A 72,089-nucleotide genomic window follows, 5' to 3' on the forward strand; every position below is an offset into this window, starting at 1 on the left:
TCCATCCATGCTGCTGCAAATGTCATTATTTCGTTCTTTTTATGGCTGAGTTGTATTCCACATCTTCTTAATCCATTCATCTTTCAAAGGACATTTAGGTTGCTTCCATGTCTTGGCTATTGTCAATAGTGCTTCATTGAACATATGGGTGCATGCATCTTTTTCAAAGAAAGTTTTGTCCAGTTATATGACAAACTTTGGAATTGCTGGATCATATATTTAGTTTCCTGAGGTACCTCCATACTGTTTTCCATAGTAGTTGTATTAAGTTATATTCCTGAAAACAGTGTGTGGGGGGGCATTTTTCACAGCACCCTATTCAGTGCTTGTTATTTATTGACTTGTTAAAGATGGCCATTCAGACTGATGTGAGGTTTTGATTGGCATTTCTCTACAAATTATTGATGTTGAGCATTTTTCATGTGCCTGTTGGCCATCTGTATATCTCTTTGGAGAAATATCTATTCAGGTGTTCTGGCCATTTTTTTTTTATTGGATTGCTGGTTTTTTGGCTGTTGAATTATATATGTTGTTTCTGTATTTTAGAGATTAAGACATTATCAGTTGCATCTTTTGAAACTATTTTCTGCCATTCTTCAGGTTGTCTTATTTACAGGTTCCTTTGCTATGCAAAATCTTGCTAGTTTGATTAGGTCCCATTGATTTAATTTTTTTTTTATTTCTGTTGCCTTGGGAGACTGACCTAAGGACAAATTTGTAATGTTGATGCAAGAGGATGTTTTGCCTATGTTCTCTTCTAAGTTTGATTGTGTCTTGTCTTATGTTTAAGTCTTTTAGCCATTTTGAGTTTATTTTTGTAAGTGGTGTGAGGATGTGTTCTAGTTTCATTGATTTACATGTGGCTGTCCAGTTTTGCCATCCCCACTTGCTGAAGAGTCTCTTTTCTCATTTTATATTCTTGCCTCCTTTGTTGAAGATTAATTGACCCTGGATGCCTGGGTTTATTTCTGGGTTCTCTATTCTATTCCATTGGTCTGCATGTCTGTTTTTGTACCAGTACCATACTCTCTTGATTACTGTAACTTAATGAAGATTGGGAGAATTATACCTCCTGCTTTGTTTTTATTCCTCAGGATTGCTTTGGCAATGCTGGGTCTTTCATGTTTTCATATAAATTTTTGAATTGTTTTATCTAGTTCTGTGAAAAATATCACAGGTAATTTGATAGAGATTGCATCAAATCTCTATATTCTTTGGGTACTATGGCCATTTTTACAATAATAATTCCTCCAGTACAGGAGCATGGAATATCCTTCCATTTCTTTGAATCCTCTTTAATTTCCTTGATTAATATTTTACAGTTTTCAGCATATAAGTCTTTCATCTCTTTGTCCAGTTTATTCCTAGGTATTTAATTTTTTGGGGGTGCAATTTTAAAAGGTATTTTATTTTTATATTCCTTTCTAATATTTCATTGTTATTATGCAAAAATGCAACTAATTCTTGAATGTTCATCTTGTATCCTTCTGCTTTGCTGAATTCATTGATCAGTTCAAGTAGTATTTATGTGGAGTTCTTAGGGTGTTTTATATATAGTATCATACCATCTATCATCTGCATACAGTGACAATTTTACCTCTTCTCTTCCAATTTGGATAGCTTTTATTTCTTTTGTTTATCTGATTGTTGAGGCTAGGACTTCCAGTACTATGTTGAATAACAGTGGTGAGATTGGGTATCCTTGTCTTGTACCAGATTTTAGCCAGAAGTCTTTCAGTTTCTCTCCACTGAGTATTATATTGGCCATGGGTTTGCCATAAATAGCTTTGATTATGTTAAAGTATATTCCCTCTTTGGTAAGAGTTTTTATCAAGAATGCATGTTGTATTTTGTCAAATGTTTTTTTCTGCATCTATTGAGATGATCATGTGGTTTTTGACTTTTCTTAATGTGGTGTATGACACTGATTGATTTTCATATGTTGAACCATCCTTGTGAACCTGGGATAAATCGGATGTGGTCGTGGCATATGATCTTTTTTAAAATGTTGGATTCAGTTTGCTAATTTTTTTTTTGAGAATTTTTGTGTCTATATTCATCAAAATATTGGCCTATAATTTTTCTTTTTGATAATATCTTTGGTTTGGGTATTACGGTGATGGTGGCCTTATAGAATGTCTTTGGAGTGTTCCTACTTTAACATTTTGTAAATGTTTAAAACTAATGGGTATAAGTTTTCTTTGTATGTTTGCTAGAATTCACCTGTGAAGCTATCTGGTCCTGGGCCTTTGTTTGCAGAGAGTGTTTTTATGACATATTAAATTTCATTTATAATGATAAGTCTGTTCAATTGATCTATTTCTTGATTCGGTTTTGTCAGGCTGTCTCTAGGAAGTTGTCTATTTCTTCCAGGTTGTCAAATTTGTTGGCATATAGTTTTTCATAATATCCTCTGATTTTTTTTTGCATTTCTGCATTATCTATTGAGATTTCTCCTTTTTCATTTCTTATTTTATTTGTTTTTTTTTCTCCTCTTCTTTGTGAGTCTGGCCAGAGGTTTGTCAATTTTGTTTTCCCTTTCAAAATACCAGCTCTTGGATTTATTGATTTTTTTCTATTGTTTTTTTGAGTATCTATTTTATTTATTTCCTCACAGATCTTTATAATTTTCTTCCTTCTGTTAACTTTAGGTTATGTTTGTTCTTTTTCTAATTCTTTCAGATGGTAGGTTAAGTTGATGATTTGAAATTTTTCCTCTTTTCTGAGGAAGACCTCTATTGCTATGAACTTGAATCTAAGCCCTGCTTTTGTGGCATCCCATAGATTTTGAATAGTTGTGTTTTCATTATTATTTGTCTAGAGGTATTTTTTAGTTTCTTTTTGATTTCCTAATTGGCCCATTCATTTTTTAGTAGCATGTTGTTTATTCTCCCTGTAGTCATTTTTCCCCCCATTTCTTTTCCTGTGGTTTATTTCTAGTTTCATGCCACTGTGGTCTGAGAAGATACTTGAAATAATTTCTATACTCTCAAATTTGTTGAGGTTAGTTTTATGCCCCAGTATATGGTCAACCCTTGAGAATGTTTCATGTACACTTGAAAAGAATGTATATTCTGATTTTTTTTGGATATAATGTCCTGAAAATGTCTAACTTTTCCATTGTGTCATTTAGGATCTCTGTTGCCTTATTGCTATTCTGTCTAGAGAATACATTCATTGATGTACATGGGATGTTAAATTCTCCTATTATTATTGTACTCCCATATATTTATCCTTTTATGTCTGTTAGTATTTGTTGTACATATCTGGTTATCCTATATTAGGTGTATATATAAATATATATATATACATATGTACACATATATATGATTGTAATATACTCTTCTTGAATGAGTCCTTTTATTATTAAGTAGTTTCCCTCTTTCTTTCATGCTCTTCTTTTTTTTTTTTTTGCTTTTTAAGGCTGCACCTGTGGCATAAGGAAGTTTCCAGGCTAGGGGTCAAATTGGAGCTATAGCTCCCTGCCTATGCCACAACAACTTCAATATGGGATCCAAACTGTGTCTGAAACATACTTCACAGCTCATGGTAATTCTGGATCCCCAACCCCCTGAATGTTAGGGTTCATTAACCACTAAGCCAAGAAGGAAACTCCCAGTGTCTATTTTAAAATCTTTTTTTTCTGATTTGAGTATTGCAAATCCCACTTTCCTGTTTTTTTCAATTTTCATAGAATTTCTTTTTCCATCTCCTTACTTTCAATTTATAAGTATCTTTTGCTTTAAGGTGAGTCTCTTATAGACACCATGTTTTAGGCTCTTCCTTTTTTATCCAATCTGCCACACTATGTATTTTGATTGGGGCATTCTTTCCACTGACATTTAAGGTGATTATTGATATGTTGGTATTTATTGCCATTTTAAACCTTTTTTTCCAGTTCATTCTATGTTTCTCCTTTGTTCCTTCCTTTTTTTTAGATAAGACAATTTCCTTTTATTTTATGTTTGTGTCCTCTTCTTTTTAGTTTTTTTGAATTTAATGTTTGGTTTTGGTTTGCTTTTTTCCTGCTTTTCAAGTATGTTTACCCCTTCAAATATCTGTTCATTTTAACCTAATAGTCATATAGGCTCAAACACATTCTAAAAAAGAGTCTATATTTTCTTACTTTCTTTCCCCTTATTTTATGATTTTGAAATCCTTTTTTAACATCTTCATGTTTGTCCTTTTGCTGTTCCTTGTGTTTACCATCACATTTACAATAAATATATATGTATTTCTTTCCTTTTAGATCTGTATACTGGCTTATTTAAGTGATTGCTTTCCATCTGAGTTTTCTGTGATCCTATTTATTCTTACTTCTTTTTTACTTAGAGAATTCCTTTCAGTATTTCTCTTAGAATGGGTTTAGTTTTGCTGTACACTTTTAGTTTTTGTTTGTTGGAGAAATTCTTTATTTATACTTCTATTTTAAATGATACTCTTGATGGGTAGAGTATTATAGGCTGCATTTTTTTTCCTGTTATAACTTGGAATATATCTCGCCACTCTCTTCTGTCCTTTAGTGTATGTAGAGAAATCAGCCAATAGGCTTATTGGGGTTCCCTTATAATTAATGCTTTGTTTTGCTGTCTTTTGAACCCTTCCTTTATCTTTAACTTTTGCCATTTTTATTATAATATGTCTTTGTGTGTGCCTGTTTGGGTTCCACTTGTTTGGGGCCCTCTGTGCTTGCTGTATCTTAATATCTGTTTTGTTAGATTTGGAAAGTTTTCAGACATAATTTCTTCTAATATATTTTCAATACACTTTTCTTCTTCTCCTCCTGGAATCTCTACTACGCATAGATTGTCCCTCTTTATATTATCCCTTAGATTTTATATTGCTTTTATTTTTTTATTTGATTTTCTTTCTGTTATCCTGATTGGGTGATTTCCATTATTCTATCTTCCAAGTCACTAATTTCTTCCTCTGAATTATTCAGTCTGCTCTTTAATGCTTTTAAATCAGTGTGCATCTCTGCAAATTAATTCCTAATTTTTCTTTGACTCTTTCTTTTATTTTCTAGTTCCTTTCTAAACTAATCTGCATTACTGTTTATATCTGCTCTTAATTCCTTCATATTCACCCTTAATTCCTTCAGTATTTTCACTATCTCCTTTTTTTTTTTTACCTCATTGTCTATTAGACAACAGAGGTCGATTTCATTTTTTCCTGCTTCAGGTGAATTCTCCCATTCTTTTAACTGGAATGGTTCCTGAACCTCTACATTTTATTTATATTTTTCTTATTCTGTGAGTTTAAGGAAACCAACTACTGTATTCTTGGAGGCCTATTTCTATGCAAGAGTACCCCTTTGTATTTTGTAGGGGTTTATCCTTTATTTATGATGAAGAATTTGTGTATTTGCCATATCTTTCCTCAGTGTGATCAGGCTGTTATCTCCTTAATATAGTGCTTCTTGTGGTTACAGGGAAAGTAGGTAATGGGCAGAACTAGCAGTCAGTGTCTCATTGCTGGGCTCTTGTAGCAGCAAGGACCCTCTAGAAGGTCATGCAGGCTGATCTTATTTGCAGGGCCCTGGGAAGTGGTAAGAGCCTCGGACAGATTTCACCTGTGCCTGGAGCAGTTCACAGTGGCTGAGGTACAGTGTCTGAGTTCCCAGGGGAGAGAGAGCAACAACAGCTGGTGTTCAGAAACAATACCCTCCTCTGTGGTGCCCTCTGAGGTGACTGGGGCCACAAGTGGTGCCTGTTCATTGAGCTCTAGTGGTGGTGGGCCACACCCACCTCTGGAGTCAGAGATAAATGCAGCGGTTTGCCCCTGCCACCTATAGACCTCAGAAAAATCACCCCATCTCAATTAGCCCACACAGTATATTCTGCACAGGCTGCTTATGTTTGCAGGATCCTGGGAAGTGACAGTGATCAGGCATGTGTAGGCAGTGCCCAGAGCATTTGGCAGTGGAAGCAGCAGTATGGGTGTGTTTCCAGGGTAGTGAGAGCAATAATGGGTGGTTCCCCATTGCAGTGCCCTCTTCTTTGCTGAACTCAGTGGTGACTGGGGGCCATAGGTGGAGCATGTCCAGATACCCATAGTGGTGGTGGGCCAAATTCCCCTCTGTTCCAGAAATGACTGCTGTTTCTGAGATGATTGCTGTTGTCTGTCCCCACTGCCTGAGATCATATAAGAGGTGCTGCATCAGCCTTAGCCCACAGAAGAGACACCCAGTCTCCCATAGCCTGAGCAAATGGTGCCTGTGCCAGAGGTGCCTGTCCTCTGGGTTTCTGCATGCATGTGCAGGGAAAGATTCCTATGGCAGTCTGTCCCTCCTCCTCTTGTCCTCCCTAGCAATGGCACCTTGCTTCTCCTGGGCACCCAGAACTCCTTCCAGATTCCCTCAGCTGTGACATTCCCTTCCCAGCCCATGATGCACCACTCCCTAGCCCCTCAGTCTGTCACCACACAGCCAACCCTAGTCCTCTCCCTGGAACTGACCTCCATATCCTGATTCTCAGCCCCCTGCCCCTGCCCAAGTTTATTAGTCTATGGTGCTTAGGGTGGTGGTGCAGATGATCTGTGCAGCTCTCATTCTGCTTTGCCCTCCTCAAACCAGCTGCTGTGCTTTTCTCAGAGACTTAGAAGTCCCTCCATCTTGGCTGATCTCCCTGTCAGTTAGGTGTCTTCCCAGGGTGTGGGTTCCTTTCCTCTTTAACAGCTCCCTCTCAGGAGTGCTAGTCCATCCTGATTCCTTTTTTCTCTCTCTTTTTTTCCTTTTGTTCTACCTTGTCTTGTGGATGGTTTCTTGGCCTTTTTGGAGGATTAAGGTCTTCTGCTAGCATTCAGTAGTTGTTCTGTGTGAATTGTTCTAAACGTAGATTTTTTTTTTTTGGGTTGCTCCCTCGACATATGGAGATTCCCAGGCTAGGGATCCAACTGGGGCTATGGCTGCTGACCTATGCCACAACCACAGCAATGCAGGATCTGAGCCATGTTTGCAACTTACACCACAGCTCACAGCAATACTGGAGCCTTAACCCACTGAGCAAGGCCAGGGATCAAACCCACAAACTCATGGCTCCTAGTCGGATTTGTTTCTGCTGTGCCACAATTGGAACTCCTAGATTTTTTTTTAATATGTGTGGGAAAAGGTGAGCCTCACATCTCACTCCTCTGTCATCTTTATCCTGTCTCCCCAGCATTCTTTTTAATGGCTAAAATATGAACACAATATATGTACTCTTCAACAGATTGCATAAATAAACTATAACATAGTCGGAAAACTATATACTCTATAGCACTGAAAATGAATAAATCCATGATGCAGCAACTTGGATATATTTTTAAAATGTAATGGTAAGCATTTCTAAAAGAAAGTTACAAAAAATGTAAATGATATTATCCATCCATAATTAAACTGAATCATTTGGCATCTTTAGGTATATGTAAACCAGTAATAAATCTATAAATAAAAACAAAAAAAATATTATAAAATTCAGGACAGGGAGTTCCCATCATGGCACAGTGGTTAATGAATACGACTAGTAACCATGAGGTTGCAGTTTCAGTCCCTGGCCTTGCTCAGTGGGTTGCTTCAATACCTGGCATTGCCATGAGCTGCTGTGAGCTGTGGTGTAGGTCACAGTCATGGCTCAGATCCCGTGTTGCTGTTGCTCTGGTGTAGGCTGGTGGCTACAGCTCCAATTTGACCCCTAGCCTGGGAACCTCCATATGCCATGAGAGTGGCCCATAAATGGCAAAAAAAAAAGACAAAAAAAATTTCAGGATAGTGCCTACCTGGAAGGCAGGAGGTGATGCTGAATAAACATGTTGATGACTTCCAGGCACCAAAAGAGTTCTACTTCTACATGTGGGAGATGCGTTTGCTCTGATTAGTGTACAAGGAGATTTGAATTATAAATTGTTGAGTTATTACCACCTGCAACAGATATCTGATCTTACCATCAAGGGTAAACAGGTATTCCCATGACTGTTGCATGTCAATAGACTAAAAGTGATTTCTTTACATAGTACATCAGCTGAATATTTTTGCTTCTTTTTAAATTACCTTTCAGTGCACAAATAGAACGTGTCTAAATTTGATAATAATTCCAACAATCAGGAAAAAAGGAAATACTTGAAAATAAGTGACATTTTCTAGAGGAAGATGAATTTTAGTTTTAGAAATTACTGTGATTACAATACATAAATGAAGAAGCTAAAATTTGAATTACTCTTAAATATATTCTATAATCTTACATCTCCATTAATTTTTCTTCCCTTGCTTAACATTTCAATATATTTAACTATTCCTTGCACAATGAAGCTTCTTAAGCAGAACCAACATGTGCATCAGAGCAGAGAGTGTCCATCCTGTCTGTGGATATCAGCTCAGTGTGAAAAACTTGTGCAGAGTGGAGGGCAAGACGGGTATAGACCTTGTACAATATGGGAATTAGATGTACATACCTGGTGTTCAAAGAAAAATGCTTAGGGTGGAGACTTCCTAAAGGAAGAAGGAAGCTCAGGGTACAGAACTGGTGTAGGCTAGCAGTTCAAGAGTGTGCTATTTGGTTCCCTTCACAAACCTGAGGCAAAGTCTAAGACATTGAATGTAGTAAATGTAGAATAATGATTTTTATAAGAAATTTTTTAAAAAGCTACAGATGGGAGTTCCCGTCATGGCACAGTGGTTAACAAATCTGACTAGGAACCGTGAGGTTGCGGGTTCGATCCCTGGCCTTGCTCAGTGGGTTAACGATCCGGTGTTGCCTTGAGCTGTGGTGTGGGTCACATACACAGCTCAGATCCCGCATTGCCGTGGTTCTGGCGTAGACCGGTGGCTACAGCTCCGATTAGACCCCTAGCCTGGGAACCTCCATATACCACAGGAGCGGCCCAAGAAATGGCAAAAAGACCAAAAAAAAAAAAAAAAAAAGCTACAGATGTCCTGAATAACAATTATTTATTTGAAAAAGAATTAAATAATATTTTTCCTTTTTCTGATGCCGTCTATTCTCCCAAAAATGTCTAAAATATTAGCTATTCCATGCACAGTGGAAGAATAATTAATGGGAGTTAATGGAACTTGATGGAGCAGTTGGGTTAGCCACACACAAAGCTGAACACCGATCATAGTGATCTCTCCCAGCCTGTATCTCAGTTTTATTAGAAAACTAGTAAAATTCTTCCAATCTATAAATCATTAGTTTTGCTCAACGAATGCCTTGCCTGAATATTTCAATTTTCAAACTTCTGATTGAATTCCTTGAGTTATACTTGACATAATTTTCCCACCATTATTTAAGCTAAGGTTAGACTTAAGTTCTATATTATGGAAAGGTCAGACTCCATGAAAAACTAAGTTTTGATGAGTTTCATAGTAGCTGCACACCAAGTTTTCAGAGGAAAAATCATATAGTTTCTAAAACATATGTATATTTGAAGGAAAGGATAATGTAGTATACTTAGGGGAAAATGTAATCTATGACTTCAGGAAGTCTAAAGTCATGATTACATTAGATATAGCAATAGAATCAGATTTTTTTTTCTTTTTAGGGCTGTGCCTGTGGCATATGGAAGTTCCCAGGCTAGGGGTCAAATTGGATCTGAAACTGCTGGCCTACATAACAGCCACACCAATGTGGGATCTGAGACACATCTGCAACCTACACCACAGGTTAAGGCAATGCCCGATCCTTTAACCCACTGAGCAAGGCCGTACACCTAAGTCCTATCACGTATTTCTTCTCTCTCAATGTTCCAATGACATTTCAGAGCAGGGATATACTGAGAGCTAAAAAAAGCAAAATATCTGGGGCCTCTGGACTTTGTGAGTTATGGAAGTTTTGGTGATTCATAGCATATTTAATGGGGAGGGGAATCCAGGCTGCAATTAGGACATAAGATAAGGTGGGCATTTCCGGTAAGCTGTTCAGAGATGTTAAAATATCCAAAAATATTGCTTCACTTATATCAATGAGGGTTATACCTGATTGTTTTTCTCTTGGAATTTTATAGTATCTGGTCTTAACATTTAGGTCTCTAATCCATGTTGATTTTAATTTTGTATATGGTGTTAGAGAACACTTATAATTTCATTCTTTTACAGGTAACTGTTCAGTTTTCCCAGCCCATGTATTGAAGAGAATTTATTTTCTCCATTGAATTTTTTTTTCTCCTTTGCTATAGATTAGTTGACCATAAGTGTGTGGGATTATTTCTGGGGGTTTCTTTTTTTATTACTCAAATGAATTTATCACATCTGTAGTTGTATAATGATCATAACAATCTGATTTCACAGGATTTCCAACCCACAGCCCAAGCACATCCCCCCACCCTCAAACTGTCTCCTCCGGAGACCATAAGTTTTTAAATGTCTGTGAGTCAGCGTCTGTTCTGCAAAGAAGTTCAGTCTGTCCTTTTTTCAGATTCCACATGTCAGTGATAGCATTTGATGCTGGTGTCTCATTGTATGGCTGACTTCACTTAGCATGATAGTTTCTAAGTCCATCCATGTTGCTAAAAATGCCAGTATTCATTCTTTTTAATGGCTGAGTAATATTCCATTTTTTATATGTACCACATCTTCCTGATCCAATTTACCAATTTACAATCCCACCACAGTGTAATAGAGTTCCTTTTTTTCCACACCCTCTCCAGAACTTATTGTTTGTAGACTTTTTGATGATGGCCATTCTGGCTGGTGTAAGGTGGTACCTCAGATTGGTTTTGATTTGCATTTCTCTAATAATGAGTGATGTTGAACACCTTTTCAAGTGTTTTTTGGCCATCTGTATGTCTTCTTTGGAGAACTGTCTGTTTAGATCTTCTGCCCATTTTTGGATGTGGTGGTTTGCTTTTTTTGGTATGGAGCTGCAGAAGTTGTTTATAAATTTTGGAGATGAATCCCTGGTCAGTTGATTCACTTGCAAATATTTTCTCCCATTCTGTGGGTTGTCTTTTTGTTTTGCTTAGGGTTTCCTTTGCTGTGCAGAAACTTTGAAGTTTGATTAGGTCCCATTTGTTTATTATTGTTTTTATTATCAATACTCTAAAAGGTTGAAGCAACTCTGAGAAGATGTTGTTGCTGTTTATGTCAGAGAGTGTTTGGCCTATGTTTTTCCCTAAGAGTTTTATAATGTCTGGTCTTATATCTAGATCTTTAATCCATTTTGAGTTTATTTTTGTGAATGGTATAGGGAGTGTTCTAACTTCATTCTTTCCCATGTGGCTATCCAGTTTTGCCAGCACCACTTATTGAACAAGTTGTCCTTTCTCCATTGTATATCCTTGCCTACATTGTCATAGATGAGTTTGCTGTAGGTGTGTGGGTTTAATTCTGGGCTTTCTATCCTGTTCCACTTATCTATGTTTCTGTCTTTGTGTCAGTACCATGTGGTTTTGATGATTGTTGCTTTGTAGTATAGTCTGAAGTCCAGGAGCCTGATGCCTCCATCTCCATTTTTCTTTTTCAGGATGTCTTTGGCTATTCTGGGTCTTTTGTACTTCCAAACAAACTTTAAAATATTTTGTTTGAGTTCTGTGAAAAATGTCCTTGGTAATTTGATAGGGATTGCATTGAATCTGTAGATTGCCTTGGGTAGTATAGTCATTTTGATAATATTGACTCTTCTGATCCCAGAGCATGCTATGTCTTTCCATCTATTTGTGTCATCTTTGATTTCTTTCATCAGTGTATTAGAGTTTTCAGAGCACAGGTCTTTTGTCCTTTGGATAGGTTTACTCCTAGGTATTTTATTCTTTTGGATGCGATGTTAAATGGGATTGCTTTCCTAATTTCCCTTTCTGACCTTTCATTGTTAGTATATAGAAATGCCATCAATTTCTGTCTATTAATTTTGTATCCTGTGACTTTGCCAAATTCGTGGATGAGCTCTAACAGTTTTCTGGTCGAGTCTTTAGGATTCTCTAGGTATAGTATAATGTCATCTGCCAGTAGTGATAATTTTATTTCTTCCTTTCCAATTTGAATTCCTTTTACCTCTTTTACTTAACTGATTGCTATGGCTTGGACTTCCAAAACTATGTTGAATAGTAGTGGTGAGAGTGGATATCCTTGTCTTATTCCTGATCTCAGCAGGAATTCTTTCAGCTTTTCACCATTGAGAATGATGTTCCCTGTGGGTTTGTCATATATGGCCTTTATCATGTTGAGGTAGGTTCCCGTTATTCCCATTTTCTGAAGGGTTTTTATCAGAAATGGGTGTTGGATTTTGTCAAAGGCTTTTTCTGCATCTATTGAGAGGATCATATTGATTTATTCATCAGTTCATTAATGTGGCATATCACATTGATTTATTTGTGGATATTGAGGAATCCTTGCATCTCTGGCATAAATTCCACTTGATAATGATGTACAATCCTTTTAATATATTGTTGGATTCAGTTTACTGGTATTTTGTTGAGGATTTTTGCATTGATGTTCATCAGTTAATGTGGCCTGTAATTTTCTTTTTTTTTTTTGTGGTATCTTTGTCTGGTTTTGGTATCAGGGTGATGGTGGCCTCATAGAATGAGTTTGGGAGTGTCCTTTCCTCTGTGATTTTTTTTGGAATAGTTTCAGAAGGATAGTTGTTAGCTCTTCTCTAAATGTTGGGTAGAATTTGCCTGTGAAGCCATCTGGTCCTGGACTTTTGTTTGTTGGAAGTTTTTTTAATCACAGTTTCAATTTCAGTTCTTGTGATTGGTCCACTCATCTTTTCTATTTCATCTTGTTTTAGTCTTGGAAGATTGTACTTTTCTAAGAATTTGTCCATTTCTTCTAGGTTTTCCGTTTTATTGGCATATGGTTGCATATAGTAGTCTCTTATGATCCTTTTTATTTCTGTGATGTCCATTGTTAATTCTCCTTTTTCATTTCTAATTTTATTGATTTGAGTCCTCTCTCTTTTTTGCTTGATAAGTCTGGCTGGGTTTTATCAATTTTGTTGATCTTTTCAAAGAACCAGCTTTTCTTTTCATGGATCTTTTCTATGGTTTTCTTCATTTCTATTTCATCAATTTCTGCTCTGATCTTTATGATTTCTTGCCTTCTATGAACTTTAGGTCTTGTCTGTTCTTCTCTCTTGAGCTGCTTTAGATGTAATGTTAGCTTGTTTATTTGAGCTTTTTCTTGTTTCCCGAGGTGGGCTTGTATTGCTTATAAACTTTCCTCTTAGAACGGTTTTTGTTGCATCCCATAGGTTTTGGAGTGTCATATCTTTGTTGTCATTTCCTGCTAGGTATTTTTTAATTTCCTCTTGGATTTCTTCAGTGATCCTTTGGTTGTTTGGCAGCATGTCGTTTAGTCTCCACGTGTTTGTGGTTTTTTGCAGTTTTTTTTCTTGTTGTTGATTTCCAGTCATATAGTGTTGTGGTCAGAAAAGATGCTTGATATGATTTCAATTTTTGTAAAGTTACTGAGGTTGGATTTGTAGCCCAGGATGTGATCAGTTTTAGAGAATATTCCATGTTCACTTGAGAAGAATGTGTATTCTGTTGTTTTAGATGAAATGTCCTATACATATCTATCAAGTCCATCTGGTATAATGCATCATTTAGGGCCTGTTTCCTTACTGATTTTCTGTCTGGATGATCTGTCCGTTGCTGTAAGTAGGGTGTTAAAGTCCCCCACTATGATTGTGTTATTGTCAATTTCTCCTTTTAAGGTTGTTAGCAGTTGTCTTATATATGGTGGTGAAACTGTGTTGGGTGCATAGATACTTAAAATTGTTACATCTTCTTCTTGGATTGATCCTTTTATCATTATGTAATGTCCTACTTTGGCCCTTAAAATATTCTTCATTTTAAAGTCTATTTTGTCTGATATGAGTATTGCTACTCCAGCTTCCTTTTGATCCCTGCTTGCATGAAATATTTTCTTCCATCCTCTCACTTTCAATTTTTATGTGTCCCTAGAAGCAAAGTGGGTCTCTTGAAGACAGCATATATCTGGGTCTTGTTTTTGTATCCATTCAGCCAGTCTGTGTCTTTTGGTTGGGGTGTTTAGTCCATTAACATTTAAGGTAATTATTGATATGTATGTTCTTATTGCCATTTTGTTAATTGCTTTGGATTTGCTTTTGCTGTTCTTTTTTCTTTCCTTCTTCTCTTGTTCTTTTCTGCCTAGAGATGTTCCTTTAGTAATTGTTGTAAGGCTAGTTTAGTGTTGCTGAATTCTCTCAGCTTTTGCTTATATGTGAAGGTTTTGATTATTCCTTCAAATCTGAATGAGAGCTTTTCTGGGTAAAGTAATCTTGGCTGGAGGTTTTTTCTTTTCATAACATTAAGTATATCATGTCACTCCATTCTGGCCTGCAGAGTTTCTGCTGAAAAATCTGATGATAAACGTATTGGGGTTCCTTTGTATGTTATTTGTTTCTTTTCCCTAGCTGCTTTCAGTATTTTCTCTTTGTCTTTAATTTTGGTCAGTTTGATTAATATGTGTCTTGGGGTGTTCTTCCTTGGGTTTATTTTATATGTTATTTGTTCTTTCTGGATTTGAATAAGTGACTCCTTTCCATGTTAGGGAAGTTTTTGGCTATTATCCCTTGGAATATTTTTTCTGTCCCCTTCTCTCTCTCTTCTCCTTCTGGCACCCCTATAATATGGATGTTGGTGTGTTTAACGTTGTCCCAGAGTTCTCTAAGCCTCTCATCATTTCTTTTCAGACTTTTTTCTCTTTTCTGTTCTGTATCCATGATTTCCACTAATCTGTCCTCCACCTCACTTATTCATTCTTCTGCCTCCTGTATTCTGCTGTTAGCTGCTTCTAGTGAATTTTTTATTTCAGTTATTGTATTTTGCATCTCTTCTTGTTTAAGTTTTATATCTTGTATCTCTTTGGTCAGTGTTTCCTGTAAGTTATCCATCTTTGCCTCCAGTTTATTTCCAATGTCTTGCATCACCTTTAGCATCAATAGTCTAAAGTCTTTTTCCTAGAGGCTGAGAATCTCCTCATTGCTTAGCTGATTTTCTGGGGTTTTTCCTTTCTCCCTCATCTGAGTTATAGTTCTCTGTCTTTTCATTTTCATAGGTTTCTGTTGTTGTGACCTTTTGACAGATAATAGAGTTGCAGCCTCTCTTACTTCTCATGTCTGACCCCCTGTGGCTGAAGTCAGTGTGGGGGGGGCTTGCTGTAGGCTTCCCGATGGGAGGGGCTGATGCCTGCCCACTGGTGGGTGGAGCCGATTCTAATCCCTCTGGTGGGTGGGGTTTAGCCTCTGGATGGGATTAGAGGAAGCTGTGTGCCTGAGGGATCTTAGGTAGCCTGTTTACTGAGGGGTGGGGCTATGATCCCACCTAGCTTGTTGTTTGCCCTGGGGCTTCTCAGCACTGACTGATGGGTGGGACCAGATTTTCCCAAAATGGCCACCTCCAGAGAAAGGTAGGTCTGCTGAATATTCCCAAGAGCTTTGCTTTCAATGTCCCTCCCTCACAATAAGCCATGTTCACCCCTGTTTTCCCAGGATGTCCTCCAAGAACTGCAGTCAGGTTTGACCCAGATTCCCATGGAGACTTTGCTTTGCCCCGGGACCCAGTGCACATGAAAATCTGTGCACACCTTTTAAGAATGGGGTCTCCATTTCCCCCAGTCCCATGGAGCTCCTGCACACAAGCCCCACTGGCCTTCAATGCCAGATGCTCCAGGGCTCTTTCTCCGCATGCCAGATCCCCACACGTGAGAGTTTGATATGGGGCTCATAACTCTCACTCCTGTAGGCTGTAGGTGAGTTGCTGTGGACTAGTTAGTTTCCATTCTGTGGGGCTTCCCACCCAGGAGGTATGTGGTTGTTTATATCATGAAATCACCCCTCATACCTCTTGATGTGTCCTCCTCTTTTTCTTCTGGAGTAGGATATCCTTTTAAATGTTTTTGGTTCATTTGGGCGAAGAATGCTCAGTCTTTAGTTGTGAATTTTTTTTTGTTTTTAGGAGAGAAGTTGATCTCCAGTCCTTGTATTCCACCATCTTATTCCCCTATGGGGGTTTCATATCCTGTTCCATTGATCTGTATTTCTGTTTATGTGCCAGTGCTGTACTGTTTTGATTACTGAAGCTTTGTGGTATAGTCTGAAGTCAGGCAGCATGGTTCCTCTATGACTGTTTTTAAGATTGTTTGGCTATTTTGTTGTCATTTTTCTTTCCAAATTTAAAAAATGTTCTAGTTATGTGAAAACTGCCGTTGATGATTTGAAAGGGATTGCATTTAATCTGTAGATTGCTTTGGATAATAGAGTCATTTTGATAATGTTGATTCTTTTAATCCAAGAACACACACACAAAATGAAATAGGAAGTTCCCTTTGTGGTTCAGTGGAAACAAATCTGATTACTGACTAGTGTGCATGAGGATGCAGGTTTGATCCCTAGCATCACTCAATGTGTTAAGGACCCAGTTTTGCCATGAGCTGTGATATAAATCTAAGATGGGTCTCAGATCCCTTGTTGCTGTGGTCATGGCTAGGCCAGCAGCTGTAGCTCTGATTGGAACCCTAGCCTGGGAACTTCCATATGCCATAGGTAGAGCCCTAAAAAGCAATAATAATAATAATAATAATAATAATGAAATAATTTCATTTTGTGAAACATGAATGGACCTAGAGATTGTCATGTTAAGTGAAGTAAGTTGTACAGAAAAATTCAAACCTCATATGATATTACAGATATGTTGAATCTAAACAAAAAAAGTTATAAAAGGAATTCCTATTGTGGCTCATTGGTTAACATACCTGACTAGCATCCATGAGGACTTGGGTTCAATCCCTGGCCTCACTCAATGGGTTAAGGATCTTGCATTTGTGAGGTATGGTGTAGGTCACAGACACGGATAGGATGGTCTGTTGCTGTGTCTCTGGAGTAGGCTGGTGGCTACAGCTCTGATTTGACCCCTAGTCTGGGAACATCCATATGCCCTGGATGTAGCCCTAAAGAGACAAAAAGACAAAAAAAGATAAAATAAAAACCTTATAACAATGAACTTATTTACAAAACATAAATAGACTCAAAGATATAGAAAACACACTTATGGTTACCAGAGGGAATTGGGGGGAGAGATTACAAGTTTTGGATTAATAAATACAAACTAATATGTATGAAATATATAAACAAAAAACTACTCTAAAGCACAGGGAAAATTATTCAATATCTTGTATTCACCTATAATGGAAAATCATATTAAAAAGAATATATATATATATATATATATATATATATATATATATATATATATCTGAATGACTTTGCTCTACTCCTGAAAATAACACAATATTTTAAATTAACTATATGTCAACTTAAAAAGAAGTTAGAAAAAATGGAACATTTTTTCATTGTGACTTCTTTTCCTTCTCTAAAGGCATGTGCAGTCTTATGAGTTTTGTACCTCTGTTTTTGTTTCAAAGTAGATGTTTATTATTTAAAATTTATACAAAATGGTTTATTACTCACAAATTAACTTGAAAAATTTAACAACGTTTCTCCTCCCTTCAAGAAAAGTTATGCTGTGTCTTTAGAGTCCTCACTGCCAGTGCCTTTTTATGGTATAGGAAAAAATTCAGGAACATTCCATGTACCTTTGCTATAATTTATAGTACAGAAGAATCCAAAATCCGTACAGTGAAATATTTTTAATTTTAATTTTTTTATTGTTATTTCCCCAACACAATTTTTTTTCCACTGTACAGCTTGGGGATCCAGTTATACATACATGTATACATACTTTTTTCTCACATTATCATGCTCCATCATAAGGATCCAGACATAGTTCTCAGTGCTACACAGCAGGATCTCATTACTAATCCATTACAAAGGCAGTAGTCTCCATCTAGTAAACCCAAGCTCCCAATCCATCCCAATCCCTCCCCCTCCACCCAGGCAACCACAAGTCTATTCTCCAAGTCCAGGATTTTCATTTCTGTGTAAAAGTTCATTTGTGCTGTGTATTAGATTCCAGATATGAGTGATATCATATGGTATTTGTCTTTCTCTATGGCTTTCTTCACTCAATATGAGAGTCTCTAGTTGCATCCATGTTGCTGCAAATGACATTTCATTTTTTATGTCTGAGTAGTATTCCATTGTGTGTATATAACACATCTTCCGAATCCAATCATGGGTCAATGGACATTTGGGTTGTTACCATATTTTGGCTATTGTGAATAATGCTGCAATGAACATGAGGGTGCATGTGTCTTTTACAAGGAAAGTTTTGTCTGGACATATGCCCAAGAGTGGGACTGTGGGGTCATATGGAAGCTCTATGTATAGATTTCTAAGGTATCTCCAAACTGTTCTCCATAGTGGCTGTACCAGCTTATATTCCCACCAACCGTACAGGAGGATTCCCTTTTCTCCACACCCTCTCCAGCACTTGTTATTTGTGGACTTATTAATGATGGCCATTCTGACTGGTGTGAGGTGATATCTCATGGTAGTTTGATTTGCATTTCTCTAATAATCAAGGATGCTGAGGATCTTTTCATGTGCTTGTTGGCCAACTGTATATCTTCCTTGGTGAAATGTCTATTCAGGTCTTTTGCCCATTTTTCCATTGCGTTGTTGATTTTTTTGCTGTTGAGTTTTATAAGCTGTGAATTATTTTTTAAAAACACACACATTTACTTTAAGTGTTACTGAAGTCATAGAAACAGAGAAGTTTACAAAATAAATATTAAACAACACCTGTGTGTAATTTTTCAATGTAAAAGTGATTATATATATTTTACATTTTGTTTCAGCCTCTACAAACACTTTTTTGAAAGCAGAAGTCAAAACGTTTTCAGTTACCTGAAACATCAAATACATATTATACTTTGAAAAGGTCTTTAAAAAAGGGGGAGGAGTTCCCTGGTGGCTCAGCAAGTTAAGGACCTAGTATTGTCACTACTGTGGCTTGGGGTGCTGCTGTGGTGGAAGTTCAATTCCTGGCCCTGGAACTTTCACATGCCATGGGTGTGGCCAAAAGAAGAAAAAAAGAAATACTTTTAAAAGCAGTACAATTTAAATAGTTGGGCTTATCAGACACAACTTAGAATAGATTTACAAGGAGATCCTGCTGAATAGCATTGAGAACTTTGTCTAGATACTCATGTTGCAACAGAAGAAAGGGTGGGGAAAAATGTAATTGTAATGTATACGTGTAAGGATAACCTGACCCCCTTGCTGTACAGTGGGAAAATAAAATAAATAAATAAATAAATAAATAAATAGTTGTTAACTCACAAGTGGGAATGCAAAAACCATAACAAACCTCGAGGCATTCATGCATGTCAGAGTCATATAATTCAAGGCAGAACCTCAGCCACGGGTCTGACAGTTAAAAGACCATAAGGAGTAGGGATGCAGCACTGGGCAACCTGGCACTTTCTTGCAGTGGAACAAAGCCAAAACCAAATGGACTCTCCTTGCAGAATCCAAGGTCCACTTTAAAACCTGCTCTCTTAAACACCTGAATCCTTTCTGACTCCCTCCTCATCATTTTGAAACAGACAATACAAAGGCTTCATACAGAAATTTACTGAAACTGTATTTTACACCTATGTTCTAACAACTAGTTTAGCAGAAAGAACTACAAAATGCAAATTTCCAAAATGTTTCCTTTTTAATGGGACTATAAGACAATGCTAGGACCCAATTTGCTTCCTAAAAATAAAACAATTCATATGTCATCTAATGAAGTTAAAATTAGAAATCAGTGGTCAACACTATTTTTAAAGGCCTTGAAAAGAAAATAAAACCATATTTTATCTGGAATATAAAAAAATCATTCATATAAAAGTTCTTTTATTTATATAACTTGGTATTTTCAAATAATTGAAATAATTTAGCTATTTAAATTATTATTTTAAGCAATAAAAAGCAAAGATGAGGGCTACCTACTGAGCTATAAACTTACACATGATTGACATGGTAAATATGTATTTTACCACAATTAAAAATAAATAAAAGAAGGGTACTTCTGGATAATATATGGTAGTAAAAAACGTGCAACTTAGTAATCAGACTGGTTTTATTAAGATAATAAGTTAGTTCTTTCTCTTTTTTACTCTGAACTTCAATGGTACATTATCAAATCCCTAAACCTCCAAAAACAGTAGCAAATAAAAATTGCCTAACCCTTAAATAAAACCACTCTTCATGCTGAAACCCTTGACTTTAGACAGACTCAGGTGAGAGAATTGTTCAAGGAATTGTAAAAAGAAAACACCAGGGCTTTACAGGAGAACCTTTTTTTTTTTTAAATTTATTGTGTGTGTGTATGTAATGTAATGAGTTGGCATATATTTATAGACCAAAATTAATTTCTTAAGTATTTTGTAATAAGGGAAAACCTCCCTAACTTTCTGGCATCGTTTTCACTCTCACTTAGGATTATTGTCACCTCCCTGGCATACCCTTACCCTCTGTAAATAAATACATCACAATACTATACAAAGCAGATACAAAAGCAGATTTCTTGGCAGACTTGCCCCAGAGATTGCTGAAGCAACTGGGCAGAAAACCAAATCTGCAGTGGTGCCTGGGTAGTACCTCTAGATTATATTGACCAAGCTGTCTAGCATTTACAGAAGCAGGGGTGTTCTCTTTCTGGTGGCTCTCCCCATCTCTCTCAGTGGCAGGATGTGGTAGTTGGGGTCCAGGTCATTTGTCACTCTGGGTTCACACTCATACTACCATAACTTGTACTGATAGGGAAGGAAAAATTGTTGCCCTCTTTCTCATTGAATCTGTAATGTAAATCCACTTACAGCCAGCATCCCCCATACTGCCAAGATAATAAAGTCATTCATCTGAAAAAGGCATGTTTATGAAAGTTCTGCCAAAATCCATGTGGAACGTTTTCTTGGTTACATTCAAAGTGATGTAAGAAAGGCTCATGCATAAGTAGCTGTCAATGGCCAAGACCACCAAATAGGAGCCAATGAATCCACAAGTCAGTATGTCCACTGTTCTTGGGCCACTCATGAAAACCACTGGAATGAGAACAGCTATGCAAAAGGTCAACCAAAACACAGCATCAATGGCATTTCTCCTCTCATCAGTGACTTTCTTCACTCTGCTTGGAAATATAAAGATTTCTCATGATGATGCTGTGTACTACTTTTAAAAAAAGAATTTCCTTAAATATACCCTTATCATTCCAGGTCCTTCAACAGTACCTCAATCATGGAGGACTTGCTGCTTTGGGTTTATCTCGAACCTCCATTTTTATGTGTCCCCATCTCTCTCTCTCACCACTTCTGGGGTCACAGAACTTCTTGCAGCTTATCAAACATGGAAAGTGATTTTCTGTTTCAGGGCCTTTATCCTTTTTTTTCCTATATGATATCACTAATATCTGGAATCTAATATGTGGCACAAATGAACCTTTCCACAGAAAGAAAATCGTGGACTTGTGGTTGCCAAAGGGGAGACGAAGGGAGTGGTATGGATTGGGAGCTTCAGTTTAATAGATGCAGCCTATTGCCTTTGGAATAGATTAGCAATGAGATCCTGCTGTGTAGCACTGGGAACTATGTCTGGTCACTTATGATGGAGAATGAAAATGTGAGAAAAAATTATGTATACGTGTATGTGTAACTGGGTCACCATGCTAACTGTAGAAAAATAAATAAATAAAAGGTAAAAAAAAATCCCTGCCCATATATTTATTGGCTGGCTCCCTGTTTCATTCCTGCATCTGAAGAAATTTCTGAATAAAAGGTCTTAACCAGTCAGTATCAAAGAGATATCCCTATGATTCTCATCCTCTCACACTGCCTTACTATTTATTCACCGAAGTTATGAAGAAATGGCATCACTACTTTAGTAGTTTATTGCTTACTATAATGTGAGCTCTAGAAGGGCAGACTCTTGGTTTTCAACTCTCATGAATCCAGAATAGAGGTTGACATATATGTGGCCGTGAATAAACACTTTGGAATGAGTAAATGAAAGACTCATTGCATTCTTTAATTAATCTCTGCAAGAAAATAATCTGTTAGAAATGCATTCCATGTTGCGCCCCCCCAAAAATTATTGCTGTATTAGAAGTTGTGTACAAAGATATTCTTGTGCTCATTCTTTAAAAAATGTAAATTTGAATATTTTAATTATAGCCAAATGGGAGGATTTTCTAAATAGAAAAGTGCTAGAAGAAATCATTAAATTTCATATATTAAATTCAATACCTTGGAGTTCCCATTGTGGCTCAGCAGTTAATTAATCTGACTAGCATCCATGAGGACACATGTTTGATCCCTGCCCTTGCTCAGTGGATCAAGGATCCAGCATTGCCATGAGCTGTGGTGTAGGTTACAGATGCAGCTCAGATACTGTGTTGCTGTGGCTGTGGTGTAGGCCAGCAGGCACAGCTCCAATTAGACACCTAGCCTGGGAAATTCCATATGCCAAAAGTATGGCCCTAAAAAGCACCCCCAAAAAGATAAGTTCAATATTTTAAAAAATTCTGATGAGACACAATATCAAAATAAAACTTGAGAAAATAGTACTAAGAACAAAGATTTAATGTTCCTAATATATAAAGAATTTTATATTTTTAAAAATTACAATATAGATGTATTCTATTTTTTTGAGTCTATATTTTGTTGATTTCCTCTTTGATATTTATGATTTCCTACCTTCTGACTTTTGGTTTTGTTTGTTCTTTTCTAATTCATTTAGGTGGTGGGTTAAGTTGTCAATTTGAGATTTTTCTTCTTTTATGAGAAAGGCCTGTATTAGTATGAATTTATCTCTGCACTGCATTTGCAGCATCCCATAGATTTTGAGTGGTTTTTTCTTCACTATCATTTGTCTTGAGGTATTTTTTAATTTCCTTCTTGATTTCCTTGTTGACCCATTGGTTTTTTAGTAGCATGTTGTTTGGTCACCATGTAGTAGGTTTTTTCTCATTTTTTTCCTGTGGTTGATTTCGAGTTTCATGCCATTGTGGTCAGAGGAGATACCTGAAATAATTTCTATACCCTTCAATTTTCCAAGGTTATATTTGTGCCCGAGTGTGTGATCAATTCTTGAGAATGTTCCATGCGCACTTGAGAAGAATGTGTATTCTGATTTTTTTGGATGTAATCTCGTGAAAATGTAAATGGAGTTTAACTTTTCTCTTGTTTCCTTCAGGATCTCTGTTGCTTTATTGATTTTCTGTCTAGAGGACCTGTCCATTGATGTGAGTGGGGTGTTAAATTCTCCTACTATGATTGTATTCCCACCAATTTCTCCTTTTATGTCTGTTACTATTTGTTGGAGGTGTTTGGGTGCCCCTATATTAGGGCCATATATATTGATGATTGTAATATCCTCTTCTTGAATGGATCCTTTAACCATTAAATAGTGTCCTTCTTTGTCTTCTTTTATGACCTTCATTTTCAAGTCTATTTTGTCTGATATGAGTATTGCAACTCCTGCTTTTCTGTCTTGTCCATTGGCAAGAAATATCTTTTCTCATCCCCTCACTTTCAATCTGTATGTATCCTTTGCCCTAAGGTGAGTTTCTTGTAGGCAGGAGATTGAAGGTTTTTGCTTTTTTATCCAATCTGCTACTCTGTGTCTTTTGATTGGAACATTCAGTCCATTGACATTTAAGGTGATAATTGATAGATGTTTATTTATTGCCATTTTAAACATTGTATTCCAGTTGATTCTATATTTCTACATTCTTCCTTTCTCTTTTTTTTGTTGGATGGTGTACATTTATTTTATGCTTGAATACTTTTCTTTTCACTTTTCATCAATGTAATGTTAGCTTTTGATTTGTGGTTGCCCTGTTTTTTAAGTATGTTAACTCCTGCCTATAAGTGCTTGCTTTAGCCTGAGAGCCATGTAGGCTCAAACACATCATTAAAATAAAAAGAATCTATTTATTTCCTTACTTTCTTTGAAAAAGTAAACAAAACTGACAAACCCATGTCTAGACTCACCATGAAAAGGAAAGAAAGAACCCAAATAAATAAAATAAGAAAAGAAAAAGAAGAAAGCACAATGGCTACTGCATAAATACAAAAAAAATGAGAATATTATGAACAATTACATGCCAACAAATTTGAAAACACAAAAGAAATGGAAAACTTTCTGGAGTCTTACAGCCTGCCAAAACTGAATCAAGAAGAAACAGACAAACTGAACAGACCCATCACTAGAAATGAAATTGGATATGTCATAAAAACACTCACTACAAATAAAAGTCCAGGACCAAATAGCTTCACAGGTGAATTCTACCAACTTACAAAGAGGAAATTATACTTATTCCACTTAAACTTTTTCAAAAGATTAAAGAAGAAGGAACACTCCCAAAGACATTCTATGATGCCACCATCACCCTAATTCCAAAACCAAAGTTACCACTAAAAAAGAAAACTATCGGCCAATATCTTTGATGAATATAGATGCAAAATTCCCAACAAAAATTTTGACAACAAAATCCAACAACATATCAAAATATCGTACACTATAACCAGGTGAGATTCATCCCAGGTTCACAAGCATGATTCAACATATGTCAATCAATCAATGTCATACACCACATTAACAAAAGAAAAGTCAAAACCCACATGATAATCTCAATAGATGCAGAAAAATCATTTGACAAAGTCCAACATCCATTCATGATCAAAACTCACCAAAGTTGGTATAGAGGGAACATTCCTTAACATAATCAAAGCAGTTTATGACAAACCCACAGCAAATAAAATCCTCAGTAGAATAAAGCTGAAAGCCTTCCCAATAAAACCTGGAACAAGACAAGGATGCCCACTCTCCCACTGTTTATCAACATGGTACTGGAAGTCCTAGCCACAGCAATTAGACAAACAAAAGAAATCAAAGGCATCCAAATAGGAAGAGAAGAGGTAAAACTGTCACTGTACACAGACAACATGATACTATACATAGAAAACCCCAAACACTAAACCCAAAACTACTTGAACTTATCAACAAATTCAGCAAAATATTGGGATATAAGATTAACATTCAGAAATCAGTCACATTTCTGTATACCAACAATGAAATAATAGAAAAGAAATACAAAAATATAATACCTTTTAAAATTGCACCTCACAAAATCAAATACCTTGGAATACACCTGACCAAGGAGGTGAAAGACTTATATACTGAGAACTGTAAAACATTAATCAAGGAAATTGAGGAATATGTAAAGAAATGGAAGGATATTTCATGCTCCTGGATTGGAAAAATTAATATTGTAAAAATGGCCATACTACGCAAAGCAATCTACAGATTCAATGCAATCCCTATCAAATTACCCATGACATTTTTCACAGAACTGGAACAAACAATCCAAACATTTATATGGAACCACAAAAGACCCAGAATTGCCAAAGCAATCCTGAGAAACAAAAACCAAGCAGGAGGTATAACTCTCCCAGACCTCAAGCAATATTACAAAGCCACAGTCATCAAGACAGTGTGGTACTGGTACCAAAACAGACATAATGAACAATGGAACAGAATAGAGAACCCAGAAATGAACCCTATGGTCAATTCATCTTTGACAAAGGTGACAAGAACATAAAATGGGGAAATATCATCTATTAAACAAGAATTGCTTAGAAACTTGGACAGTTACATGCAAATCAATGAAACTAAAACATACCCTCACACCATGCACCAAAATAAACTCAAAATGGCTAAAGGACATAAATATAAGACAGGACACCATCAAACTCCTGGAAGAGAATATAAGCAAAACATTCTCTGACATCAACCTTACAAACGTTTTCTCAGGTCAGTCTCCCAAATCAACAGAAAGAAAAGCAAAAATAAACCAGTGGGACTTAATAACACTGAAAAGATTTTGCACAGCAAAGGAAACCAAAAAGAAAACAAAAAGTCAACTTAGAGAATGGGAGAAAATAGTTTCAAATGATGCAACTGACAAGGGCTTCATCTCTAGAATATATAAGCAACTTATACACCTCAAGAGCAAAAAAGCCAACAACCCAATGGAAAAAAATGGGTGAAAGACCTGAATATACATTTCTCCAAGGAAGATATACAGTTGGCCAACAAGCACATGAAAAGATCCTCAGCATCCTTGATTATTAGAGAAATACAAATCAAAACTACTATGAGATACCACCTCACAACCAGTCAGAATGGCCATCATTAATAAGTCCACAAATAACAAATTCTGGAGAGGGTGTGGAGAAAAGGGAACCCTCCTGCATTGTTGGTGGGAATATAAGCTGGTACAGCCACTATGGAGAACAGTATGGAGGTACTTTAGAAATCTACACAGAGAACTACCCAGCAGTCCCACTGTTGGGCATATATCTAGACAAAACTTACCTTAAAAAAGACACATGCACCCTCATGTTCATTGCAGCACTATTCACAATAGCCAAGACATGAAACAACCCAAATATTCATTGACAGATGATTGGACTAGGAAGACGTGGTATACATACACAATGGAATACTACTCAGACATAAAAAATTAAATAATGACATTTGCAGCAATATGGATGCAACTAGAAACTGTCATCCTAAATGAAGTTAGTCAGAAAGAGGAAGACAAATACCATATGATATCACTTATATCTGGAATCTAAGATACAGCACAAATGAATCTTTCCACAGAAAAGAAAATCCTGGACTTAGAGAATTGACTTGTGGTTGTTCAGGGGAGGGAGAGGGAGTGAGATGGATTGGGAGCTTGGGGTTAATAGATGCAAACTATTGCTTTTGGAATAGGTTAATAATGAGATCCTGCTATGTAGCACTGAGAATGTTGTCTAGATACATTCAACCAGGCACAACAATGGAAGAAAAAATTATGTATACATGTATGTGTAACTGGGTCCCCATGCTGTACAGTGGAAAAAAAAATTGTATTGAGGAAATAACAATAAAAAATTCAATATAAAATATGCAGAGGATATAAAACAAATTTTACATAAGCATAGATTTATAAACCTGAAAGTGTTATATGAACATATTAGTAATCAAGAAAGACAGTTTAAACAATGCTGTGCTTATCAAAATGGGACAGTAAAGCACATAAAATTGAATGCTGATACTGTAGAACATTTGAAGCTGTTTTTGGAAAAGCAATTCAGTATTTTATATGAAGAAATTGAAACATTTTGTATCCTATGGTGTATAATCTTAGGGAAAATTATATTCAGTGAATACTTTCTATATGAGGTTTTTGTTATTATTGTTGTTGCTGTTTTAAACAGCATATGGAATTTCCTGTGTAGGGGTCAAATTGGAGCTGTGGCTGCAGGTCACAGCATTGCTAGATCCAAGCCTCATCTGACCTACACTGCAGTTTGTGGCAGAACCAAATCCTTAACCTACTGAGTGAGTCCAGGGACTAAACCTACATAATAATGATAGTAGTCAGGTTCTTAACCTGCTGAGCCACAACAGGAACTCTATATGAGAATTTTTATCACAATACAACTTATAATTTAGAAATGTGAATGCAACACAATATTCAATATTATGAACATTGTAATTGATGTGTAATTCACTTCAGAATGTTAAATATTAAAGTGTGACAACACTCATTATTTAGTGTTCAGACACAATTCACACATTTAAAATTAAAGGGACTTAGTGAAAGAGATTGGTTATAGGGGTATTAATGGGCTAGAGTGAAAGCTAGGGAAAAGGGAAAGGAATTGTTGTCACTAAAGGCCTGGGAGTCTTGCTAAATGCTGGAGCCCCTTGTAACCCTCACTACTGAGCTGATGGAGATGCTGCATTCTGGGGCTGCTGGTAGAGGTTATTCCCTGCTGCAACCCAGAGGCCTGTATCCCACCAATGACACTGAAACTGCCTTTGGTATACTGAATCTTGCAGCTGCAGCTGCCAGAGAACTTCACTAGAAGTAAGAAAAAATATGAAATATCTTTTTATTTTTTTCCCCACTATCCAATGTCTTTCAGGATGTGCACTCTCAGAGTCTTCTGGGAAACCAGGTGACAAAGTCGTTAGGACAAACCATCTGCAGACTTAAACCCTGGAGAACACAGGAGGTCCCAGCCTCAAAGTTTGGACCTTACAAGCAGAAATCACTGTCTGGACAAGGATGCCATGTAAACCAATCAACCACATAGGTAGAAAAATAGTTCAGGAGGAGGCAAGATTGCAGAAGAGTAGGGGGACACACTCGCCCTCTCCCACAAACATAACAACAAAAAAACACATCTACAGGTTAAACGACTTGCACAGAACATCATCCAGTCACTGGCAGAAGAACCTAAACTCCAATAATGGCAAGAATCTCATGACATTACTAGGTAAAACAAGAGAAAAGAGGAGAGTGAGAGAAGGTTAATCTGAACTGGACAGGTGCTCCTGAAAGGGAACTGTGGAGGAGAAAGTGATCCCACGCTCTGGAAAGTCACCTACTTGATGGAAAGATCAACCAAACCAGAGGTATCTCCAGATGCAGAGAAGAGTGCAGCAGTAAGTCAGAGTTCCAAAAAGCAGAGTGAGAACCGAACAGATCATCTGAACTACTGGCACAATCAACAAAAACTGAGACGCTTGGGTGGGCGCTGGACACCAAGACCTCAGCTCCAGAGGTTAGTCCCGGGGAAAGGGCTGGGGTGGGTGGAGCAGAGACTGCTTGGGGGGGTCTAGGAAGGAGTTTGATGGGGCAGAGACTGCCTGGGAGACTAGAAAGCAGAACTTCGCAGGGGAGGAAGCAATACGCTAAGGGCAGGGAAGTGGAAAGCCACATCAGAGGGAACTTGGGAGAAGAGCTGGATCTGCAGGAGAGACAAGGGACCAGTGTTGGAGAGGGGAGAGGAGGAGGGGTGGGGTGACAAAGAATACTCCCCATGACACAGCGAGCTCACTGGCCCACCAGCTATAAGAAAGCTATGCTTCCCAGTGCATCCCCCACACCCTTATGCACATGCTGGACCTGGGGTTGCCTACCATCTGGGAGGGCTGGCCTCAACAATTGCTTGAAGCCTACCACCTCAGCGGCTGTCCCTGCCCTGGCCTGCTTGCCCTTTGGAGTGGCTACACTCCCACGGAGCAGCACCAAACACTGCCAGCCCCAGGGAAAAGGCCTGCAGCCTAGAAAAGCTAGAACAGGCATGGCCAGGCCATGAAAAAAAAGTGTCTACACTCTCAGGCATACCTTCCGAGTTGGGCTGCCCTGGGGAAGAGACTCTTGTGCTCTCAGTGGCCCAGCTAGCCACTCCAGCCCTCAGGGGTGCTGCACTCCCAAGGAATAGCTGCCCAGCACCACGAGCCCCCTGCAAGAGGCCCACAGCCCAAAAACACCAGAGCAAGCTCTGCCCGGCCCAGTGAAATCAGCTTCCATCGTGCTGCAGAACTCCCAGTCCTGTCTGCCCTCAGGAAGTCCTCCTTTGCTTCAGAGAGACCCTGTCAGCACCACCCACCCTCCAGAAAAGCCACGCTGCCACAAAGAAGATGGACCAACAATGCCAGCCCTCAGGAAACATTCCACAGCAGTGCCAAGGCAAACACTGCCCAGCCACGGAGAGTACAGCTCTACCAGGAAAAAGAAAACAACAAGCAAGATGAAGAAGCTGAGAAACCACCCCCAGTGAAACCAACAGGAGAACTCACCTAAAGCAGCCAACAATGAAACAGAACTCTGCAGCCTGACAGACCTGGAGTTCAAAAGAGAAATAGTGAAAATACCGAAGGAATTAAGAGAAGATATGAACAGTAATGCAGACACCCTCAGAAAGGAACTAGAAAATAGAAGGAGGAGCCAAGAAAAACTAGAACATTCATTTGCAGACATACAAACTGAACTATGGGCAGAAAAACCAGAATGAATCATGCAGAAGAACGAATCAGTGATATGGAAGATAGCATAATGGAAATCACCCAATCAGGCCAGCAGACAGAAATCCTGAAATGAAAAAACATGAAAGCAATATACGAGACCTATGGGATAATAGAAAGCGGGCCAATCTACACATAATAGGAATTGCAGAAGGAGCACAAAATGATAAGGGGATGGAAAATATATTTGAGGAAATTATCACTGGAAACTTCCCAAATCTAAAGGATACTGAGTTCAAGATACAGGAAGCACAGAGGGCCCCAAACAAGTTGAACCCAAATAGACCCACACCAAGACACATAATAATAACAATGGCAAAAGTTAGTGATAAAGAGAGGATCCTAAAGGCAGCAAGAGAAAAGCAGAATGTTACCTACAAGGGAACCCCCATAAGGATATGTGACAGAATAACTTTCTCTGCAGAAACGCTACAGGCCAGGAGGGAATGGCAAGAGATATTTAAAGTGCTGAAAGGAAAAAAATATGCAACCTAGAATACTCTATCCAGCAAGAATATCATTTAAAAGAGAAGGGGAAATAAAAATTTTTTCCAACAAACAAAAGCTAAATGAATGCAGCAATACAAAACCCAGGCTAAGAGAAACACTGAAAGGGCTTCTCTAAATCAAAAAGAAAGGAAGGAAAGAAAGGGAGGAAAAAGAAAAAAAAGAGGAAGAACTAGGATTGAGGAAGAAACCACAACCAGAGAGCAGTCACTCAAATAAGCCAGCATACAGATTTAATCATGAACATGTTTCAAACAAAATAACATTAACAAGAAAAAAAAAAGAGTCATCAAAATCATAAAATGTGGGCAAAGGAAGTAAGGAAATAAATAGACTCTTTTTTGTTTGTTTGTTTCTCTTCTTAATTTTAGTATAGTAATAAAGTGTTTGAACCTACAGGACCATCAGGCCAAAACACACAATTATAGGAAGTGGTTAGCATTCTTAAAACACAGGGCAACCACAAGCCAAAATCAAACATTGCATTTGTAAGATATTAAAAAAAAACCACTCAAACAGATAATAATTGGAGACCATCCAACCAAAAAAGAAAGAAAAAAAAAGAAACAACGAATGGAGAACCATAGAATTAACTGGAACACGAGGTTCAAAATGGCAATAAATAATCATCTATCAATTATCACCTTAAATGTCAATGGACTGAATTCTCTGATCAAAAGACACACAGTGGCTGAATGAATAAAAAGGCAAAAGCCTTCAATATGCTGCCTACGAGAAACTCACCTTAGGACAAAGGATACATATAGATTGAAAGTGAAAGGATGGGGAAAAATATTTCATGCCAATAGACATGACAGGAAAGCAGGATTTGCATTACACATATCAGACAAAATAGACTTTAAAACAAAAGACATAAATAAAGACAAAGAAGGACACTATTTAATGATAATAAATCTATCCAAGGAGAGGATGTTACTATCATCAACATATATGCCCCAAATACAGGAGCACCCAGATATATACAACAAATATTAACAGACGTAAAGGGAGAAATTGATGGGAATACAATCATAGTAGGAGACTTTAATACCCCCCTCACACCAATGGACAAATCCTCTAGACAGAAAACCAATAAAGCAACAGAGATCCTAAAGGAAACAACAGAAAATTAGATTTAATTGACATCTTCAGGACACTACATCCAAAAAAATCAGAATACACATTCTTCTCAAGTGCGCATGGAACATTCTCAACAATCGACCACATATTGGGCCACAGAGCTAACCTCAACAAATTTATTAGCATAGAAATTATCTCAAGTATCTTCTCTCACCACAATGCCATGAAACTAGAAATCAACCATGGGAAAAGAAATGAGAAAAAAACCTACTACATGGAGACTAAACAACATGCTACTAAAAAACCAATGGGTCAATGAGGAAATCAAGAAGGAAATTAAAAAATACTTTGAAACAAATGATAATGAACACACAGCCACTCAAAATCTAAGGTATGTTGCAAAAGTAGTGCTCAGAGGGAAATTTATAGTGATACAGGCCTTTCTCAAAAAAGAAGAAAGATCCCAAATTGACAACTTAACCCTCCACCTAAGAAAATTAGAAAAAGAAGAACAAAAAGACCTAAAGTCACCAGAAGGAAGGAAATTAAAAAGATCAAAGAAGCAAGCAATAAAATAGAGATTCAAAAAACAATAGAGAAAATTAATAAAACCAAGAGCTGGTTCTTGAAAAGGTAAACAAAATTGACAAACCCCTGGCCAGACTCACTAAAAAGAGGAGAGAAAGAACCCAAATAAACAAAAATAGAAATGAAAAAGGAGCAATCACAATGGATACAGCAGAAATACAAAAAACCATAGGAGGATACTATGAACAACTATATGGCAACAAATTTGAAAATCTCGAAGAAATGGACAATTTTCTAGAATCTTACAGCCTGCCAAAACTGAATCAAGAAGAAACAGACTAACTGAACAGACCCATCACTAGAAATGAAATTGAAGAAGTCATAAAAACACTCACTCCCTACAAATAAAAGTCCAGGACCAGATGGCTTCATAGGCAAATTCTATCAAACATATAAAGAGGATCTGGTGCCCATCCTCCTTAAACTCTTTCAAAGGGTTGAAGAAGAAGGAACACTCCCAAAGACATTCTATGATGCCACCATCACCCTCATTCCAAAACTAGACAAAGATTATGCCAAAAAAGAAAACTATCGGCCAATATCTTTGCTGAATATAGATGCAAAAATTCTCAACAAAATCTTAGCCAACCGAATCCAACAACATATCAAAAAGATCATACACCATAACCAGGTAGGGTTCATCCCAGGTTCACAAGGATGGTTCAACATATGCAAATCAATCGTCATACACCACATTAACAAAAGTCAAAAATCATATGATCATCTCAATAGATGCAGAAAAAGCATCTGACAAAGTCCAACATCCATTCATGATCAAGACCCTCGCCAAAGTGGGTATAGAGGGAACATTCCTTAACATAACAGAAGCAATTTATGGCAAAGCCACAGCAAATTTAATACTCATTGGAGAAAAGCTGAAAGCTTTCTCACGCAAATCTGGAACAAAACAGGGATGCCCACTCTCACCAGTGCTCTTCCACATAGTTTTGGAAGCCCTAGCCACAGCAATTAGACAAACAAAAGAAATAAAAAGCATCCATATAGGAAGAGAAGAGATAAAACTGTCACTGTACACAGACAACATGATACTATACATAGAAAACCTTAAGGACTCAACCCCAAAACTACTTGAACTGATCAACGAATTCAGCAAAGTAGCAGGATGTAAGATTCACATTCAGAAGTCAGTCCCATTTCTGTATACCAGCAATGAAATATTAGAAAAGGAATACAAAAGTATAACTTTTAAAATTGCACCTCACAAAATCAAATACCTCAGAATACACCTGACGAAGGAGATAAACGACCTATATGCCGAGAACTATAAAACTTTAATCAAAGAAATCAAAGAAGATGTAAAGAAATGGAAAGATATTCCATGTTCCTGGATTGGGAAAATCAATATTGTAAAAATGGCCATACTACCCAAAGCAATCTACAGATTCAATGCAATCCCTATCAAATTACCCATGACATTTTTCACAGAACTAGAACAAACAATCCAAACATTCATATGGAACCACAAAAGACCCAGAATCGCCAAAGCAATCCTGAGAAACCAAAACCAAGCAGGAGGCATAACTCTCCCAGACTTCAAGCAATATTACAAAGCCACAGTCATCAAAACAGCATGGTACTGGTATCAAAACAGACAGAGAGACCCATGGAATAGAATATAGTACCCGGAAATAAACCCTGACACCTATGGTCAATTAGTCTTTGACAAGGGAGGCAAGAACATAAAATGGGAAAAAGAAAGGCTATTCAGCAAGCATTTCTGGGAAACCTGGACAGCTGCATGCAAAGCAATGAAACTAGAACACACCCTCACACCATGCACACAAATAAACTCCAAATGGCTGAAAGACTTAAGTATACGACAGGACACCATCAAACCCCTAGAAGAAAACATAGGCAAAACAGTCTCTGACACCAACCTCATGAATATTTTCTCAGGTCAGTCTCCCAAAGCAATAGAAATTAGAGCAAAAATAAACCCATGGGGCCTCATCAAACTGAAAAGCTTTTGCACAGCAAAGGAAACCAAAAAGAAAACAAAAAGACAACTTACAGAATGGGAGAAAATAGTGTCAAACGATGCAATGGACATGGGCTTAATCTCCAGAATATATAAGCAACTTATACAACTCAACAGCAAAAAAGCCAATCAACCAATGGAAAAATGGGTAAAAGACCTGAATAGACTGTTCTCCAAGGAAGATATACAGATGACCAGCAAACACATGAAAAAAAGGCTCAACATCACTGATTATAAGAGAAATGCAAATCCAAACTACCATGAGATATCACCTCACACCAGTCAGAATGGACCTCATTAATAAATCCACAAATAACAAATGCTGGAGGGGCTGTGGAGAAAAGGGAACTCTCCTGCACTGTTGGTGGGAATGTAAACTGGTACAGCCACTATGGAGAACAGTTTGGACATACCTTAGAAATCTATTCTTAGAACTTCCATATGACCACACAATCCCACTCTTGGGCATCTATCTATACAAAACTCTACTTAAAAGAGACACATGCACCTGAATGTTCATTGAAGCTCTATTCCCAATAGCCAATATGTGGAAACAACCCAAACGTCCATCAACAGATGATTGTATTAGGAAGATGTGGTATATATACACAATGGAATACTACTCAGCCATAAAAAGAATGACATAATGCCATTTGCAGCAACATGGATGGAACTAGAGAATCTCATCCTGAGTGAAATGAGCCAGAAATACAAAAGCAAGTACCGTATGATATCACTTGTAACTGGAATCTAATATCCAGCGCAAATGAACATCTCCACAGAAAGGAAAGTCATGGACTTGGAGAATAGACTTGTGGCTGCCTGATGGGAGGGGGAGGGAGTGGGAGGGATCTGGAGCTTGGGGTTATCAGATACAACTTAGAATAGATTTTCAAGGAGATCTGCTGAGTAGCACTGAGAACTTTGTCTAGACACTCATATTGCAACAGAACAAAGGGTGGGTGGAAAATGTATACATGTAAGAATAACTTGATCCCTATGCTGTACAGTGGGAAAAAATAAAAAAAAAGAAAAATAGTTCAGTAGTATTTACCTGAAATTTATGTGATAATGGTTTCTATAGTTCCCCCCTTATTTGTCCTAATTGTCTGTTAAGTGGTATACACTTTGTAAATATTTGTAGTCTCAAGGAAAATGTACCTGTTATGGTGTGATTTTTGTCTGGTAGAGTAGACACATTTAACCTTTTTTCCCTGTAATTATTTCTGTTTTTTTTTTTTTGTATTTTTCTCTAAGTAAAGTGCTGACATTTATATTAAAAACAAATAAACTAATATGCAATGCAATATTAAAGCATCACAGATTGTAACTTAGTGAAAGAGGAAAAAGCACAATCAGTGAAAGATGGAGAATGATCCAGATGATGTAAAGGAGACCACCTCAATTTTGTCTAAACCATATTATTATTAGTGTTCTCTTAGACACATCAATTAGATGATTTCAGAGTCTGTATCCATGAAAGATAAGGCAAACATCAATACTTCACAAAATGTTCTTGAAGATTAAATGAGGATATATATATACATACATTCATATACACACACATAAGAAAATATTGTTTAACATGAAGGGGCTAAGGCCATATGTAAGCTAATATCTGTTTCATAGATAGGAATGTGCTAATGATGTTAAGATGAGATGAATTTTAATATTGGTTAAGATTTCTAGTTTAATAATAAAAGGAAATAAAAATGAGAAAAAAAAACCAAAAAATGCAACAGAGATCTCTATTTCCTTTTACTTTTAGGTATCTTAATTCCACTATTCTTTAAAGAATGAATGAAGAATCCATAGGGGATTTATGAACAGCAGATGTTCATACACTCCCCTAATAGGCACAGTAAAACCAGGGATGTTATCACCCTCCTATTTTTCTTTATAAAGCTAACTGTGAACACTTTCCAAAAGCTCATCTAGATGAGGCTTTGGGCATCATCTGATACTGAGGTCAATCAGATAGGAAGGCAGAAATTCATGAGCAAAGAGTAATTATTATTTTTTACTTGTTCATCTTCTGTCATATTGAATTAATTCTTAACCTTAATTCTTTATTTTCTGCTATCTATTTCTGTGAAGAGAAGCAAATATATTTTGATTTCCCTGAATCATTTATATATCATGTATTTACTGCAACATATTTGGATACAGGTTCTGATTTCCAATTATACATAGACAAAATAATTTCTATCCTACTTGTTGAATCCCACTTGTTGTATGCTGGGTTTTGTTTTTTTGTTTTGTTTTGTTTTTTGCCTGAGACTGAAATTGAACAGAAGAAAAGGAACTCATTTTACTTTGTGTGGTGATTATCTATGGAAGAATACTGAAAATTTCTCAGTCATATTTGTGTTTCCTAGATGTAGTTGACAGTGGGTGGGTAATATCAAAATTGGAGGCCATGGAGGGAAGAATGGGTCCTAAAGAATTTAGGCTGTATTACAGCCTCTGTGTTCCAACACCTGAGCCAAGATGTGAGTCTAGGCAGAAGACCTGGGAACCTAAATAAATTAATATCTAAAAGAAGAAAGTAAACTGGGTAAACACCTCATAGGCTATTGAAAAGATAAAATATGTAAAGTGATAAAACAATTGCCAGGAGGCTGCCAGCTTCATATATGATTTGATATTATTCTACCACTACTGTTAGTAATTCCTCAAGTTAAATATGCATTAATTTTGAATTCAGGCAATTGGCTAGAGAAGGGTAAGAGTAAAGAGGGAGGCCAAGTGTCTTGCGTGGTACAGGCAGAGTTCACTTCTTGGTAGGCTGCTCAGTGCAGCTTGATCACTGTGATTTCCATTTACCAAAGTGACACCAAGACTTACCCAGTGCCTCCCACTCACCCTCCTTCTCTCCCTTTGTTCATCAGCAAACAGCTCTGAGGTCTTCACATTGCTGGTCACCACACTGATCCTCGCTCCACTCTGACCACAAATAGAGGCTCCTCCACAGGTACATTTTGTGTTTATTGGACAGTTTTTAAATTTTGCACAGAACTCAGCCTTTATATGCAAGTGTTGGTAGAATTTGACAAAAATATTATATTTTTAATGAATGTGTAACAGAGTTGTTAGATATTTATATTAAAACATCAAACTCATTTTCACTGTTTTCTACTGTTTCATCACTGCAGATCTTGGGACTGTTAATAAGTTGAATATTTAAATTAGTCTGTGAGATTATTATATGAGTATAACATATATTTGAAACTTGGAAATTCTTATTGAATTATTCCTGAATTATAAATACTTCCAAATTCTTCCCCAAAATGTAAGCCAATATTCTCTTCCTTTTGGTAAAACTCTTAAAATTTAACATTTACCATGTTGACAATTGAATAGTTGGTCTTGTTTAATATCCCTAAGAAAAATTATAGAGGAAGCTATTACTGAATCTCTTAAGAAAGGCCAGGTGTTTTTGTTTTCTATTGTTCTTTCTAATTTATTTTGTATTTCATTAAAATTCTAATTTAATTCACATTTATACAATATTTCTCTCTGAATAGACTATGACCTCCTTCAGTGTAACCAACTTTTATTTTTCTTTGATTTGTCTTCAGTGTCCTACACAGATAGAGTCTGTGAGAAGCAGTATAGAAGACAGAACATTAACAGAATATTAAATCAGAGTCACAGATGTCTTAGTGTTGTTCAGTTTCCTCTCTGCGTCTGTTTCCATGGTAAAAATGATTTCTATAGGCAGGCAATTGCAAAACAATGAAGACCTTGTCTTGGAAATGGCAGTGATCTTTAATTAATTATTTAATTAATGGATTTTGACTATTTTTCTTCTTCATTTATTTTTGTTTTTTCCATTTTTAACGTTTTATTGAAGTATAGTTGATTTAATATATTATGATACTTTCTGCTGTACAATTCAGTGATTCACTTATACATGAATACATATCCATTATTTTTCATATTTGGCAGTGACCCCTCTTTTTTATTCATTTATTTTTTTAGAGCTGCAAGTGCAGTATATGTAGTTTCAGGCTAGGAGTTGAATCAGAGCTACAGCTGCTAGCCTATGCCACAGCCACTGTAACACCAGATCCAAGCTGTGTCTGTGTCCTGTACCACATCTTGCATCAATGCCAGACCCTTAACCTACTAACCAGAGCCAGAGATTGAACCTGCATCCTCATGGATACTAGCCAGGTTCATTTCCTCTAAGCCACAATGAGAATTCCAGCTGTGACCATTTAAATGTGAGTCCTTTTTGAGATTTAGAGCAAGTTGTAGGAGCTTTAAGAAGATGAAATTAGATTAGATAAGATTAAAGCTCTGACTAATTAGGGTTCCAATAAGAACTGTTTATTACATATTAATTTACAGTTATATGTGTATAAATACATATTTACATAGAGTTTGTACATATTTACAGAAATTCAGAGATTATATGCATTGTAGTCTTGGACTACAGAAATTATCAAATCCAAATTTGCATATGTATGAATAGATGTTAAAACTGGAAGTAACACATCTCAACTGATAAAACAATTATAGTAACAGTGATCTCTTACATATATTCTGCGTAGTAATTACTGTAGATAAGAGTATTTTAACAAGATGTGTGCTTATGTATTCATAACTGGTAAAGTTCTAAGAACTTTCATATTCACTTCATTTAATCCTAACAATGTTTGAGATCCTACATTATTATCATCTTTTAAATTAGAGCAGAGAAACAAATGGTTGGTAGAAGCTAATCTGGATCCATAGCCTTAGTGCAGCTGCAGAGTCTGGACTCTTTAGTCACTGCCCTTAGGATATCTAAAGCATTAGTTATTGGTGAAGATTCACTCTGCTCCTGTGGATGCTTGGCTCGCTTTGCACGACCACAGAGCCTCACAGCATGGCCTGAACCTAGAGGCAAAGTGCATTCAAACCTTTGGTATGGATTTCCCCCAAATTACATTTGTTACTTTCTAATTCATTCCTATAGGGAATATATTTCCAAGAGTTTTTAAGATCCTGTTGAGTCCTTCCACCAGAGAAGTTGATTACATTCTGACTTCTATAACAAAAAAATTTGTAGAAATAAGGTAACTGATTTACCTTTTTTCCCCAATAATTTACTCTTTGTGTTTGCATAGAGAAGTGTGAAAAAGTCTATACTTGATTAAAAAATCATCAAGAAATTTCATGATTTTCAACTTTGGCAAGCTTTGGTAACCAATTCCTTGGACTCACTTTGTGAATTTCCTACCTTCCAATAAATTTCTTGAAATACAGATATCTTAAAACATCCAAATCTACAGTACCCTCCTTTTAGTATAATTGGAATATTGTGCATACACATATGTATACACATGCACACGTATACACACACATGTACCAGAAGCTCACTAAACATTCATTTCAGGTGGTCATATTCCATGAGTGATTTATTAATCCCAAAACTCTCTTTGGTGGCCTAGGTGAAACCTCATGGACAACTCCACCTCGGTGGCCAACCATACCGGGCAGATGGATTTCATCCTAGTGGGGTTCTTCCGTCAGTCCAAGCACCCAGCTCTCCTTTGTGCAGTCATTTTTGTGATTTTCCTGATGGCCTTGTCTGGGAATAGCATCTTGATCCTTCTGATTCATTCTACTGCCCATCTCCACACCCCCATGTACTTTTTCATCAGCCAGTTGTCTCTCATAGATGTGATGTACATTTCTGTCACTGTGCCCAAGATGCTCATGGACCAGGTCATGGGCATGAATAAGATCTCAGCCCCTGAATGTGGAACGCAGATGTTTCTCTACTTGACACTTGGAGGTTCAGAATTTTTCCTTCTGGCTGCTATGGCCTATGACCGCTATGTGGCCATATGCCATCCACTCCACTATTCTATTCTCATGAATCATAAGGTGTGTCTCCTCTTGGTGTCTGGCTGCTGGTTCCTGGGATCAGTGGATGGCTTTATGCTCACACCAGTTACCATGACCTTCCCTTTCTGCAGATCACGGGTGATCCATCACTTCTTCTGTGAGGCCCCTGTTGTAATGAAGCTTTCCTGTTCAGACACATCCCTCTATGAGACCCTCATGTACCTATGCTGTGTCCTCATGATCCTCATCCCTGTCACAGTCATTTCAAGCTCCTATTATTTCATTCTCCTCACCATCCACAGAATGAACTCAGCAGAGGGCCGGAAGAAGGCCTTCACCACCTGTTCTTCCCACATGACTGTAGTAACCCTTTTCTACGGGGCTGCCGTATACACCTACATGCTCCCCAGCTCCTATCATACCCCTGAGAAGGACATGGTTGTATCTGTCTTTTACACCATACTCACTCCTGTGCTAAACCCTTTAATTTATAGTCTTAGAAATAAGGATGTCACAGTGGCTCTGAGAAAAATGTTGAATGGGGAAGCTGTCTTTCAGAAAACTGTTAAATAAGACACTTTTTATACAAATAGTTTATTTTAATTCACTCTCTGTATAAGAAATATATAGTGTCATGCCAGTTTATTCTTCATATTCTCATACCATGATGTGTCATCCCATCTTCAACCATTTTTGAGGCATTATTTCCCTGTATGAGAAAGCTCTTCATTTCTATACTCCTTCCTTCCAAATATTCACACAATTTTATTGTACCTGTGTTACATTTTTCTGAAGTTGATAATTGCACTTTGATTATGTGATCGAATATTCTTATTTTTAGGAAATATGTAATAAAATATTTAGAGGAAAATGTCAAAATGCATGCAACCGAAGAAAGAGAAAGGAGAGAAAGAAGGGGTAAATGTTAACAGGTGAATCTAGGTAAAGGATAAATGTATTAATTGTATAATTAATATTCATGGTACTTGTTTATATACATGAAATTATTTTTTATATAATGATTTTTATTTTTTTCCATTATAGCTGGCTTACAGTGTTCTGTCAATTTGCTACTGTACAACATGGTGATGCAGCTACACATACATGTATATGTTCTGTTTTCTAACAAGCTCCATCATAAGTGACCAAACATAGTTCCCAGTGCTACACAGGAGGGTCTCATTGCTAATCCATTCCAAAGGGAAGAGTCTGCATCTATTAACCCCAAGAACCCCATCCATCCCACTTCCTCCCTCTCCGCCGTGGCAACCATGATTCTCCAAGTCCATGATTTTCTTTTCTGTGGAAAATTTCATTTGTGCTGTATGTTGCATTACAGATATAAGTGATATCATATGGTATCTCTTTCTGACTTACTTCACTCAGTATGAGAGTCTCTATTTCCATCTGTAGCATTATTGCTGCAAATGGCATTATTTTGTTCTTTTTTATGGCTGAGTAGTATTCCATTGTGCATATATATCACATCTTCCTGATCCAATCATCTGTCAATGGACATTTGGGTTGTTTCCATGTCTTGGCTATTGTGAATAGTGCTGCAATGAACATGCGGGTGCATATGTCTTTTTCAAGGATTGTCTTGTCCAGATACATGCCCAAGAGTGGGATTCCTAGGTCATATGGTAATTCTATGTATAGATTTCTAAGGTACCTCCATACTGTTCTCCATAGTGGTTGTACCAGCTTACATTACCACCAACAGTGCAGGAGGATTTCCTTATCTCCCCACCCCCTCCAGCTCTTGCTATTTGTGGAGTTATTAATGATGGCCATTCTGACTGGTGTGAGGTGGTATCTTGTGGAGATTTTGATTTACTTTTCTCTAATAACCAGAGACATTGAGCATTTTTTCATGTGCTTGTTGGCCATCTGTACATCCTCTTTGGAAAAATGTCTATTCAGGTCTTTTGAACATTTTTCAATTAGGCTGTTGGCTTTTTTGATGTTGAGTTGTATAAGTTGTTTGATTATTTTAGAGAGTAAGCCCTTGACAGTAAGTTGTCTTTTTGTTTTCTTTTTGGTTTCCTTTGCTGTGCAAAAGCTTGCCAGTTTGATTAGGTCCCATGGGTTTATTTTTCCTTTTCTTTCTGTTGCTTTGGGAGACTGACCTGAGAAAACATGCGTAAGCTTGATATCAGAGAGTGTTTTGCCTATGTTCTCTTCTAGGAGTTTGATGGTGTCTTGTCTTATATTTAAGTCTTTCAGCCATTTTAAGTTTAATTTTTGTGCATGGTGTGAGGACAAAAAGTAAAGTATCAGATTTTCTCCTTTTTTTCTTTCTGATGTTCTCTTTGGTACTAGTGTGTATATTTTAAAAATGTTCGAGTTAACATGTATGATAATTACTACAACAATGCAGCCTTTTGCCTTCGTTTATGAGGGCTGCTCTGTTCTTCTGGGTCCAACCCTGCAAGTGTGCACTGCATATTAGCTCTCTGAAATCATTAATACCTTATGGTAGATTTGGAATCCAACCCCACAGAATTTACTGTGGGGAAAATATTAACCCTAAAGTGTAAAAGTAGTGTTTAGGGAATATTCACTACTATGATTTGAAATAATTAGCATTATCCAAGCAAGTAGAAAAACATCAACATTTAATCTTTCATTTATCCAACAAATATTTCCTATGCTATACTGTAGTTTTTTAACATAGCCAAAATTAGTTTAAAATCTGAATGACACATGGCTCCTATCCCTAGGAAATTTGAACTTTAGGCGTAGTTTGTGAAAAGAGTTATAATAAAAGATACAATCTATTGTTATGTTCATAGGGAAAGCATACATGTTACAATGATACATGAGTTCTATGACATTCACATTCAGCCAAACAAAAGGAGACTGAGGAAAATGACTGGGATCTCAGTGTTGAAAGGTAACTTGAAGCTAAGCTCAGATGAGTGCAGGTGTTTGGGGCAGGAGGACCTGCACAGGGACATAATGCCATGGAAAAAGAAGCGCATGAGTAAAGATAGGTGGTTGGCCAAGCAGGAGAGGTCAATACTCCAGTGTCTCCATTCCTGATTTATTCCACAGTCTCATTTCTTGTCCTTTTGTTACCCAGATTTTTTAAGTAGTTAAATGATTTGAATTGCCTTTCAAAAACATTAAAATTGTGGTAATTAATTAGAAATGTGCAAAACTTTAGGTAGTGGTGAATGAGGAGAAGGAGGATCATGAGCTGCCTGGTGGAAGGACCATGCACTACATCGAGAAGAAATTGTGCTGGGTATGGGGTAAGGCAGGACCTCTTGAATCTGTTCCATAAAATCACAAACTCATCTGCATGTATAATAATTTCCAATTGACTATGTCAATTTGCATATTTTCAGAAGGTTTCAAAAGTACAGATTTCACTTTCTTTTGAAACACATAATTACAATCCTGACTATAAAATATGTATCTTGCAGTATTTGTGGAAACAAAGTTGGAAAATCAGTTTACAATATTTTTGTTGTGAACAGAATGAATAAAATATATATACTCTTTATCCTCTAAAGAAATTGAGGAGTATATGTATCACTCCTCAATTTTCTTGAACATACAATCCACACATTTACAAGTTCTGTTTAAAACACCCTAGATATCAAACACAAACACACACATACACACACACAGAGAATGAAACAAGACAAACTGTGGTTGTGGTATGGAACCATATACTTCCAAAGATGAATTTTTTACTCTATCTCAAGGAAAATAATATTTAAAGTAAAATGATTTTAAAATAATAGAATAATTTAAAATAAAATGTCTAAAATACAACTTTCCACAGACCATACTACTAATGATTTATAAGAAGTATATAGTTGAAATTTTTTTAGCCAAATTATATATAGTTTATAATACTCAGAATTCCTAGGAGTTCCCGTCGTGGCGCAGTGGTTAACAAATCCGACTAGGAACCATGAGGTTGCAGGTTCGGCCCCTGCCCTTGCTCAGTGGGTTAACGATCCAGCGTTGCTGTGAGCTGTGGTGTAGGTTGCAGACACGGCTCGGATCCTGAGTTGCTGTGGCTCTGGCATAGGCCGGCAGCTACAACTCCGATTCGACCCCTAGCCTGGGAACCTCCATATGCCACGAGAGCGGCCCAAAGAAATAGCAAAAAGACAAAAAAAAAAAAAAAAAAGAATTCCTAGACCTGCAGGAAAAATTGCTGCTTCATTTTTTTTCTAACTAGAATAAAAAAAATGAATGAAAACATTTCTGGCTTTGAAGTACACCTTTTTACAATGCTACATAAGAAGCTTTGCACTGAAGTAATTCAAAGTTTTGCAAACTTCAAAATTTATTATTGTGCTTATGCTTATGATGCTCTCAGCTTTTGTCTGAAAAAAAAAAAATTACTTCTACCCCACCAAAAAAGAAAGGAAAAAAAAAGCCCTCCATTTCTTACAGATTCCAGAGGACCTTAAAACTGTAATTGGATTTCTGGCCAAATTTATGAGTAAACTACCATAGTAACTTCTCTAATAGAGATGTCTGCATTGTTTTTCACAAATACTCCATTTTTCAGTTATGTGTTTGAAGAAATCAGAGGAGCAAAATCACATTGCCAGAGATGACTGAGGAAATAAGGCTTAATAAACAACATGAGATGTGTTGTAATTCACATTTAACATACTTTTGTTTGCCTTTTATCTCCCAGATTATTGATTTATAACCAAATTAAAACAAACACTAGTAAAAATGTCAATGTACTAAATGATATATTGCCTAAAATTTCTTAAAATCTTTTAAATTAAATAAATGAGTGTCTTGTACATATATCTTTCTTCAAATATACGACAGATTCACAGAAGGGGATTATTATTCAAATGATCGATGAATTTGATGCAAAGTGCTAATGTGTATGGTACTCTCATCTAGATTAATTTATCTTCCACAAGTTATGGAGAAAGAGGAGCATATTCTCATATTCCCACTGTGTTCTCAGGTTTTTTGGCTTGTCCAAGTCTATCTGTGACCAGAGGGGACTACTTATCCCTCTGCCCTCTGGATAGTTTGGTTATTGAGAGATTCCAGAAAGTGATTGGAGAGTAGGAGCATAATGAAGTCTGTGTATTTATTCCCCTAGTATTTTTTTTGCCAAGCTGAGACCAGCATGGCCAAGTTCCAATATATGGGACCCAGGTCTCCATACTGGTAAGCTAAGGGATCCTGGAAACCGTGGCTCATCCTACTGCCCCTCAGGATCATGGCTAGGGAGAGCGTCCCCTTCTTGCTGCCTTTGGGTCATTCTCTATTCCTTGATGAAAACTCTTACTTCTACACACCCATTTTCTACTTTGATCTTGATGTAATCACTTACTGATACTGGATATATTTGCAGTTTTTTTCAAGCGTTACTGATTTCATCTAGACTATGTATTTGGTGTACATTTATCTACTTTTGACTTAGCATCTTATCATAAGGTAATTTTCCTATTTCACTTGAACTCTGAGTCTTCAGTATCTTATATTAACAACTGGGTAGTTTGTTATCTAATTTGTTTGCCTTTTCTATATTCCTACAATTAATTATTTGCTATATATGCTGTTTTTCTTCTGTGATACTTCAATATAAATATTTGCTTGCTGTATATATTTTTCTTTTCTAATTTTATCAAATACAGCAGTCATTTTCTTTTTGGTTTGAAATTTCATGTCTTGTTTAAATATGCCTTCCTGCTCCCAGTAACAGAAATTACCTTCTATAGTAATTTCTAGTACATTCTTTCATATTTATGTGTACCTCATTAACTGCATGACTTCAGTATACTGTGAAAAGCACATTTTTTCTTAATTTTTGAGAGAAAATTTCCATGAAAATCACCATTTGAACCATTTTACAATGTACAATTAAATGGCTTTTAGTACATTCCCAATATTATTGAACCATCAGCAATCAGTATCTAATGCCAGAGAGAGAGAGAGAGAGAGGAGTGAGTGACGGATATTATTGAAGGAATTATTTTACATAAATGTGAAGACTAAAATATATGATGTCGGTAGTGCAGGCAGGCAGGGTGGGAATTCAGAGTTGATGCAGCTTTGAGTCTGAACTCCATATGCCAGGCCAGGAGCATGGAAACTAGGCACCATTTCTACATGATAATCTTGATGCCAAATTCCTTTTTCCCTGGTAAAACTCCCTCAGTTTTGCTCTTAAGGCCTTCACCTGATGTGAAGTTCACTCATATGATAAAGAGTAATCTTCTTTACTTATATGCATTATCATTTTGCATTATTTTTATTTTTTTAAATAACTAGAGTTTAATTTATTAAAGGGATACACTTGTAACAGTAGGTCTCTCTTCAAATTTTCAGTCTGAGTACAAATCTTTGTTTTGTTTTGTTTAGAGTGAGCAGATTTTAGCAACCACTTTTAAGAGACTTTTGAATAAAAAATTGGTTTTGTTTCTAAGTGTTATTAAGTGAACACACTTCAAACAATTTATATTATAGGTTTCCCAAAACCATTTATTGTAGATACTGTCCTTTTCTCATTGAAAATTATTGGCTTCTTTATCATGAATTAATTGGCCATATATAGGTGGTTTTATTCTGAGTCTTTGTGGTTTAATCCATGGATATGTGTGTCAATTTTTGTGTTTTGTTTTGAGACTGGGTCATTTTGCTGTACAGCAGAAATTGACACAACATTGTAAATAAACTATGATTTGTGTCTTTCAATCTTTTTCATTAATACTGTAGTTTTCAGTGAGCAAGTCTTTTACTTTTTGGTTAAATTTATTCCTAGGTTTTTTTTACTATTTTATGATTTTTATTTTTTCCATTATGGTTGATTTACAGTGTTCTGTCAATTTCTGCTGTACAGCAATGTGACCCAGTCATATATTACATACTTCTCATATTATCATCCATCGTGTTCTATCACAAGTGACTGGATATAGTTCCCTGTGCTCTACAGCAGGATTTCATGCTTGTCCACTCCAAATGCAACAGTCTGCATCTATTAACCCCAGACGTTTTATTTTATTATTTTTGATGCTGTTGTAAGTATAATTGTTCTCTAAGTTTCTCTTTCTGTTATTTTGTTATTAGTGTATAGAAATGTAACATATCACTCGTATGTGGAATCTAATAAAATAATAAAAAATATATATATTTTTAAATTTTTTGGCTGTTTCTGTAGCATATGGAAGTTCTCAGGCTAGGGATTGTATCCAAGAGCCACATTTGCAACCTAAGACACAGGTGCAACAACACTGGATTCTTAACTCACTCTGACTGGCCAAGCGTAGAACACACACCCCCTGCACAGCAACCCAAAACAGAGCAATTGGACCATGTTGGGAGCGCCAAAGGATTTATTTATAAAACAGAAATAAATTCAGACTTTAAAAAACAATCTTATGTTTACCATAGGGGAAACATGAGAGCAGAGGGAAGAATTAGGAGGATGGGAATAACATATACATACTACTGTATAAAACAGATAATTAACAAGAACTTAATATATAGCATAGGGAAATCTACTCAATTGTTTGTAGTAACCTATATGGGAAAAAAGTATGAATACATATTTATATATGTATAACTTATTCACTTTGTTGTACACCTGAAACTAATACTTTTTTCATTAAAGTATAGCTGATTTACAATCTTTCTTCAATTTCTGTTGTACAATACAATGACCCAATCATACAGAGTTCCCTGTGCTGTATAGTAGGGCCACATTTCTTATCCATTCAAAATGTTACAGTTTACATCCACCAGCCCCAAACTTCCAGTTCCCACCCCTGTACCCCTGGCAACCACAAGTCTGCTCTCCATGTCCATGACCTGTTTTTGCTTTGTAGATAGAATAATCTGTGCCATATTTTAGGTTCCACATATAAATGATGTCATGTGGACTTTGTCTTTCTCTTTCTGACTTACTTCATTTAGTATGAGAATCTCTCATTCCATCCATGTTGCTGCAAATGGCATTATTTTGTCCTTTTTTATGGCTGAATAGTGTTCCTTTGTGTATATGTACCACATGAACGCCCATGGAAAGATGGATGGATTAATATCACATTCTAAGTCAACCATACTCAAATCAAACTTTAAAAAGACAAATTTAATGGAAATTTGTACATGGATTTTTTAATGAAACTTACTGAATTCATTTATTAGACCCAATAGTTATTTTTTTTGTTGTTGGTTTTGTGCACACACACATATACACACAAATTAATGCATATATATATATACACATACATACACATACATATGCATAATAACAAGTTATCTGAAAATAGTCACGGTTTTACTTTTTCTTTTCTCATTCAGATGCCTTTTACTTCTTCTTACCTAATTTCTCAGGATAGGACTTCCAATAGTATGTTGAATAAAAATTGTGAAAGTGGACATCCATCTCTTTTTCCTCATCATGGAGGAAAAGCTTTCAACTTTCTACTATTGAGTATAATGTTAGCTGTGGATTTGTTGTATATGGCCTTTATTATGGGGAGGTATATTCTTTCTATACCCATTTTTAAAAATGTTTTTAATGTGTACAGATGTTCATTTTTAATCATATCATTTTCTGCATGTATTGTGATGAATACGTGATTTTTACACCTCATTTTGTTGATATGGTTTATCACATAATGAATTTTCAGATGTTGATCCATCCTTGCATCACTGGAATAAATCCAAGTTGATCATAGTATATATGATCATTTTTAAAATATTGCCAAAATCTGGTTGATAATATATTGTTGATGATTTTTGCCTCTATATTCATTTTGGATTCTGGCCCATAATTTTATTTTCTTGTGTAATATTTGTCTGATTTTGTTATCAGGATAATGCTGGGCTCTTAAAATGAGTTTGAAGACACTCCCTCTTTCTCTATTTTTGACAAATTTTAACTCTTATGTATTAAATCTTATGTTCATTGGAATTCACTGGTGAAGCCATCTGGGCCTGGAATTCTGTTTTATTGGGAGATGATTGCTTACTAATTCAATCTCCTTATTAGTAATCATCCTGTTCAGATTTTCAATTTCTTCATGACTCAATATTCACCTTTTGTATGCTTCTAGGAATTGAACCAGTCTTTCTAGTTTGTCCAGTTTTTGGGCTTGTGGTAATTTCTTATGATCTATTGTATTTCTGTGGTATGTATTGCAATGTTTCCTCCTTAATTTTTATTTAACTTATATGTCCTCTCTCTTTTTGTTCTAGTGAGTATATCTAAATATTTGTCACTTTGGTTTTTCTTTTTTTTTGCCAGGTTTTGTGTAATTGACCTTTTCTGGTGTTCAGAGGGTTTTTTATATTATTTCAGGAAAAGGAGTCACGTACTGCTCTGAAGGGGATATCTAAGGAGAGTGGAGAAGTTTTCAATGCTCTGACTTAATGGGAAAAGAGGGAATGACCACTACTGCACCAGAAACAGTGCTGCCTCAAAAACCTCTCAGGATGCAGCATCTTTCTCCTGGGGGATATGCTTCAAGCAGGGGCAGGCTCTGTTTTCTTAGTTCTATGTCTATTCCCATCTGATTTTCAACTTTTGTCCTGGTCCATTGTGTGTGTTGGTAACAGAATGTTTCAGACTCACAGCAGGGTGAAAAGAAAGAAGAGTGTATTGAGATAAGGGATGCCGCTAGTGTATCTGATAATCAAGACTTCCTGACAATCAAGTAGAGCTTATCTGGAGCCTGTGGTTTTGTCTCTTTTTGTATTTTGGGGAGAAAGGAGAGGTTGTCAACCTGCTGATTGTTTGGGGAAAGAGGGGTCTTATATACCCTTGTTGTTTGGTTGGGGGCCTATAAGACCACTACAGGGGCAGGGCAAGGAGTTGGTCACATACTTTTCCTAGTAGGGGGTAGGAGAGAGTAGGACAGGTTGCTCAATGTTGGAGAGGGAGAATTACGATGATACTGATGGAGCAATGAGAAGGTTCTGGTAATTCTTTTCTTGGTCAGGGGCTCTGAGTTCTGTCTCTTTGAAGATGTCTTGAAGTCCTATAATTTCCTGTTGTTTCAAGGAAACCTCTTTCCTCCTAACTCGATGCCCTTGAATTTAAAATTTCTATCTTCCTTTCCTGTATTTACTATTTTTGTCTGGGTAACTTTAGCAATCATGTGCTTCTCTTACCTCAAATTAATAGGATGCAAAGTACACTCTCTGAACTTCAGTTTTCTCAGGTATAAAATGGAGAAATATATTTAATAAGTAGGCTTAATATAGGGATTTAATTTGATAATGCATATAAAAGGACTTTGAGACAATTTAAAAACTGCCCATGCACTATCATCATCCACTTACAGAGGGCTAACCATGTCTGGTCTGTGCTGTGTATATTTTAAGGGTTTATGCTTATGAATTAATCTAATAATTTTTTATAAAAGTGATTAAATGATATCTAACCTTCAAATATATATATATATATATATATATATATATATATATATATATATATATATAGTACAGTATTATTAACTATAGGCACTATGCTATACACTTGATATATAGGAACAATTAAACTTATATAACCTAAATTTTGTACCCATTGATTAATACCATCTGTTTTCCATCCCCCACCCTCTGGCCTCTTGAAATGTCCATTCTACTCACTGCAACTGTGCTTGATTCTTTTAGATTCATCATATAACTGGTATCATTATTTAACATAATGACCTTCATGTTTATACATGTTGTAAGAATGGAAGGAATTCCTTCTTCCATAAAGCTGAATAATATGACAATGTATTTACAAATAACAACATTTTAGCTCATTCATCTGTTTGTCATTTAGGTTTATTCCATGTCTTGACTACTGTGAATAATGCTGTAGTGAATATGGGTATACAGTTATTTGCTCTAAGTCCAGATTTTAATTCATTTATATGTATACCTAGGAATGAAATTGCTGGATCAAATGTTAATTTTATTTTTAGTTTTTTATTTGAGGAAAAATCTGTGTTGTTTTTCCAAGTGGGAGCACCATTTTACACTCCTTCTAAAAGTGTGCAACATTTCGCTGTTGTCCACATTCTTGCCAACAATTACTGTCCTTCATTTTGTTTTTATAATAGCCATCAAAAGCAGTATGAGATTATATCTCGTGATTTTATTTTATTTATCTGATAATTAGTGAGGCTGAGTACCTCTTTTGAAAATTTTATTGAGTTATTAATTTACAATGTTGTGATAATTTCTGATACACAGGAAAGTAGTTAAATTATTCATACACATGTATCTATTCTTTCAGATTATTTTCCATATATGTTATTACAGAATAGTGGGTAGAGTTCCTTATGCTATAAGGTCCCCATTGACCATCCATTCTAGTTACAATAGTGTGTACATGCCAATACTAAGCTCACGATGCATCCCCCCCACCTTTCCCGTTTGATAACCATAGAGGTTGAAGTATGTGAGTCCCTTTCTGTTATGTAAATAAGTTCATCTGTATCATGATTTAAAATTATATATATAAGTGATATATAATGTTTATCTTTGCCTGAATTACTTAATATAATAACCTCTAGGTCCATCCATGTTGCTGCACATGACATTATTTCATTCTTTTTATGGCTGAGTAATATTCCATTGTATATATATACCACCTATTCTTTATCTATTCCTCTCCATGGACAATTAGGTTTCTTCCATGTCTTGGCTATTGTATATAATGAACCTCTGGATGCATATGTCTTTTCAAATTATCATTTTCTCTGGATATATGTCCAGGAGTGGAATTGCTGCATCATATGATAGTTCTATATTTATTTATTGAGAAACCTCTATGCTGTTTTCCATAGTGGTGGTACCATTGTACATTCCCACTAACGGTGTAGGAAGGTTAATTTTGCTCCGCACCTTTTTCAGCATTTATTGTTTGTAGTGCTTTGATGATGGCCATTCTTACAGGTGTGAAGTGACACCTCATTTTGGTTTGGATTTGTATTTCTCAAAAAATTAGTGATGTTGTACATCTTTTTATATGCCTATTGAACATCTGTATGTCTTCTTAGGGGAAATGTCTATTTAGATCTTCTGACCATATTTTAATTTTCATTTTTATCATGCTGTAGTGGTTGTTTCCATATTTTGGAGATTAGTAATTTGTCAGGTGCTTCCTTTGCAAATATTTTCATCCATTATGTGGTTATATTTTTTCTTTTGTTTATGGTTTCCTTTGCTGTGCAAAGGCTTATAAATTTAATTAGGTCTAATTTGTTTATTTCTGTTTTTATTTTCAGTACTCTATGAGGTGGACCCAAAAAGATATTGCTGCAATTAAGTCAAAGAGTGTTCTGCATATGTTTTCCTCTCTTTTATAGTATTTTTATTTCCATGTCTTTTATTCATTTGGAATTTATTTTTACATGTTGTTAGAGAGTGTTCTAATTTTATTCTTTCACATGTAGCTGACAAATTTTCCCAGCACCACTTATTGAAGAGACTATCTTTCTTTCTTTGTATGTTCTTGCTTCCTATGTCATAGATTAGTTGGACCATAGGTGCTTGAGTTCATTTCTGAGCTCTTTATCCTTTTCCATTGATCTATATTTATGTGTATCTGTCAGTACTATACTGTTTTGATGCCTGTAGATTTGCAATATAGTCTGAAATCAGGGACCCTTATTCCTCTAGCTCCATTTTTCTTTATCAATATTGCTTTGGCTATTCAAACTCTTTCGTGTTTCCATAAAAATTTAAATTTTGTACTGGTTCTATGGATAAAAAAAGGTAATTTCATAGAGATTGCCTGTAATCTGTGGATTGACTTGGTTAGTATACTTTTTCTTGACAATATTGGTTCTTCCAATCCGAGAGCATGGAAACTTTCCATCTGGCTGTAGCACCTTTGATTTTATAGTTTTTGGGTTACAGGTCTTTTGCTTCCCAGGTAGCTTTATTCTTAGGTATTTCAAGTATTTTTATGTGATGGCAAATGGGATTGTTTCCTGAATTTCTCCTTCTGAACTTTCATTGTTAGTGTATGAAAATATAAGAAATCTCTGTATATTTCATATTCTATAACATGACCAAATTCACTGATGAGCTCTAGTAATTTTTGAGAATATCTGTCATATGGCTTTTTTGAAGAGGTACCTATTCAATTCCTTTGCCCATTTTTAAATCATTTATTCTTTGTTCACTTGTTTTTTCTATTGACTTCTATTTGTTCTTCATCCATTTAGGACATTAACACTTTACTTAATATCTGTTTTGTAAATATTTTCTCTTATTTTATAGATTATATTTTCATTTTGTTTATAGTTTCACTTTGCTGTGAAGTAGCTTTTTTTTTTTTCCATTTAACCTAATGGTGCTTGACATTTTGGCCTTTGTTGTCTATGCTTTTTTTGTTGTATTCAATAGCCATTGGTAAGGTAATTTAGCAGGCACTGATGCATGGACAAACACTCCCCCAACCCCATGTCACCTGACTGCCTCTTGTTCATAGGAAAAACCTTGGCATCTCTGACTTAATACTGTATCTATCCCTTTTAGTGTTTTAACCTCTGAGTCATAGGCCTCCTTAGCCACCATATATATGTGTTATTCACTAAATAATTCTGCTTATAGGTTAAGACTTATTCAAATAGATAGTTCTCCTTGTGTCTGAGCAGGTTAAGAGCTTCACATAGTGTCTGTGTGGATGCAGGTTTGATCCCTGGCCTTGTGCAGTGGGTTAAGTATTTGGCTTTGCATAAAGCTGTGGTGTATGTTGAAGATGTGGCTTGTATCCAGCATTGCTATGGCTGTGGTATAGGCCAACATCTGCGGATCCAATTCTACCCCTAGCCTGAGAACTTCCAATATGCATGTGCAGCCATAAAATTGATGAAAAAAATAGATTTATGCAAACAGCACCTTACTGGAAACTTACCTCCTGTGGGAGACAGGGAAGTAGGAAGTGGTGCCCAGATATCTGCAATCTCTATCATTTCTAGACCTCAACCCCTGCCTGCTTCCCCCTTTCATTTCATAATTAAAACTTGAATTCTAACTTGAATTAAGAAAGTTCTTAAGGACATGAGTCTGTCATCTTATCAGTTTGCCAGCTTTTGGAATAAAGTTGCTTTACTTACACCAACACCTCGTCTCTTGACTTATTACCCTGTCCTATGATGAGTTGTACAAACTTCGTCTTAGTTATGGTAGCACCAACACTTGGAAACTTTTTCCTTCTAGAGATTTTAGGGTTCCACTTTTACCTTTGAGTGTTAAACACATTTAGAATTGATTTTTCTATGGTTACCTAGCTTTCCAAACACCATTTGTTTAAGAGGCAAATTTTCCATTTTGTATTCCTGGCAATTCATTGAAGGTGACTGCATGTGTGTGGGTTTATTTATGGTCTATTTTGTCCATTTTTCTATATCTCTGTTTTAATGTCAATGCAATATTCTTCTGGATCTATAAAATGCATTTTTCTTCCAAAAATAAATCACTCTTTACTCTCTTGACATTATTCACCTTTGATTTCTGTAACATAATACATTTATTCCATCTTTTATGTATTCAGCACAAATGATTAATTATGCAGTACATTTAATAAGAGTTTTAACTCTTTATTGAAAAAGCAATGGTGTGCTTATTGAATAACTAAAATGACAATGTGCTCCATACTGTGAAGGGGACAAGTTTCAGTCCATAAGACCTATTTCATGATGAAGGGAATAAGCTTTCTGGCAAGTCATTTTCAGAATAAAATAGTTTGAAAGCATATTTTCTTCTTAAGAATCTAAGATTAAATCAATTTTTAAAATATCCACAGGAGTTCCTGCTGTTGCTCAGGGGTAATGAACCCTAATAGTAACCATGAAGACTTAGGTTTGATCCCTGGCCCAGCTCAGTGGGTTAAGGATCTGAGGATCTGGTGTTTCCATGAGCTGTGGTATAGGTTGCAGATGTGGCTTAGATCTGGCCTTTCGTGGCTATGGCATAGGCTGGGTCTACAGCTCTAATTTGACTCATAGGCTGGGAACTTCCATATGATTTTCTGAACTACAAAAATACTGAGAGATGATACATGATGTTTTGAGGGACTAAGTTTGGGGAAAAAATTTAATGAATACATCCTCAGTTTCTGTGGATGCTCCTGCATCCTATTTCTCAAAGCAATAATAATGGGAAGAGGTCTACTTTCCTTCTTGCCACCAAACAACAATCTGCATGTGGCTTCTTCTTCTCCTGTTACAAACCAGGAGCTGTCTTCTCTTCGCAATGAGGCCAGGCTCTGAAGCTCTGTTCTGTGCTCCATCTCACCCACCTTTCAGAGCTGTACACCATCAATTATCTTTAGTCCACCCTCCACTTCAGATGCTCCCACTCTGCTAGACTCCCTACACCATTCCAACACAATGCAGTAATTTTAGTAGTGAAATAAATCTATCCTGAAAGTTTTCTTTCCAGTTACCACCCAGTCTTTCCCCTCATCAGCCTGGCTTTTTTTTTTCCACTCTGTCTCATTTTCTCCCCCACCATTCCCTCAACATAGTACAATTTTGTTTTCTACCATTAACATTTTAAGGACTATTTTCTTAGTGGAATAATTAATAATCTTACTCAGAGTAATAGAGATGCAAGGCCACAACTGCACTAATGTAATTTCTTATCTGTGAGATCAAGAAAAATCCTTAATTTAAAATTCTGACTTCATGTGCTCTGATACTCTGAGCTGTGGTACAACTCCTACATAAGGAAATTTGACAGCATCAAACAAAACTACAAAAAAATTACTTTTTCTCCATAAAAAACACTTCTAAGACTCTACCTCAATGACATAGAAATAGTAAAAAAAAATCTAAGACTCTTTAATGTGACATTTTTTATCTGTAGGAGCAAATGGCGAGAAACAAGAAAAATAAAGAATTGCTTGGATAACCTATGGAATGTTTTCATACTAAAGAACCATGTGACAATTAAAAATAAGAAAAACCCAACTGAAAATCAGCAGAGGACCTAAATAGACATTTCTCCAAGGAAGACATATGGATCACAAATGTGCATATGAAAAAGTGCTCAACATCACTAATTATTAAAGAAATGCAAATCAAACTTACAATGAGCTAAAACCTCACACCAGTCAGAATGACCATCATAAAATGTCTAACAAATTTTTAAAAGCTAGAGAATGTGTGGAGAAAAGGGAACTGTCCTTCACTGTTGGTGGGAATGTATGTTTGTGCATCCACCGTGGAAAACAGTATAGAAGTTCTTCAGAAGGCTAAATGTAGAACTACCTTATGATCCAGCGATCCCACTGCTGGGCATATATCCAGACAAAACTTTCATTCAAAAAGATACTTGCACTGCTGTGTTTACTGTAGCACTAATCACAACAGACCAGATATGGAAACAACCTAAATATCCACCAGAAGAAGAATGGATTATTAAGATGTGGTGCATATATACAACGCAATACTACTCAGCCATCAAAACTATGAAATAAAGACAATTGCAACAACATGTATGCAGCTAGAGATTCTCATATTAAGTGAAGTCAAGTCAGAAAGAGAATAACACATATCGCATTTTCTCTCATATGTGGAATCTAAAATATGGCACAAATGAACCTATGTAAAAAACAGAAATAGACTCACAGACTTGGAGAATAGTCTCATTGTTGCCAAGGGTGAGGGTGAGAGTGTGGAATGGACAGGGAGTTTGGGGGTTGGTAGATTCAAGTACGGAGGTACCTCAGAAAACTAAATATAGAATTATCATATGACTCAGCAATCCCACTCTTGGGCATATATCTGGACAAAACTTTCCTTGAAAAAATACATGAACCCATATGTTCACTGAGCTCTATTCACAATAGCCAAGACATGGAAATAACCTAAAAGTCCATCAATAGATGAATGAATTTAGAATATGTGGTGTACGTACATAGTGGAATACTATTCAGCCATGAAAAATATAACAAAATAATGCCATTTGCCACAACATGGATGGAACTGGAGCCTCTCAAACTGAGTGAAGTAAGTCAGAAAGAGAAAGAAAAACACCATATCATATCACATATCTGGAATCTAATACATTGGCACAAATGAACATTCCCACAGAAAAAAATTCATAGAGTTGGAGAACAGACTTGTGGTTGCCGAGGGGAAGGGAGAGGAAGTGGGATGGACTGGGAGTCTGGGGTTAATACATACAAACTATTACTTTTGAAGAGGATAAGCAATGAGATCCTGCTGTATAGCACAGGGAACTATATACAGTCACTTGTGATGGAACATGATGGAGGATAACATGAGAAAAATTTTATATATGTATATGCATATGCATATATATACACACACACGCATACACACATACACACACACAGTGCAATACTACAGTCATATATATATGACTGCGTAACTTTGCTGTATAATAGACATTGATAGAACACTGTAAATCAATTATAATGGAAAAAGTAAAAATCATAATGTAAAAGGAATTGATAGGCAATGATTCCTACTGTATAGCACAGGGAACTACATACAATATCTTGGGGTAGTACATTATGGAGGATAGTTTAACAAGAAATATGTATATGTATGACTGGGTTACTATACTCTACAGCAAAAATTGGCACAAAACTGTAAATCAACTATATTTTAGTAAAGAAAAAAATACCCTAAACAGCAACACCAAAATAAGATCTCTAGATATTCACAGAGATAACTGCCCCTAGTAAATATAAAGGGGGAAAATCAAGGCAAAAATACCGTACAGAGTATTTCCTTTTTGTAAGAGGGGAATGGCTAAGAGATTTTTTTTTTTTTGGAAATACACCCAAACACTGACATACTCTTATTTTCTTCTATATACAAATGAAATGCTGAGAGGATAAAACAACTGGATATAAACAGTAACCAATAAGGGCAGAAGCATATGAGGAGACAGAGATTGAACATAAACTTTCCAGGACATATTTTTTTTTTTTGAGGTAAGTATATAACTTTATTTTTTCCAAACAGGTGTTTCCACGTAAGCTTATTTAGCTTAGTGTCATCTGTCAAGGCTGAAGCCTGTGCAGCCCCTTGACCCACTCCCTTGCTTCCACAGTGGGTAGAATGGGGCTCCTCCTGGGTCTTCTGGCCTCAGCAGACCCACCCAGCAGTGACCAGGTGAGGGCCTGAAGAGCTAGTCTGTGCAACCTGCATGCAGCCTGAGACAGGAGGGGGCCACTCAGCTGGCCAGCAGGTCCTGCATGTTGCTGTTATGGGGCAGAGGTGTCAGGCCACTTGTGCCTTCTGGTCCCTGACAGCCTTTAGGGCCCAACTGTGCTGCAGCAGTAGGGAACAGATGTCCACATCACCCTGCTCAACAGCCTTATGCAGACTGGTCATGCTGTCTTTGTCCACAAGCCGGGGATTGCAGGGATGAGAAAGCAGGAGCCAGACGATTTCTGTGTGACTATAGTAGCTGGTCTTCACATTGGACAATTATTTATTTTTTGTATTTATTTTATTTTGTTACTTTAATTATCCCCCCCCCCCAGAAAAATGCTTCTGCTGTACAGCATGGTGACCCAGTTACACATACATGTACACATTTTTTTTCTCACATTATCATGCTCCATCATAAGTGACTAGACATAGTTACCAGAGTTACACAGCAGGATCTCATCACTAATCTATTAGAAAGGCAATGGTTTGCATCTGTTAACCCCAAGCTCCCAATCCACACCATTCCCACCACCTCCCCCCTGGCAACCACAAGTCTATTCTCGAAGTCCAGGATTTTCGTTTCTATGGAAAGGTTCATTTGGGCCCTATATTAGATTCCATATATTAGTGATATCATATGGTATTTGTCTTCCTCTTTCTGACTTAATTACTCAGGATGAGAGTCTCTAGTTCCATCCATGTTGCTACAAAAGGCATTGTTTTGTTCCTTTTTATGTAAGAGTAGTATTTCATCGTGTATATGTACCATATCTTCCTAATCCAATCATCTGTCAATGGACATTTGGGTTGTTTCATGTCTTGGCTGTTGTGAATAGTGCTGCAATGAACATACGGGTGCATGTGTCTTTTATTTTATTTTATTTTATTTTATTTTATTTTCCCACTGTACAGCAAGGGGATCAAGTTATCCTTACATGTATACATTACAATTACATTTTCTTTTCCCCACCCTTTTTTCTGTTGCAACATGAGTATCTAGACAAAGTTCTCAGTGCTACTCAGCAGGATCGGCTTCTAAATCTATTCTAAGCTGTGTCTGATAAGCCCAAGCTCCCGATCCCTCCCACTCCCTCCCCCTCCCATCAGGCAGCCACAAGTCTTTTCTCCACGTCCATGAGTTTCTTTTCTGAGGAGATGTTCATTTGTGCTGGATATTAGATTCCAGTTATAAGTGATAACATATGGCATTTGTCTTTGTCTTTCTGGCTCCTTTCACTCAGGATGAGAGTCTCTGGTCCCATCCATGTTGCTGCAAGTGGCATTATGTCATTCCTTTTTATGGCTGAGTAGTATTCCATTGTGTATATATAGCACCTCTTCCGAATCCAACCATCTGTTGATGGACATTCGGGTTGTTTCCATGTCCTGGCTATTGTGAATAGTGCTGCAATGAACATGCGGGTGCACGTGTCTCTTTTAAGTAGAGTTTTGTCCGGATAGATGCCCAAGAGTGGGATTGTGGGGTCATATGGAAGCTCTATGGATAGATTTCTAAGGTCTCTCCAAACTGTTCTCCATAGTGGCTGTACCAGTTTACATTCCCACCAACAGTGCAGGAGGGTTCCCTTTGCTCCACAACCCCTCCAGCACTTGTTATTTGTGGATTTACTAATGATGGCCATTCTGACCTGTGTGAGGTGGTATCTCATGGTAGTTTGGATTTGCATTTCTGTTATAATCAGCGATGTTGAGCCTTTTTTCAGGTGTTTGCTGGCCATCTGCATATCTTCCCTGGAGAACAGTCTATTCAGGTCTTTTGCCCATTTTTCCATGGGGTTGTTGGCTTTTTTGCTGTTGGGTTGTTTAAGTTGTTTATATATTCTAGAGATTAAGCCCTTGTCGGTTGCATCCTTTGAAACTATTTTCTCCCATTCTGAAAGTTGTCTTTTTGTTTTCTTTTTGGTTTCCTTTGCTATGCAAAATTTTCAGTTTGATTAGGTCCCATACTCAAAGCAATCTGCAGACTCAATGCAATCCCTATCAAATTACCCAGGACAGTTTTCACAGAACTGGAACAAACAATCCAAACATTCATATGGAACCACAAAAGACCCAGAATCGCCTAAGCAATCCTGAGAAACCAAAACCAAGCAAGAGGCATAACTCTCCCAGACTTCAAGAAATACTACTAAGCCACAGTCATCAAGACAGCGTGGTACTGGTATCAAAACAGACAGACAGACAGACCCATGGAACAGAATAGAGAACCCGGAAATAAACCCTGACACCTATGGTCAATTAGTCTTTGACAAGGGAGGCAAGAACATCAAATGGGAAAAAGAAAGGCTATTCAGCAAGCATTGCTGGGAAACCTGGACAGCTGCATGCAAAGCAATGAAACTAGAACACACCCTCACACCATGCACAAAAATACACTCCAAATGGCTGAAAGACTTCAATATACGACAGGACACCATCAAACTCCTAGTAGAAAACATAGCCAAAACACTCTCTGACATCAACCTCATGAATATTTTCTCAGGTCAGTCTCCCAGAGCAATAGAAATTAGAGCATGTGTCTTTTTTAAGGAAAGTTTTGTCCGGATACATGCCCATGAGTGGGACTGCTGGGTCATAGGGTAGTTCTGTGTATAGATTTCTAAGGTACCTCCAAACTGTTCTCCATAGTGGTTGTACCAGTTTACATTCCCACCAACAATGCAGGAGGGTTCCCTTTTCTCCACTCCCTCTCCAGCATTTGTTATTTGTGGACTTATTGGTGTCTCGTGGTAGTTTTGATTTGCATTTCTCTGATAATCAGGGATGTTGAAAATTTTTTCATGTGCTTGTTGGCCATCTGTTATCTTCTTTGGAAAAATGTCTACTCAGGTCTTTTGCCCATTTTTCCATGGGGTTGTTGGCTTTTTTGCTGTTGAGGTGTATAAGTTGCTTGTATATTTTAGAGATGAAGCCCTTGTCGGTTGCATCATTTGAAGCTATTTTCTCCCACTCTGTAAGTTGTCTTTTTGGTTCTTTTTTGGTTTCCTTTGCCGCACAAAAGCTTGTCAGTTTGATTAGGTCCCATGGGGTTATTTTTGCTCTTATTTCTGTTGCTTTGGGAGACTGACCTGAGAAAGCATGTGTAAGGTTGATGTCTGAGAATGTTTTGCCGATGTTCTTTTCCAGGAGTTTGATGGTGTCTTATATTTAAGTCTTTCAGCCATTTTGAGTTTATTTTTGGGACATGGTGTGAGGGTGTGTTCTAGTTTCATTGCTTTGCATGCAGCTGTCCAGGTTTCCCAGCAATGCTTGCTGCAAGACTGTCTTTGTCCCATTTGATGTTCTGTCCTCTAATGTCAATTGACCATAGGTGTCAAGGATTATTTCTGGGTTCTCTGTTCTATTCCATTGGTCTGTATGTCTGTTTTGGTACCAGTACCACACTGTCTTGATGACTGTGGCTTTGTACTATTGCCTGAAGTCTGAGAGAGTATGCCTCCTGCTGGGTTTTTGTTCCTCAGGACTGCTTTGGCAACTCTTGGTCTTTTGTGGTTCCATATAAATTCCTGGATTGTTTGTTCCAGTTCTGTGAAAACTGTCCTGGGTAATTTGATAGGGATTGCATTGAATCTGCAGATTGCTTTGTGTGCCTTGGCCGTTTTTACAATATTAATATTTCCAACCCAGGAGCATGGGATATCTTTCCATTTCTTTACATCGTCTTTAATTGCCTTGATAAATGTTTATAGTTCTTGCAATATATGACCTTTTCCTCCTTGGTCAGGTGTATTCCGAGGTATTTGATGTTTTTTGGGGTGCAATTTAAAAGTATTGTGTTTTTTGTATTCCTTTTCTAATATGTCATTGTTAGTACACAGAAATGTGACTGATTTCTGAATGTTAATCTTATATCCTGATACTTCACTGAATTTGTTGGTCAGTTAAATAGTTTTTCGGTGGAGTACCTAGGGTTTTCTATACATACTATCATGTCATCTGCATGCACTGACAGTTTTTCCTCTTCTCTTCCTATTTGAATGCCTTTAACTTCTGTTGGTCTGATTGCTGTGGCTAGCACTTCCAACAAAATCTTGAATAACAGTGGCGAGAGTGGGCATACTTGTCTTATTCCAGATTTTAGTGGGAAGGTTTTCAGCTTTTCTCCAGTGAGTATTATATTTGCTGTGGCTTTGTCACAAATGGCTTGTATCCTGTTAAGGAATGGTCCCTCTGTACCCACTTTGGTTAGAGATTTGATCATGAATGGATGTTGGACTTTGTCAAATGCTTTTTTTTTTTCATCTCTTGAGATGATCATGTGGGTTTTGACTTTTCTTTTGTTAATGTGGTGTATGACGTTGATTGATTTGCATATGTGAACCATACTTGTGAACCTGGAATGAATCCCACCTGGCCATGGTGCACGATCTTTTTGATATGTTGCTGGATTCGGTTAGCTAAAATTTTGCTGAGAATTTTTGCATCTAAAGATATTGGCCAATAGTATTCTTTTTTGGTGGTATCTTTGTCTGGTTTTGGAGTTAGGGTGATGGTGGCATCATAGAATGTCTTTGGGAGTGTTCCTTCTTCTTCAACCTTTTGAAAAAGTTTAAGGAGGATGGGTATAAGTTCCTTTTGAATGTTTGGTAGAATTTGCCTGTGAAGCCATCTAGTGCTGGACTTTATTTGCAGGGAGTGTTTTTATGACGCTGACTAGTGATCAGTCTGTTCAGTTGATCTATTTCTTCTTGATTGAGTTTTTGCAAGCTGTAAGTCTCTAGAAAGATGTCCATTTCTTCTAGTTTGTCAAATCTGTTAGCATACCATTGTTCATAGTATTCTCTCATGTTTTTTTTTTTTTTTTCTGTATTTTGGTAGTATCAGTTGTGACTTCTTCTTTTTCATTTCTTATTTTGTTTATTTGGGTTTTTTCTCTCCTCTTCTTGGTGAGTCTAGCCTGAGGTTTGTCAATTTCGTTTACCTTTTCAAAGAACCAGCTCTTGGTTTGAGATATTTTTTCTATTGTTTTTTGAATCTCTAATATATAGATTTCCTCTTTGATCTTTATGATTTCCTTCCTTCTGCTGACTTTTGGTTATGTTTGTCCTTCTTTTTCTAATTCACTTAGGTGGTGGGTTAAGTTGTCAATTTGAGATTTTTCTTCTTTTTTGAGAAAGGCCTGTATTGCTATGAATTTTCCTCCCAGCACTGCTTTTGTGGCATCCCATAGATTTTGAGTGGTTGTGTCTTCATTATCGTTTGTCTTGAGGTATTTTTTAATTTCCTTCTTGATTTCCTTGTTGACCCATTGGTTTTTAGTAGCATGTTGTTTAGTCTCCATGTAGTAGCTTTTTTCTCATTTTTTTTTTCCTGTGGTTGATTTCTAGTTTCATGCCATTGTGGTCAGAGGAGATACTTGAAATAATTTCTATACTCTTCAATTTGCTGAGGTTAGCTTTCTGCCCAAGTATGTGATCAATTCTTGAGAATGATCCATGCGTGCTTGAGAAGAATGTGTATTCTGATTTTTTTGGATGTAATGTCCTGAAAATGTCAATGAAGTCTAACTTTTCTCTTGTTTCCTTTAGGATCTTTGTTGTTTTATTGATTTTCTGTCTAGAGGATCTGTCCATTGATGTGAGTGGGGGTGTTAAATCCTCCTACTACAATTGTATTCCCCCCAGTTTCTCCTTTTATGTCTGGTAGTATTTGTCAGAGGTGTCTGGGTGCTCCTATATTAGGGGCATATATACTGATGATTATAATATCCTCTTCTTGAATGGATCCTTTTACCATTAAATAGTGTCCTTCTTTGTCTTCTTTTATGGCCTTCATTTTAAAGTCTATTTTGTCTGATATGAGGATTGCATCTCCTGCTCTCCTGTCTTGTATGTTGGCATGAAATATCTTTTCCCATCCCATCACTTTCAATCTATCTGTGTCCTTTGTCCTAAGGTGAGTTTCTTGTAGGCAGGAGATTGAAGATTTTTGCTTTTTTATCCAATCAGCCATTCTGTGTCTTTGTATTGGAACATTCAGTCCAATGACATTTAAGGTGATAATTGATAGATGTATATTTATTGCCATTTTAAGCCTTGTTTTCCAGTTGACTCTATGTTTCTTCTTGTCTTTTTTGGGTTGGATGGTCTCCATTTATTTTCTGCTTAAGTACTTTTCATTTTTTTTTTTTTTTGTGAATGTAGTGTTTGGTTTTGACTTGTGGTTGCCCTGTTTTTTTAAGTTTGTTAACACCTTCCTATATCTGCTTGCTTTATCCTGATAGTTATATAGGCTCAAACACATAATTAAGAAAAATAATCTATTTCTTCTTACTTCCCTTACCCACATTGCATGATTTGATGTTTCTTTTTTTTTTTTTTCTTAACATCTTCATTTTTGGATCTGTATGCTGGGTTATTAAGTGACTGCTTTCCAATTGTGGTTTCCTCCATCCTAGTTCTTCCTTTTTTTTTTTTTTTAATTAGAGAACCCCTTTCAGTATTTCTTTTAGAATGGGTTTTTTATTGCTGAACTCTTTCAGGTTTTGTTTGTTGGAGAAATTCTTTATTTCCCCTTCTATTTTAAATGATATTCTTGCTGGGTAGAGTATTCTAGGTTGTGGATTTTCTCCTTTCAGCACTTTAAATATCTCTTGCCATTCCCTCCTGGTCTGTAGAGTTTCTATAGAAATATCAGCTGATAGCCTTATTGAGGGTTCCCGTATAATTGACACTTTGATTTTCCTTGCTGCCTTTAGGATCCTCTCTTTATCACTAACTTTTGCCATTTTATTATAATATGTCTTGGTGTGGGCCCATTTGTGTTCAACTTGTTTGGGGCCCTCTTTGCTTCCTGTGTCTTTAATCAGTATCCTTTAGTTTTGGAAAGTTTCCAGCAATGATTTCTTCAAATATATATTCAATCCCCTCTTCTTTTTTTTCTCCTTCTGGAATTCCTATTATGCATAGATTGGCCCATTTATATTATCCCATAGTTCTCTTAGATTGCTTTCATGTTTTTTCACTTGGTTTTGTGTCTGCTGTCCTGACTGGGAGATTTCCATTATTTTATCTTCCACATCACTAATTCATTCCTCTGCATTATTCATTTTGGTTTTTACTGCCCTTAGCTCAGTTTGTATCTCTGCAAATGAATTTTCTAATTTTTCTTGGCTCTTCCTTATATTTTCTAGTTGCTTTCTGAGGGAGTCTGCGTTACTATTCATATCCTCTTTTAATTCCTTCAGTATTTTCCCTATCTCCCTTTTGAACTCCAATTCTCTCAGACTGCAGAGGTTTTTTTTCATTTTTAACTACTTTAGGTGAGTTCTCCTGTTGCTTTAACTGGGAATGGTTTCTGAGCTTCTTCATCTTGCCTCCATTTTTCTTTATCATTGTGGAGGTACACTCCATGGCTGGGCAGGGTTTGCCCTGGTGCTGTTGTGAATTGCTTCCTGAGGGCAGGTGGTGTTGGTTGGCCTGCTTTTAGGCAGTGGGGTGTTTCCCAAGGGCAGGCAGGGCTAGCCAGGACACTCTGAGGCAGCTGAACACTTCCTGAGTGTGGGCAGCGCTGGCTGGCTTTCTCCACAGGAGCGGGGCCCTTTCCAAGGGTGGGCAGGACTTGCAGGTATGCACTGCAGTGGAGGTACACTTTCTGTGGCTGGGCAGGTCTTGCCCTTGTGCTCCTTGGCAGCATAACACTTCACAAGGGCAGGTGGTGCTGGTCAGCTTGCTCCATGTTGGAGGGCACTTCCTGAGGATGGGAGGGGTTGGTAGGTGCTTACCATGGTGGAGTTGTGCTTCCCATGGCAGTCAAGGCTTGCCCTCTGCTTCCTGAGTTCGGGTGACACTGACTGGCCTTCTCTGAAGCAGTGGGGCACTTTCCCATGGCAGGAGGGTCTAGCTGGGTCACTCTGCAGCAGATGACACTTCCTGAGGGTGGGCAGGACTAGACAGCTCATTCCAAGGCAAAGGAGCACTTCCAGAGGGCCAGCAGTGTTGGCTGGCTTGCTCTGCAGGGGTAGGGTGCTTCTCAAGGACGGGTGGGGCTAGCCATCTCACTGGGAGACAAAGAAGCACTTCCTGAGGGTGGGCAGTACTGGCCAAATTGTTCCACAGGAGTGGGGCAACTTCAAGTGTGTGGGCATGCCAGTTTGGGGAAAGCTGTGGTAGTGGTTGGCATCCTGTGGGTAGTGAGGCCAGTCTACCAGGATGGCAGGTGGCTTCTGGCCAGGCCCAGGTTGGGTGGGGATGCACTGGGAAGCTCTGCTCTCTGCTAGGTGGCAGGCAAGCACACATGCTGGGGTGCAAGGAGTATTCTATGGCATCCCACCACTCCTCCTCTCCTCTCCCCTCCCCAACACTGGCACCTTGTCTCTCCTACAGGTCTAGACCTTCACCCAGGTTCCCTCTGTTTGTGGCTTTCTACTCCCCAGCCCTTAGTGTATTGCTCCCTTCACCTGCAATGCACTGCTTCCTAGTCACTTAGGCTGTCTCCACACTACCAACCCAGCCTGCTCCCAGGGACTAACCTCCGGAGCCTATGTCTCAGTGCCCAGCCCCCACCCGAGTGTCTCAGTCTTTGGTGTTTGTGCCAGTGGTTCAGATGATCTGTGTGGCTCTCACTCTGCTTTGCAGTTTTCAGACCTGCTGCTGTGTTTTTCTCAGTGTCTGGAGATCCCTCCTACTTGGTCGATCTTTCCTTCTGTTAGGTGATTTTCCAGGGTGTGGGTTCACTTTCTGCTTCACAGTTCCCTCTTGGGAGTGCCATTCCAGCCCTGATTCCCCCCTCTCTCTCTCCTGTTTTCTCTTGTTTTACCCAGTTATGTAAAGATATTCTTGCCATTTTTGGAGGCTTAAGTTCTTCCAGCATTCAGTTGCTGTTCTGTGTGAGTTGTTTTACATGATGTGTTTTTTTCTTGTGTTTGTGGAAGAGGGTGAGTGCATCCCCCTATTCTTTCACTCTCTTGCCCGAGATTATTCTCCTTTGGGCTTATTAGCTAACTCTTGCATTTTGTCCAATTCAAGGATGATAAGTATAAAAATTTCACTTTAAGTTTTTCTAAAATTCCTTTATTTAGGTAATACTGATATTAGGTATAGAATTCTTATTTGCTACGATTTTTCATTTTAAAAATATTACTCTGTTGATCTCTATCTTTTTTTTTTTTTTTTTGCTTTCTAGGGCCACAACTGTGACATATGGAACTTCCCAGTCTAGCTGTCAAAATGGGCTTGCAGTTGCCAGCCTATGCCACAACCATGGAACACAGGATCCAAGACTTACCTGAGACCTATGCCATAACTTGTGGCAATGAGGATACTTCCCACTGAGCAAGGCCCTGGAATGAACCATATACACATAGATACTATAAGCTTCTTAAACTGCTGAGCCACAATAGGAACTTTTGTTGATCTCTATGTTATTTATGTTTCTGTGTCAACAATTAGCATTTTCTAGCTTATCTGGCATCTGTATTCCCTAAAATCTTTTATATTCTCTTTGGTCTTTAGACCAGAGTGATTTTCATTATTTCATTATTTTCTGTGTATTTTCTTGACTTAATGAATGTTGAGTTGATGTGTTTCATCAGTTCGGAACAGGCTTACATTTAATTTCACTTGTGATATAAATTCATTCTCAATTTCCCTCTATGTTCCTTTTAATCACAACACACTTTTCTTTTAACTCTCTTCTGAGTGTTCCAATATTGTTAGCACTGTGCTTTTGTCAGGATATTTATTCTTGAACAATCTTGCCATTTTAATACAGATTTTGCTGGAAGCAACACTTGAATAATCACTTAAATGCTTAATTTCTCTTCAGACATAAGCACAATACATAGGTTTATTCTAAAAGAAAAAATAAAGCAGTTTCACTAAGAGAAGATTATTTTTTCCTTTTGATACAATTACACTCAATTAGGTAATAAAACATATCTTCCTTCATATTAAACTACATCAGGAATCAAAATAACCTAGTAAGACAGAGGGAGTAGAAAATGAGTGGGGAAAAAGTTGAGTTACGTACATCTGGTAATCTACATCAAGAAAAATTACATAAATGTAGTAATTCTGTCTTGAATCAAAATGCTAAAACTGTGGTAGAAAAATGGTCAAATTCTAGAATAGACAACCCATAAAAGAGGATTAAAAACACTTTCTGTGATGCTTTCTTACATCAGTAAATCACATAAAATCTTTTTGCCCCATTTTTTTATTACTCAAATGAATTTATCACATCTGTAGTTGTATAATGATCATAATAATCTGATTTCACAGGATTTCCATCCCACAGCCCAGGCACATCCCCCCACCCCCCCAACACATAAAATCTTGATACATACCAAATTTAAAACTTTTGAACTAGATGTGCCATAATATTAAAACAATATTTCAAATCTCAGAATAAAGAATAGGATATATCTTGTGCTTCATTCTATGTTTACTATATCTCAGAATGATAATATTTAAAATTTTTGGTTAAATGAAAAACAATTTTAAAAATTGTTTCTATTGTTTTTACTTTCTTTAATGAATGTTCTACAAAATGTGAAATTCCATAGGTCACAATGTTCTATTTCTATTGTTGGCTGGATAAAACCCTGAGTGATGGTTCATTTTATTTATAAGCTTGGCTGGGATAAGAGATGTTCAAAGACCTGGTTAAACATTATTGTTGGGTGTATTCTTTATTTTAATTTTTATTATGTTCTGTCAATTTCTGCTGTACAGCAGAGTGACCCACTCATACATATATACACATAATTTTTCTCGCATTATTCTCCTTCAAATTCCATCACAAGTGATTAGATATATAGTTACTTGTACCATACAGCAGGATCTCATGACCCGTCCACTCCAAATATAAGAGTTTTCATCTACTAACCCCAGATTTCCAATCTATCCCACCTCCTCTCCCTATCCCCTGGCAAACTCAAGTCTGCCCTTACATGTCCATGATCTTTTCCCTTTTCTAGATAGATGATTTGTGCCACATATAAGTGATATCATATGGTGTCTCTCTCTCTCTTCTGACTTACTTCACTTACTTCACTCAGTATGAGACTCTCTAGTTCCATCCATGTTGCTGTCAATGGCAGTATGCTGTCCTTTTTATGGCTGAGTAGAATTCCACTGTATATATGCACCACGTCTTCATAATCCATTCATCTGTTGCTGGGCATTTAGGTTGTTTCCATGTTTTGACTATTGTGAATAGGGCCACATGAATATATGGTACATGTATCTTTTTCAATAAAATTTTTGTCTGGATATATGCACAGGAATAGGATTGCTGGTCTATATTTAATTTTCTGAGATATTTCCATACTGTTTTCCATAGTGATTGTACCAATTTACATTCCCACCAACAGTATATGAGGGTTCACTTTTCTCCACACCCTTTCCAGCATTTGTTATTTGTTGACTGGTTAATGATGGCCATCTAACTGGTATAAGGTGGTAACTCATTATTATTTTGATTTGCATTTATCTAATAATTAGTGATGTTGAGCATTTTTTCATATGCCTTCTGTCCATCTTATTTATTCTTTTGTGAAAATTTTTTTAGGTCTTCTGTCCATTTTCCAAGTGGGTTGTTTGTTTTTTTGTACTTGAGTTGTGTGTTGTTTGTATATTTTGGAGATTAAACCTTTGTCGGTTGCATCATTGGCAAAAATTTTCTACCATTCTATGGGTTGTCTTTTCATTTTTTAATTGTTTCCTTTGCTGTGCAGAAGATTTTCAGTTTAATTAAGTCCCATTGGTTTATTTTTTGGCTTTATTGTCTTTATTCTAGGAGGTGGATGAAATAAGATGTTGCTGTGATTTATGTCAAAAAGCATTCTGCCTACGTTTTCCTCTAGGAGTTTTAGAGTGCTTGACCTTACAGTTAGGTCTTTAATCAATTTTGAGTTTATTTTTGTGCATGATGTTATACAGTGTTCTAGTATCATTCTCCGACACGCAGTTGTCAAGTTTTCCCAGCACCATTTATTGAAGAGATTATCTTTCCTCTACTGTATGTTCTTGCCTCCTTTGTCATAGATTAATTGACATAGACATGGGGGTTATTTCTGGGCTTTCTATCCTGTTTCAGTGATTTATATTTCTGTTTTTTGTGCCCCTACCATAGCATCTTGATGACTGTTGTTTGTAGTTGAGTCTGAAGTCTGGGAGTCTGATTTTTCCAGTTCCATTTTTTTTTCTTTTAAAATTTGCTCTGGCTACTTGAGGTCTTTTGTGTTTCCATACAAATTTTAAAATATTTTGTTCTGATTCTGTAAAGGATGTCATTGGTAATTTGATAAGGATTGCATAGAATCTATAGATTTCCTTAAGTAGTATTGTCCTTTTGACTATATTGATCCTTCCAATCCAAGGGTATGTTGTATTTCCATCTATTTGTGTCTACTTTGATTTCTTACAATAGTGTCAGAGTTTTCAGTGTGCAGCTCTTTTGTCTCTTTAGGTAGGTTTATTCCTAGGTATTTTATTAATTTAGGTGCACTGGTAAATGGAATTATTTCCCTAATTGCAATTTCTGATCTTTCATTGTAAAGAAGTAGAAGTGCAATCAATTTTGGTGCATTAATTTTGTATTGTGCAACTTTACCAAATTGATTGATGAGCTCTAATTGTTTTCTGGTAGTGACATTAGGATTTTCTAGGTATAGAATCATGTCTTCTACAAACAGTGATAGCTTTACTTCTTTGCCAATTTGGATTCCTTTTCTTTTTCTTCTCTGATTGCCATGGCTATTTCTTCTAAGAATATGTTTAATAACATTGGTAAAAGAGGACATCCTTGTCTTGTTCCTGATCTTAGTGGAAAGTCTTACAGTTTTTCACTATTGAGAATGATGTTAGCTGTGGTTTTCGTAAACGGCTTTTATTATATTGAGGGAGTTCCCCTCTATGCCCTCTCTCGAGAGTCTTTATTAAGAATAAGTGTTGAATTTCGTAAAAGCTTTTTATGCATCTATTGAGATGATTATATGGTTTTTTTTTTTCAGTTTGTGGAGGTGGTGTATCACATTGATAGAATTATAGACATTGAAAGATCCTTGCAACCCTTGGATAAAACCTACTGGATCATGATGTATGATCTTTTTAATGTATACTTCTATGTGGTTTGCTGATATTTTGTTGGGGATTTTTGCATCTACGTTCATCAGTAATATTGGCCTGTAATTCTACTTTTTTTTAGTGGTATATTTGTCTGGTTTTTGTATCAGGGTAATGGTGGCTTCATATAATGAGCATGGGAGAGTTCCTTCCTTCTCAATTTTCTGGAAAAGTTTCAGAAGAAGAGGTGATAATTCTTCTCTGAATTTTTGGTGGAACTCAGTTGTGAAGCCATCAGGTCCTGGACTTTTGTTTTTTGGAAGTTTTTAAATTACATTTTTAATTCCAGTATTTGTGATTGTTCTACTCATAGTTTCAATTTCTTCCTGGTTCAGTCATCTTTTCTAAGTTGTGCATTTTGTTGGCATACCATTGCTCATAGTAGTCTCTCATAATCCTTTGTATTTCTGCAGTGTCAGTTGTAAGTTCTTTTTCATTTCTCACTTTAATGATTCGAATTCTCTCCCTTTTTTTCTTGGTGTGTCTGGCTAACAATTTATCAATTCAGTTGATTTTTCAAAGAACTAACTTTTGGTTTCATTGATTTTCTCATTTTCTTTGCCTCTATGTTATTAATTTCTGCTCTAATCTTTATGATTTTTTTCCTTCTAATAATATTGGGGTTTGTCTATTTTTCCTTCTCTAGATGTTTAAAGTGCAAGGTTAGGTGGTTAATTTCCATTTTTTAAATTCTTTCCTGAGATAGGACTTTATTTCTATAAACTTCCATCTCAGAACTGGTTTTGTTGTTTCCCAGAGGTTTTTGATTGTTTTATCTTCATTGTCATTTTTCTCTATGCATCTTTGTATTTCCTCTTTGATTTCTTCAATGATCCATTGATTGATTAGTAGCATATTGTTTAGCTTCCAAGAATTTGTGTTTTTTGCTGTTTTTTTCTTTTAGTTTATTTCTAGTCTCATAGCATTTTTATCAGAAAATAATATTGAAATAATTTCATTTAAAAAATTACCAAGCTTTATCTGTGGCTCAAGATGTGACCTATCCTGGAGAATGTTCCATGTGCACTTGAAAAGAATGTATATTCTGATGCTTTGGAGTGAAATGTTCTGTTGATATCAGTTAAGT

General features: G+C 36.8%; 1 protein-coding gene across 1 annotated transcript; it reads left to right on the forward strand.

Annotated features, from left to right (window-relative positions):
* Positions 1–39,381: 39,381 nt before the first annotated feature.
* Positions 39,382–40,344, forward strand: LOC125124156 (olfactory receptor 2T29-like). The gene has a single exon (XM_047774308.1). The coding sequence runs from the start codon at positions 39,382–39,384 to the stop codon at positions 40,342–40,344; it is 963 nt and encodes a 320-aa protein (XP_047630264.1).
* The last annotated feature ends 31,745 nt before the right edge of the window (positions 40,345–72,089 follow it).

The sequence above is a fragment of the Phacochoerus africanus genome, chromosome 4, assembly GCF_016906955.1.
Source record: "Phacochoerus africanus isolate WHEZ1 chromosome 4, ROS_Pafr_v1, whole genome shotgun sequence".
Taxonomy (NCBI): Eukaryota; Metazoa; Chordata; class Mammalia; order Artiodactyla; family Suidae; genus Phacochoerus; species Phacochoerus africanus.

Coding starts and splice junctions, on each gene's coding strand:
- LOC125124156 (XM_047774308.1), top strand. CDS start 39,382: ATGGACAACTCCACCTCGGTGGCCAACCATACCGGGCAGATGGATTTC.